This window comes from Coturnix japonica, chromosome 29 (assembly GCF_054131305.1).
Source record: "Coturnix japonica strain WE chromosome 29, WE-NBRP24, whole genome shotgun sequence".
In the NCBI taxonomy this organism is placed as follows: domain Eukaryota; kingdom Metazoa; phylum Chordata; class Aves; order Galliformes; family Phasianidae; genus Coturnix; species Coturnix japonica.
In genome coordinates this window covers 2,809,204-2,881,292 of record NC_140691.1, presented here as the reverse complement: position 1 = coordinate 2,881,292, position 72,089 = coordinate 2,809,204, and the positions used below count along the sequence as shown (strand labels likewise).

General features: G+C 46.4%; 1 protein-coding gene across 1 annotated transcript; it reads right to left on the bottom strand.

Moving 5' to 3' along the window:
• Positions 1–52,626: 52,626 nt before the first annotated feature.
• On the bottom strand, positions 52,627–69,878 carry LOC146755862 (uncharacterized). Its single transcript, XM_085525082.1, has 2 exons — positions 65,991–69,878; positions 52,627–52,680 (listed from the first exon to the last, which is right to left on the bottom strand). The coding sequence occupies exons 1-2, from the start codon at positions 69,141–69,143 to the stop codon at positions 52,627–52,629; spliced, it is 3,207 nt and encodes a 1,068-aa protein (XP_085381208.1). The 5' UTR covers positions 69,144–69,878.
• Positions 69,879–72,089: the final 2,211 nt, after the last annotated feature.

Sequence of the window (72,089 nt, the reverse complement as noted above, 5' to 3'; positions counted from 1 at the left end):
GCACTCAGATAAGGGATTCTGCATTTGCTATTAGCAGAGGTGGGATGAGACCGAGCACTGCCCCAGTTCCTGGGATAAGGCAGAAGGGCTGAGACCTTCCAGCTGCTTCCACCCAGGGTCACACAGCAAAGCCGACCCTGCAGGAGTCTGCATCATTCTTTGCATGGCATTGCTAAGAGGAAGATCCCCCCCCTACCCTTGGCTCTACACTCCAGCTGCTGTCTGCCATCTGTAAAGCCACCACAGCTCTCCTACTGGAGTTCCCATCTGCACAGTGACAGCTTGGTTTCTTCTTACTGTCAAAGCAGCCACAGCCTCAGTGCTTCTCAAATCTCCCCTTTTCAGCTGATTTCCTCTTTCTTGTGGCTGGGCAATTCCTCCCTCTCACAGTCATCCCTCTGCCCCACTCTGGGCACACAGACCCAGAGAGGGCACACAGAGCCAGCCCTGTCCCAGCTGCTGCTGCTTCACATCTGACAGTCTCAGGAGCTGAGATCCAGGCCGAGACAGCAATGCCCAGACATGGTTTGTAGGACGTTTGTGATAGGAAATAGGGAGGCTTGTGATGAAACCTGCCCCCTAAGGAGGAAGGCAATGCTGCCTGCAGCCCCAGCAGGCATTACAAAACATCCCCATTTACAGGAGGGTTTTAAATAGCACAATTCAGGAACTACAACTGCACAAATTCCCGCATGCCCTGGAATAAGTTTGGGAATGGACATGGTTCTACCACCTGTGCAATGCCATAGAAATAACAACCATCCACCTGTAAACCTCCATCCTCTCCCCTGCTGCACAAAGGGAAGCTCAACAGCAGTGCACAAATGTCCCAGCAATGTCTGAGCACTGCTCTGTGCATCCCAACCTGCTCATCCCATCCACTCCTGGCTGGGCAGCAGGATTGGGGTGGCACATTGCAATGGGCACAGAGGAACATGGAAGCCCCACACATGTGAGGAAGGGGCTGGCTGTGCTCCACACTCACGTTATCAGACGTGATTTGCCCTTCTGTGGGGAGCCTCTGCTCTTTCCCAGCTCATCCTCCAGCGTCTGGGACTCCAGGATCTCATTCAGGCTGTTGTTGGCTGCGGGGCAGCTCCATGAAGAGCCTCCCCTCCACCGACCGGCACACAACAGCCGCTCCCGCGCACTGCGGCTCAGCCAATCGGAGCCGGCGGAGCTGCCGCTGCCCGATGGGACCCCCCCCCCCACATATTGACCCCCCAGACGAGGAAGAGGAGGAGGAGAGCGACGAGGAGCTGCCGCAGGAGCTGACGTTGGGGCGGGGGGGCAACGCGGGGGGGGGGTCGGCAGTGGGGGGTGGGGGAGGGGGTGGGGCAGCATTACCCCCGGACCCCGTGGACCCCCCCCAGCCAAAGTGCTGCTCTCCGACCCCCGCGGGCTCTTTGTGCAGCCGCTGCCCTCCAGTTATAGGACCCCCCCCCCCATATTGCGCTTTGCTCACCCCCACCTCCAGAACCCCCCCCCCACTCACCACATCGCCCCCTCCCCCCCCGGGTGGGGTTATGGGGGGTGGGGTGGGGTCGACGATGTGCCGTAAGCCGCGCCGGGGTCGTGTGACAAACCCCCCCCCCATCAAGATGAATGGGGCGCTGTCGGGGGGGGGCTCAGCCGTAAGGATAAAGCGGGGGGGTTAATGACGGGGGGGGGCAGTGCTATAGGGAACGCAACTAATCTAAGCCCCCCCCCCCCACATTAACACCCCATTGTGTGTGGGGGTGGTGGGGGTGGGGCACACAATAACCCCCCCAAAGGCCAAACAGCCCCAACACCCCCCCTCAAAGCCGCTGACTTACGCTGTGCCCCCCCTGCATGAAGGGCCCCCCCCCATCGATTGAGCCCCCCCCAATCCCATCTATAGTTGAGAGCTATGCTTTTTGTAACCCCCCCCTTTTAAAGCCCCCCCCCCCCACAATGTTGTGCACGATGTGCTGCCCCCCATGAGCCCCTGACCCCCCCCCTTAAAAGATGGGGTGGGGGGGGTGGTCTCGGACCCCCCCTCCTTTAAACGATGGGGTGGGGGGGCGGATTGTCACTGCCCCCCAACACCAAAATGGACACCCCCCTTTTAAAGGATGGGGTGGGGATGGGGGGGTGGGGGGTGAAGGTGATCTCGCCCCCCCCCCATTAAAACGGACCCCCCACCCCTTTAAAGGATGGGTGGGGGTCGGTTACGGGCCCCCCCGGCGCTGTGTGTCTATGTTCCCCCCCCCCCGTTTTGCTCCCCCCGTGGCGCAGTGTGCTGGGAAAGGATCTCTGTGTGGAGATTGCTTCTACTAGAGGTAGTTCTATAAGACTGTTATATAGAGCTGTGCAGGGCCTGTAAAGAGAGTTGAGGGGGACTCTAGTGGGCATATGGGGCTGTGGTGGGCAATAGGAGGACTAGGGGCTCTAGGGGGCTCTGAGGGTGTGTAGGGGTTGTGGATCAGGTTGGATCTTAGGAAGATGTTTTTCACTCAGAGGGTGGTGACGCACTGGAACAGGTTGCCCAAGGAGGCTGTGGATGCCCCATCCCTGCAGGCATTCAAGGCCAGGCTGGATGTGGCTCTGGGCAGCCTGGTCTGGTGGATGGCGTCCCTGCACATAGCAGGGGGTTGGAACTGGATGATTTTTGGGATCCTTTTCAACCCAGGCCATTCTATGACTGTACAGTTCCATAGTGGAACAAATATAATATGCTAACTATGTAAAACATGGAGTCAGACCTGTGTGATTTGTCCACACCAGGAGGTGATTAGAAAACAATTTGTAAGCTACAAAGCTGCTTGCTGGAAAGGAAAAGAAAATAAAACTACAAGAAAAAGGGAAATCATTTCTTCCTGAAAATAGGAAGAATTATAGATCTGACATGAAATTTGAGTGAAGCTCCTGATTTTATGAAGCTATTCCCATTATTTTCTTGGTGCTGTGTTTCCCAAATGAGTGGTTTCTGGCTCTGCTGCAGCACCAGTCTGCATGTGAACATCAACTCTGTTCACCATCTGGGAAGATTAGGACTTCCCTTCTCCTACCAGCACCACTGAATTACAGTTACTCAGTGGTTAAACAAAGGAATCCTTAAAGAAGGGTTTACAGCTGTCCTGTTGTCTGAAGTGCTTGGGGCATTCTGATGCTATTAAGCTCTATGTATTAACAAGTTAAAAAAGAAAAGGTAGGCATCTGATTGTTGTGACAGTTTCTAAGCGATTTGGAAAGCTGTACCACCCAACCACTCCTTCTATTTGATGGAGGTGACAAAGCTCAGTTTAATTTCTGACTGCTGTTTAAATTCTGAAGCTCGAGCTGGTTCCTGGAGCAGAAAAAGCTCGGAAGCTGTCCCTCCTACAAGCAGGCACCTCTGAGCAAAATATGACATCTCAGTTTCTGATGGTAAGGTCAGGAGATCTGATTCCAGCATCTAGCTTTTGGCTTAATACTGTGTTAGTGGGACCTTTGGCATCTAGCACTTAATGATCTTGAAGGTTTCTTCCAACCCAAGCCCTCCCATGATCCTATGATTCTGTGATTTCATTCAGGTTTATTGAGATGAGTTCTCCTGAATGTGCTGTTCTCCATATGATTATAATTGGAGTCCAGATGGGTGACTGAAACCAGACACCAAACTTTCTGATGGCCAAAATTAAATGAAATCAATCCTTTACTGTGTCAGTAGTCTGTAACTAGAGCCCATCAGGTAATTCCCAGCCTCCTGCCTGTATCAGTGGCTGCACACAGTGAAAAAGTCTGATGGGATTTTAACCTCTAAAATGTTCCAAAGCAACCAGAGGGTGAATATATTCACTATGTAAATACCTGCAGGAATAAGCTTGTCATGTATGTCCTCAGGTACCACAGTAGTTAATGGTGGGACTCAGTAGGTCATGCTGAAAGTTGAGTCTGCTGATTTTGAAGGTCTTTTGAAGGTCTTTTCCAGCCTACATGACCTTATGCTAATATTTCTGAAATTTATTTCTGTTCAGCTCCCAGAAAACCTCCCACCCAGCCCCCAACTGACCCCGTGGTGAAAAATAAAACAGAAACCTCAGTGACGCTGGCATGGTCCCCTCCGAAGATGCACCGCCCCATTCCAGTTGATGGCTACATTGTGGAATGCAAGAAACTAACTGGCTTCACCTGGGTGAGGTGCCACGAGTCTCATGTCCCCGTCCCAGAGTTCACGGTGAGCAATCTGTCTGAAGAGGCTGATGATCAGTTCCGAGTGTCTGCAGTCAATGCGCATGGACAGAGCCCGTCTCTGGAATTCCCAGGGAGCGTGCACCTTGGTAAGCACAAAAACCCCAATGGAAATGGGTCAGTGTGTGCTGAGCAGCTGTGTTGGTTCCCTAAAGATGCTTCCTTTGACTTTAAGGTTAGCAGTGCATTAACACACCAAAGGCTTTCCTTTATTCCTAGTTCTCCTATCTCCTATCAACCTCCAGCTACCACTAAAGTGATACGAGTTGTTTCTGTGACAGAGACATGAATATCCTTATCTTTTGATATCTCACATGTGCAAGAGGCAGAACTTTCTGTAACAGATCTTAAGCACAGAAGTGCTTCTTCTAGCACTCATGCAAAGGGAGAAGTAGAAATGTACCTATGATTTAATCTTCCATCTCTAAATGAGATACCAGACTTGCATCTAAAGAGCATTAAGACATACATGTTCTTCCTCAGACCCAGTCCTGGCTGTGAAATCCCCCCTAACAACTGGTGAAGCTGTACCTGGAGGGGATGCCATGTTTACTATTGACCTTACAACAACGTGCAAGCATGCCAGCTGATGAATGTCTGCAGTTCACAGCTATTGGCCAGTGCATTCAGTCACCAGGTTTACCACTGCATGACCATAGAGCAGTACTTTCAGCTGCAGGTTCAGACAGCCTTTCTGATTGCACTGGAATAGTTTAGAAGTAGGGGAGCAATCATTCCAATAATATCTCTATCAATCAGCTTTGCATGACAAAGTAGAACAAATAAACATTCATGATGGGAGGACCTGTTTGTCATTGGGTGGAAACCTCTGCAGAAGCATGTTTAGAGCATTATTAATCAGTAGAAGGAGATGTTTGGTTGATTTTTACTTAGTAAATCCAGCAAGAAGACCAAATGAAATATCGTGAATTGCTCAGCACTGACACAATGATGAGTGCAGGAACAGAAGGTGATACTTTTTCAGAGATGTTGCAGCAAACATTGACCACGTTAGCCTGATATAAATTGAAATAACGAGGCCTTTGCTCCTGACAGGTGCTGCAGTGAGATTTACCAAGAAGAGCAAAGATGTAGAAAAGATCTGCGCTTGGCTGCGTGAGGAAGCCAAACTGCAGGCTGAGCTTTCAGACACAGGCGCTACTGTGGAGTGGATGAAGGATGGGAAGGAGCTCAAGGCCAGTGAAAATTATGAACTGCAAATTGTGGGGAAGAAACACACCCTGAAAATTCACAACGACTCAATGGATGATGCTGCAAGTTATCAGTGCATCTGTGAGGGGGATAAAATGCTCTATCAGCTTTCAGTGAAAGGTATGTGACAGTCTGGGCTGTCCTCTTCCTGCCCAGGGCCAGCAGACTGCATTCACCTGACTCCCCGACAGTCCAGCTGTTGTCAGACAGCATCTGGGGTGTTTTCAGTGGCTGTTTTGACTTGAACTGGCCAATCTGCTTTGTAGAGCCATTTGATTTCTGTGTTCTGTCCTGTGATTCGTCCCTAAGATATAGAGGAAATCAAGGGAAAGACAGGAAAAAGAGCATCCCAGCCTTCCTGCTCTTCTGTCAGGGTGGCCACAAGAGATGATGTCAACATCTCTTTTTGTAGCAGTGATCCCAAATGTAGAAAACACCTGTGAAGAGTCACAGGGACTAAATTGATGGAGAGCAGAACTTCCTGCCAAGGCTTGTCAGCTAGTCTTAATTTTGCTTTTCTTCTCTCTCTTTGTCATGTTAGCATAATATTTCATACTGGCAGGTCTGCCCATAGAATTAACTGGCACAGGCTGCCCAGGTAGGTGGTGGGATCCCTGGAGGTGTTCAGGAGCTGTCGAGATGTGGCCCTGATGGATGTTATCAGGGGGCATGGTGGGGTGGGTTGGGGTTGGAATCAAAGGAGGACCCCCATGTATTTCATCGGGAAGCACTACTGGTAATAAGACCTTTGGAGCAAATCCTGGTAGGGCCACGCTCAGCTGGTCCAGTCTGGAGGCTGTTTCTCCTTACTGCAGTATCTGCAGTGAAAACCAGCAGCTGCTTTTGTGTGGTTGGGCTCACATCCAGCAGTGGTGACGGGACTACAATGATAAGAGACAGTTCCTGAAAAAATGAATGAAATTTGACTGTATGATAGGATGGAGTTAAATGTATTGACAGGATCTCAGTCATCCCAGTGTCCATCAGCTGGCTCTCGAGCTCCTAAATACAGGCATTCTGTAGAACGTTGTTGAATTTGTATTATACATGCGTGTTCTTGGAACTGCAGAACAAATGCATGCATAATCCAGACTTTGATTTTAGCAGCTCTGACTGCGCTGTCTCAACAGACCCAACTCAGTTGTGTGCGCTGTTTTGAAATGATATGTTAACAAGAAGTTGGAAAACAAGCTCAATTACCCTCAGTAAAATAGGACCGTGGACTTAGGCTTGAACTTTTGGCTAAGACAGTGGTGAGATTTTGAATCTTTGAAGTCAATTATTCCACTGTGTGTGAATAAGGGCCAGTTTTATCATCTAACTTTTGCACTCCAATTAATTTCCATAAAGGAATTCTTTTTTTTCTTTTTTCTTTTCAGTCCTAAGTGATATCTCTATCTTTTAGGCTTGATTTGTTTGCCAGGGGGTTACAGTGCAGTAATAGATACCCCCTCCATTGATTTCCTTCTAGTTTGCTTGTTCCAATTCTTTCCTCAGTTTTCCTATTTTAGACATTTTCTTGAAGCCTTGGGCTTCTTCCTTTGGCTCTGTCCCCTGTACAGTGTACGTCCTTCAACTTGTGGAGATAAGGTAATCTGGTACGTGGTTTATAAAAGCTGCCAATTTGCCAGCTTCTGAATTAGAATCTAGCAATTAGAACTAGGATTAAACGTGCACGTTTGATCTTATGATAAATGAATGCCTCATGGTCACCAATGTCCCTGCAGTTCTTTACCATCATATGTATTTTGTGTCTTCATATTTTGTTTCAGCACTGGCAAACTTCGTAATCAAAGAGACAAGTGGAGGAGTAATCAGGGCCGTTGCTGGAAAACAAGCTGAATTTGTTTCTGAGACCTCTGAAGCCAATGTCATGGTGAAGTGGTACAAAAATGGCAAAGAAATCAAGACCAGTAAGAAATTCACAATGGAAGATAAAGGGAAACTGCATAAGCTTGTGGCTTCAGCTGTAACGAAAGAAGACGAGGGAACATACATCTACACAATTGGAGATGACACTCTGATTTTTGATTGGAAAGTCTCAGGTAAGTTTGTGAGGCAAACATAGGATCACAATCCATGTAAAGCACTTCAGACTTAATTCATTTTATTTGTCCAACGCTGTGGGTTTCCAGTATTTAGGACAAAGATTGCATAGCTCTATTGAAGCAATTCTGACCTTCCTGTTGTCCCTATGCAAATCCACAGTATGAGCAAATAATGTAACTGTGTTGTGATGAATTCAAGACAGCCTTAGCTCCAGCTGGGGCTGGAGTCACGACTTGAGCCCTGACATCTGGGCTTCATTCATCTAGTTCATGTATTGCCTCAGCACTTACATCATCTTTAAACCTATGACTGAAATGGTCCTAAGTTATTAGCATGGGAATCCTGTCTCCTCTTTGGACAAATTAAACTCCACATTTGGAGAGTTGAGTGTCTCCTGCTGTACCCGAAGGACATTGTGATCTCTGAGGTGTCTCCCTGAGGTGCTGTAAGCACAGCCATTAGCTCATAGTGCAAGTAAAGCACTGTTAGGTCAAGCCTGGAGGAGTAATGCTTGTCACTGACATGTTCCTGTTCAGGGTGGAGCTGGAGGGTAAAATAACACAAGAAATTGTCATTGAAATTCAATATCTGTGAAATTCAGCTGGTTGCATTCACAGAACCTGGCGTTAAGATCTGTTTTCTGTTTTATATCTTGAGCCTATTTTCCATAACCCAGTCCTCATTTATGAACTGAAGCTCTACTGAAAGCCTTTCGCTGTGTATGCTCATGCTGCAGTGCAGCGCTTGTGACCTTTAACAGCACATTCACGTTCCTCTGATCACAGGATCCTTACGGTTGATTAAGACCCTCTAGTCTGACTGCTCACCCATCACCACCGTGATGCTCACCATCAGCTTAGCTAAAAACTCAGCAGAGATGATAGATCAAGCACAACACTGGATTTGGGGTGGCTAGAGATTCCTAAGATATTGAAGGATTGGTTGCAGGTGGTGTTGGTTTAGGTATTCACCCTGCATCCCACCTGCTGTTCTGTTTGGTTGAGAATCATGCATTCTGCAATTTCACTTTGTAATTCAAAGACCCTGGCTTTATCTGTTGAAAAACTGATCTAAAACAAGCCAAGAAGACTCCGTTGGAACTGGTTGATGCAGAACAAAGGCATCCCCAAAGGACAAGTTGCACTGTTTGATGAACATTATTGGATGAGAGCTAAGCTAAGATTTAAAAAGTTCTGGGGCTGTCTCTGAGCATCAAATACAGAGGAAGCCTGCATGATTCCCTGAGAATGGATACCTCCTACTTTGGTGTAGGGTTAAGGGAACACTAGCAGAGGGAACACTCCTATCACAAAATGTCGCATGGCTCAGACAAAATGCCATCAAGAGGGCTTAATTAGGAGCACCAAATGGTCGCAAGATGGTCTTAGGGCAGGGAAGTAATCTATCTATGTGATATTGATTGATGCTATTAGTTCTTAACAGCTTGACTCTAGAAGGACTGTTGTTCTTTGGTCACCTAGTTATAAAAGAATAAATGGCTCCTGTCTATTACAATTTTTAACGCATTTTTTGTTCACTGATGCCATAAATGTTCCTGGCATAGTAATTGGCCTTGGTATATTCAGTGACTGAAAGCAACAGTTGTTGCTCTAAGAAATGCAGTACAAAGCTAGGTCTGCCTGTAGCTGACAGCCATCAGCTTGCTCCTCAGGCAGGTTCTGTCTGTGTATGGGAGATCACAATGTGAACCACTGATTGATCAGCTGAGGCAAGTGTGGGGTCAGCTGTGGGAGCACAGGTGAAAGTTATGTAGCTGTGCTCCCTGGAGGGGTGGAGTTCGACTCCACCTCCTCTGAGACCTCATTTAAGGGCTGACCCTCACTGAGGCAGCATCTCTTGGAGATTGCTCACCAGGGAGGATCACCTCAGCTCTGGTGAGTTCCCTTTTCCTTATATCTTCTGTATTTCTACCATTTTACTTGTAATTGCTATCCTTGTTAATACCAGCATAGTTATTGCCAATACATTTGGCAAGCCAGGCAGGAGCCACTGACTTGGCATCTAGAAATATAAGGAAAAAAAAAAAATGTCCTTTGTGTGGAAAATCTTTAATTGGTACAAGGGGGAGAAGACCACCCCCTTAGGGACATGCCTTCCTGGACAAATTCCAGGTTTTGAGGCGTCCCCATATTACCAATTAGCAACAATTATTGAACAATGGGGCCCTTTAAGAGTACCAAATAACATGGACGCCTATTGTCTAACTGATTACTTTCTAGGACTACAAAAAGATATCTTAATTACAAAAGAAAAGCGAATGGCTGCATCTATGGCAGCCTGGCCATTATTAAATGCTTTAAATCGGGCAGAGATAAAATCAAACAACATTGCACATGAAAATGAATTGTTAAAGGCCCGTATTGAAAAATTGGAGGGTGAGATCAATCTATTGACAGGAAAAAAACCGTCATTTTCTTCCTCCAACCCTCAAATTAGATACATTTCATTTAATGACGATCAAGATCCTGAAGAAATGAATCAAAATAAGATCACTAAATCTGATCTAGAAAAACCATCTGAGATGGACTCACTAGAGGTCCGTCCAGTAATAACTCAAAAAACAAAGAAAATTCAAGATCGACCAGCAGGAGTGCCTCCTGATCAATGGCCCCCTGCCGAATCTGTTTTACATGTAACAGCCCGTCCATATACGCCTACTGAACTCATGGACCTAGTGCAACGATTTAGGCAAAGGCCAAGGGAAAGTGTTCCGGCTTGGTTATTACGGTTATGGGATTCAGGGGCAGATAGTGTACTGGTTAGTGGCCCCGAAGTATCTAAGTTGGCCACAATAACAGTACATCCTGCCCTTCGGCAGAGACTGTATGCTGGGACTCAGTTCCCTGAAGAAAACCATTCAATTGTAGAATGGATAACGGCTGCTTGCCGCATGGTGTGGACAAATAAAACTGACATGCCAGTAAACACAGGGATGTGGTCTTCTATGGAAGACCTTCAAAATTATATACGCGAATTAGGTATGAGAGAGGCTATCTATGAAGACACATTCGATAGCCCTGATATGGTTAAATTTTCTGCGGGAATGAGGGACCTAATTTTACAGTAAGCACCCTCTCATATGTATGGAACCTTGGTTTCCATACTTAATCCAGTAGTATCCGCAGAGGCAGTAGTCCAACAAGCCGCCCAATTGGTAGCAGACCTCGGAGAAACTGAGCGTTTATGAGCTAAGCGCAATATCAGGGTGATTGAGGATGCCGAGGCTTTTCCAATAGTGCGAGCCAGAAGATCGGCCCCGCGAACTTCTCGGGCAGGACCTGTTAGGGTATCCCGGAAACAAATGTTTAATGATCTGCTCCGGGCAGGCGTTCAGTTTTCAAAAATTGATGGGCAGCCCAATCAGGTTCTCCTTCAGTTGTGGAAGCAACTGAAGGATGAATAAAAATTTCAGAATAAACCCAAAAGGCCAGGGATAAGATTTATAGAGCGGCGACCAACAACAACATGGAATTTAGAAGATTTTATAGTTCCAAATAGGAAAAAGAAGCCACCTCAGGTGCCTCGGGTTATGACACCGGAGGTATCGGAGGTAAAAGACTTGAATCTGGCTCAGTTCATGGCTTGACGAGGGATGTCAGTCCTCCTAGGGCCTCTAGACGGGACCGGAGGCCCTATGTGGAACTGACGATATACTGGTCCCGAAAGAATATACAGAAGGTTATGGCCCTAGTTGATACCGGGGCAGAGACATCTATAATATATGGAGACCCAACTAAATTTAAAGGTAATAGAGTGATGATTGGAGGTTTTGGGGGACAAACCATTCCGGTCACCCAAACCTGGGTAAAACTGGGGGTCGGGCGTCTTCCACCACGGGAGTACAAGGTATCCATTGCCCCAATTCCAGAGTATATATTAGGAATTGATATCCTGTGGGGTCTGGCTCTCCATACAACAGTGGGAGAGTTCCGATTGCGGCAGAGATGCATTAGTATCCGGGCAATCCAGACAATATTGAGAGGCCATGCAAAACATGAGCCTATTTGTTTGCCGAAGCCACGCCGGATTACTAATGTGAAACAGTACAGACTCCCGGGTGGGCAGGATGAAATAACAAAGACGGTGCAGGAATTAGAAAGAGTGGGTATTATAAGGCCTGCACATAGCCCATATAACTCCCCAATATGGCCAGTGCGAAAACCGGATGGAACATGGAGGATGACAGTAGACTATAGGGAATTAAATAAGGTCACGCCACCTGTTCATGCGGCTGTACCCAATATTGCCTCCCTAATGGACACACTAAGCAGGGAAATCAAAACATATCACTGTGTCTTGGATTTGGCGAATGCATTCTTCAGTATTCCAATCAGTGAAGAATCGCAAGATCAGTTTGCATTTACATGGGAAGGGAGGCAATGGACTTTCCAGGTCCTACCCCAAGGGTACGTACATTCGCCCACTTTTTGTCATAATTTAGTGGCACGTGATCTGGCTAAGTGGGAAAAGCCAAATAATGTCAATTTATATCATTATATTGATGACCTCCTGTTAACATCCGATTCGTTAGAGGCAGTGAGACAAGCAGCAGATTTGTTGATAGCTTACCTGCAGAAAAGAGGGTGGGCTATAAACCCACAGAAGGTGCAAGGTCCGGGGCTATCTGTAAAATTCCTGGGAGTAATTTGGTCCGGGAAAACCAAAGTACTACCCAGTGCGGTAGTAGATAAAGTCCAAGCGTTTCCAGTCCCTACAACATCAAAACAATTGCAAGAATGTTTGGGTATATTGGGGTATTGGCGCTCCTTTATACCTCATTTAGCTCAGCTATTAAGGCCATTATACAAGCTTACAAAGAAGGGTCAATCATGGAATTGGGGAAAGATAGAACAGGATGCTTTCCAACAGGCAAAACTGGCAGTTAAACAAGCTCAGGCGTTGGGTATATTTGATCCGACCCTCCCAGCTGAACTAGATGTTCATGTTACTCAAGATGGTTTTGGCTGGGGCCTGTGGCAACGCCAGAGTTCTGTTCGAACCCGCATTGGATTCTGGTCTCAGGTTTGGCACGGAGCAGAAGAACGATATAGCATGATTGAGAAACAGTTATTGGCTGCCTATTCAGCATTACAAGCAGTAGAGCCGATAACGCAAACAGCAGAGGTCATAGTTAAGACTTCATTACCAATCCAGGGGTGGGTGAGAGATTTGACTCACCTTCTTAAGACGGGGGTGGCCCAAGCACAAACGGTGGCACGATGGGTCGCCTATCTAAGCCAGAGAAGCAGTCTGTCTTCATCTCCACTTAAAGAAGTACTACAGAAGATCCTAGGCCCAGTGACGTATCACAGTGATACATCAAAAGAACCGATGGTTGCTCCACCAGAGAAGAGTCCCGTTCAGGAAGGAAGATATCCTATTCCTGAAGATGCCTGGTATATGGATGGGTCCAGCAGAGGCAACCCGAGCAAGTGGCGAGCAATAGCATACCATCCCTCTACTGAGACCATCTGGTTTGATGAGGGGGATGGTCAAAGCAGCCAATGGGCAGAATTGCGAGCCGTGTGGATGGTTATAACTAAAGAACCTGGTGACGGCGTCCTGAACATCTGTACAGATAGTTGGGCTGTGTACCGGGGGCTCACTCTGTGGATTACGCAATGGGCTACCCAAGAATGGACTATCCACGCCCGACCGATTTGGGGTAAAGACATGTGGGTAGACATTTGGAATACGGTCAAACACAGGACAGTATGTGTCTACCATGTCTCTGGTCATCAACCCTTGCAGTCACCAGGAAATGATGAAGCTGACACACTGGCCCGAATCCGATGGATTGAGAATTCACAATCTGAAAATATTGCCCGTTGGTTACATCAGAAGCTACGGCATGCTGGACAGAAGATAATGTGGGCAGCTGCTAAAGCATGGGGGCTGCCTGTACAATTATCTGATATCGTTCAAGCATGTCAGGATTGCGATGCTTGCTCAAAGATGAGACCGAGACCGTTGCCTGAAACAACATCCCACATTGCTAGAGGATATAGTCCTCTTCAGAGATGGCAGGTCGACTACATTGGGCCCCTCCCTCGGTCTGAGGGGGCGAGATATGCCCTGACCTGCGTTGACACTGTAAGTGGACTGCTGCAACCTATCCTGTACCAAAGGCAAATCAAGCATACACAATAAAGGCACTTACTAAACTGATGTCTGCATACGGGACACCTCAAGTTATCGAGAGTGACCAAGGGACTCACTTCACTGGAGCGATGATACAGCGCTGGGCAGAAGAAAACAACATTGAATGGCGATTCCACCTGCCATATAACCCAACAGGGGCAGGCCTTATTGAACGTTATAATGGTATCCTTAAGGCTGCCCTGAAAACAGACTCTCAGTCCCTGCAGGGGTGGACAAAAAGATTATATGAAACCGTGCGGGACCTGAATGAAAGACCTCGGGATGGCAGACCCAGTGCCCTGAAAATGTTACAAACTATATGGGCCTCCCCTCTTAGGATCCAAATTACAGGCACCGATAATAAGGTAAAACTGCAGGTTGGTACTGAAAATAATCTTCTGCTCCCTGCCCCTGAGAATTTAGAACCGGGAATCCATAAGATAAATTGGCCTTGGAAGGTGCAGGTAGGACCCAAATGGTGTGGCCTACTTGCACCTTGGGGGAGATTATTGGAGGTGGGAGGTTCAGTCACCCCCTCGGTGATAGGTACATGGCCTACTGACATCGTGGTCAATACTCCGGCCTTTATTGCTAAAGGAACACCTATTATGTCCCTATGGCAGATCAAGACTCCTCCTCTGGTGCCAGATATAGTTATACAGCCACAGATATCTGGCCAGAGGGTATGGTATCGGAGGCCGGGACATAATCCAGTACAAGCAGAAGTATTGACCCAAGATAAGAATATGGCCTGTATCTTGCCCTGGAGGGCGGATCTTCCCCTCCTAGTACCCTTGAAACATCTATATTACTCCCCTTAAGATTGATTCTAAGCCTCTAGGACCATTACTCTGGACTGATGAAACGCAGACGGACCTGCACTTCAAGATGATTTGTCTCCGGTAACATCTATCAAGCACTGGCCCATGGAAGATCATAAACACCCATCCAATCATCATCATTTGAATAATATCAACATCTAATGCGACGGGAGATTGTATCAGCGTCGTGATTGGGTCTCTGTAATAAGGGGAACTCACCTAATCATTGGTTCACGTTGTGAAGGGGTGGAGTGTATGGGAGATCACAATGTGAACCACTGATTGATCAGCTGAGGCAAGTGTGGGGTCAGCTGTGGGAGCACAGGTGAAAGTTATGTAGCTGTGCTCCCTGGAGGGGTGGAGTTCGACTCCACCTCCTCTGAGACCTCATTTAAGGGCTGACCCTCACTGAGGCAGCATCTCTTGGAGATCGCTCACCAGGGAGGATCGCCTCAGCTCTGGTGAATTCCTTTTTCCTTATATCTTCTGTATTTCTACCATTTTGCTTGTAATTGCTATCCTTGTTAATACCAGCATAGTTATTGCCAATACAGTCTGGATGGAATGAAGGGCATGAAATACTGATGTGCTCATCAAACGCTGCTTGTTAGCTTAGAGACAAGGTGTTGAATTGGTTTGTTCATGTATTGCAAACAGGTTACTTAGCTGCCTTCATTTTAGCTTCAGAAGAACATGTGCAGAATACAGAATTGATTAAAAGAAATAAGAACTGTCTGCATAGAACTTACTCTTTCCTTACACAGGAGAATCAAGCACACGTTTGTATGTGAGTACCTCCAGAGGTGAAACTTGATCCCCCAGATGTAATGAGCAGAGACATTACAATCAGTTCTAACTGTATCTTAATGCTGTGCTGAATAAGCCTGAGTCAGGATGTAAACCACTTTCTCTTTTTTTCTTCAGATGAAGCCATTAATTTTGTCAGCAAGTCCAAAACGACTCCAGAAATATCAGTCAGTCCTTCTGAAGACCTGGAGCTGGTGTGTGAGGTGTCAGCTGCAAGCGGAGCTGTCGTATAGAAGAAAGATCAAATAGAGGTGAAGCAGGACCAGAGGACAACCATCATCTCCCAGGGGACGCACCGCAAGCTCATGGTCAAAAATGTGACCCTGAAAGACCAAGGGAGCTACAGCTGTGAAACAAAAGATGACAAAGCAACATTCCAAGTGAAAGTCAGAGGTGAGAAAATGCTTGGAATCCCAGAGATAAAGGAACACTTCATTTTGTGTGTCTTGCATTTGGAGGATCAACTTACAGCCTCTCTGGTGCAAAACATTTTGGCTATAGGACTTTCTTTGTCATCTAGTGTCATAGCAACACTTTTCTACATGTGCTTTTCCATCCAGGAATGAATTACTGCAACAAACAATAGGCAAGGAGGGTAACTTGTGCAGCTCTTGTAGTCAGCTGGTGTCTGCAGGGTTACAGTGCAAGAGCACACCAGGCATGCAAGGAGTGAGAAAAGGGGAGGTGTTTGATGAGATCTGGTTACAAAATTTGAATGACACAATGAGGTGGAAAATGCCACTAATCAGACTCATAAATGGCCTGGGTTGCAAAGGCCCACAGTGCTCATCCAGTTCCAACCCCCTTCTTCCTATGTGCAGGGTTGCCAACCAGCAGCCCAGGCTGCCCAGAACCACATCCAGCCTGGCCTTGAATGCCTGCAGGGATGGAGCATCCACAGTCTCCTTGGGCAACCTGTTCTAGAGGGCCATTCCCTTCTGATTTACTGGAAATGTAGAGAGACATCAGAAGAAACAAAGAGAAGGGAGGAGGTTCAGCAGTGCATGCAGGTGTTCTAAATCTCATGTCCAAATCTGCTATCAGACTGCGAAATGTTTAGATTTATGATATGATATGAAATGATATGCCTATTCATTTCCCAAGGCAAAATAGAGGGGAAAGTATTTTCCTGTCTTAATGAGGCATCATGATGGTCCCTGTGAAGGGCAAGTATAATGAAAATGGGGAACTGGAGTAAGCTCTGCAGCAGACTACAGCAAAATGGTGTGACTGTTGTGATGTCCCTGCAGAGAAAGAAGACGTGTTTACAAACAAGGACAAGGTACAAAAGGAGGTGAAGGCTGCACTGACTCAAAATGCCACGCTGAGCTGTGAGGTGGCCCAGGAGAAGATGGAGGTGAAGTGGTACAAGGAGGGGAAACTGATCACCTCGAGCAAGAAGTTCAAGGTGGAGTCAGAGGGCAAACAGTGTCGGCTGGTGGTGATCCAGGTAGAGAAGAAAGATGCAGGGGAGTACAGCTGCGAGGCTGCTGGCCAGAAACTCACCTTCAAGATTCATGTCACAGGTGAGAGAGAACACATTTTGGCCTTTCATTCTAGAATGTTTTAGAAAACGGTCATTAGTTTGTAAGTTTTCCCTGCTATGCTTAAAATTTTTGGAGCTGAACTTTGGGGTGGTTAATTTCTGATGAGGAAATTGAACAAATTATTCTAAATACAGTTGTGAGGCAGCTCCATCTTTTAAAATCTTCAGGAATTTCCTTTTGCTGTGGGAATGAGGCCATAGACAAGAAAGTTCTGATTGCACTTCTCCATTCCCACGTGCCTGTACCACTAGAACAACTCTGCAATGCAGCTGCGTCTCAGGAAGTTTCAGAACAGGGCCTTTGTGTCAAGCACTAGGGGGTGTGCTCTATGTAACATGTTTTTGTCTTGGAAGGGCTCATTTAGCATGGGAGAGAATACTACAGGAATGTTTTGTATAAGTTGATGTTTTGAAGACATAAGTAAATGGCAGCTAGGGGACGAAAGAGTCATGAGAGTCATACAAGAAGCATCACAGAATGCCTTTTGTTGGAAGGGACCTGGAGGATCATCCAGTTCCAATCTCTGTCCTGGAAAGGAACACATTCTTTGTGACTAGGTTGCTCTAACACCCATCCAGCCTAGACTTGAATGTTTTCAGGGATGGGGCATCCATAAATTGCACAACTTCTCTCCACATCATTCTCTTGGGGCATCAGACTGGGAGAACTGATTCATTTTTCTGACTCCTTCCCCAAAACCTGCTCTTCTTTCAAGAGGCCAAACTAATGTATCTCTCTCTTTTCAGAGCCAGAATTTGTATTTACAAACAAGGAGAAGGTACAGAAGGTGGTGAAGGCTGCAACAACAGAAAAATGCCACGCTGAGCTGCGAGGTGGCCCAGGAGAAGATGGAGGTTGTCATCAATTTATAAGCAATGAGCCAATAATGTTCCAATTATAAACTTTTATTAATTGTAGCGGGTAAAACTAAAAGGCAATTCAGTGCTGGGCGACAGGGGGATTATTGTTCCTCCAACTGCCGCGCCGTCCCGTCCCTTGCAACTTCTTTTGTATTGTCCATCCCGAGCGTATTGTCCTTTAATTGGTCGGTTGTGATCGTGCGACTTGGTGTGTCGTTCCTTGGTTGGTCCTTCCGTGGAACTTTGTATCCATCAGGGCGCGCTTTGCCTGTAACTACGCAGAGTACACAATCTACCCATAAAATTAGAGTGTTCTGCAACCTTTGTGGCCTCCATATTCCACCATTATATCCCGGTCCTAATGAACAAGCACTCCACCACAATGCTACCACATCCCGGTCTTAATGAGCAAACATTTTATCACAGAGGTCAAGTGATGAAAGGAGGGGAAACTGATCACCTCGAGCAAGAAGTTCAAGGTAGAGTCAGAGGGCAAACAGCGTCGGCTGGTGGTGAGCCAGGTGGAGAAGAAAGATGCAGGGGAGTACAGCTGCGAGGCTGCTGGCCAGAAACTCACCTTCAAGATTCATGTCACAGGTAAGACAGGTGTTGTATGAAATACAGCAGAGAACAGTAAAGTAAAATCTAGTTTCTATTATACTGCACCTGGATCACTGTAGTCTGTGCTGAGGTTTTTTCCCTAGACTTGATTGCCTGGGTTTGTAGAAAGTATTTGGTTTCAGTATGACACAAAGACCTGTTTCAGTATGTCTGTAGAGCAATAATTAGTAATATATGTACAGTGGAAGCAATATTCAAGATATTATTCAAATCTCTCCTGTGCCTGAGATCCCAAACTGTAATTCTTGTTCACCTAAACATTTGACTAAGATAAGTATGTGCAGTGAGGCTGGAGTGCATGTTCTACGTGCAGCCTTTCATGGCAGGAGAAGCAGGAACTTCTCCTAGTAGTACACTGCCTTTTTACTATGCCTTTATGTTGGAGGCTGCATCTGGATAGGTGAGTCTGCTACTCACAGTAAGAGACCTGGTAGAGCTGACTATTGCCAGAGCTCAAAGTAAGATAGATATCTGCAAATCACACACAAAGAACAAAGGACTGCGTTGGTGAGCATATTTCCTTTGTGCCTTTGACAGTCACAGTTGTGGCAATGGTAGAGGCCATGAGGAGTCTGTTCAGGAAGCCAGGAGTACTGTTCTGGGTCATGAAAAGGCAGCCAGTGGTTTGACTATCACATGTTTATGTGTTTTGATGTTTCACAGTGGGTCTTAAGTAAAAGGAACTCAGGTTTTGGTTGCCTGCAGGACAGATGTTCTTTTGGGTTCAATATGTTTGCATAGTGACTTGCAACCATGGGACTGGTGTTCAAGGACCCTCTTGGTTCCTTCAGTTCCTAGGTTCTTTCTTGCCTAGATTTGACACTTTGTTTCAACAGAAGAGCTGATATTCTCTAGTGAAGGCTATTAGTTTGGGCACAAGTGGCAACCTAAACCTGTTCCAACCTGTACATACAAACCTGCAAGTTGGTCTCATTTCGGTCCCTCAGTCAATACTTTTTCTTTTCTTCCCTCAGAGCCAAAACCTGTGTTTATAAACCAGGAGCAGGTGCAGAAAGAGGTGAGTGCTGCCCTGGCAGCAAGTGCCTCCCTCAGCTGTGAAGTAGCACAGGATCCAACCGAAGTAAAATGGTACAAGGATGGAAGACTGCTTGCCTCCTCCAGAAAGTTCAGAATGGAATCTGTGGGCAAAACACGGCGTCTGGTTGTGGAGCAGCTGGAGAAGAAAGATGCTGGAGAATACATCTGCGAGGCTGCTGGCCAGAAGATGACCTTCAAGTTGGAAACAACTGGTGAGCATTCGCTTTGGGAGCACTAAGCAGCTTTTTATGTGGCTTAGAGGAAGACTGGCTGTCTTCTACCCTGTGGGCATGGAACAGCCACAATTCCCCCTGGAACAACATCAATGACCCACACCACAAGTTGGATTCTCCTTTTTAATGTAGTGGTAGCGAGGTGAAAATCTGGCTGTGGAATATTTTTGACTAAGGAACTTCTACTTTAATTTCTAGATGCGCTGAATTACCCTCTGGAGTGTCTTTCTGAATATATAAGCAACCATGGGTGACTATGATCCTGATTTATATCTAGGTTCAGGCTTACTTTTTCAGTTAGGTTAGATCAATAGCTCCAGAGAAGATAGGGAAATACAGCAGTTCACTGATACCATGTGTCAGAAGAATGCAGCTCAGTGCTGGGCAGTTTGCTGCTTCATTCCCTCTTACAAGTTGCACCCAAGGCTGGAAAAGACCACTGAGATAGCTGAGTCCAACCCAGCCCACCCTCACTGGACTTACTAACCACGTCCCCAGTGCCACATACCCGTGGCTCTTGAGCACCTCCAGTGACTGCGGTATATCAGCGTGGTTGCTTCAGTTGTGGGAGTTTTCAGACACTGGCTGTTGTTCTAGCGAGACAAAAAACCAAAACTGATGGAACAGTGTCTATACAGGAAGCAACTGGCTGTCCTGATGGCTGCCAACAGTTTTACACAAGGTGTGTCATGCAAGCTTGCATGAGTCTGGTTTAAAAACTTGCTGTTCTGATGGAAGGAGAGGATGTTGGTACAGGATAACTGCGGGATTTGTGCTCTCCCGACATCCAGTTGCAATCACAGCTTATTGTTGCTATAGAAAACAGCTTCTCTGTAGACAAATTGAGTTAGTTCCAATAAGTGGCTGAAGCCCTAAGTGATCCAAGGTGAAGCATGATCCAAACTGGAATTTAACTAATTGTAGTAGGGAATCCAAGCCTTAATGAGATGAGTTATTTAAAATATGAGTCCTCCATCTAAAACAGCATTGAACTCTTACTCTGGTTTATGATAGAAGTGAGAGTTTAACAGCAGAAGTCTGAAGTTATGCTCCATATTTCTCATCACTCAAGAGAATATTTGAATATATGAATTCCTTTGGCTATGTTAGAGCTCATAATGAGGTCAGCTGATGTTCTTTAAATGCTCGGAGTCTAGCAATGTGGGGAAGTGGACTGCTATTTGCTGTTGAGCTTTAGGCTAAGAAGCCTGATTTTAGAGGACTGTGGACTTCCCCTTTCCCTTCCCCTCTCCTCCCCTTCTCCCTGGACTGATCCCACGTGGTTTGAGAATGATTTCAGATCAAGGTAAATGAGGAATTGCCGTGTGAAAACCTGTTGTTTTACTGCACTATAAGAGACACTTAGTCAAAAGACAAGTGTGTGTTCCAAGCTTGAGATTGCAGGAGATCCTAGAAACAACTCAGCTGCTCAAACCTGCAGTCTGGCTGAATCTTTTATTTTCAGTTTTGGTCAGGAGGAGATGCTTGAGTAAGACAAATAAAAGGTCACGGGTAAGTTGGTCCTTCTTGTGATATACTTCTAGGCTTTCATCAGGGAGAAGCTTAATTAGTCCAAATAATCATAGCAGAAACCACACCAAGAGCATGAGAGTGAAATTTATACTTTCTTGACGTGAAGGAAAATTTTACCTGGTTCTGCCATTCCCCAAATATTTGTTTCCTTATGACAAGAAGAACTTTGCAGAAGTAATTTTTTTTTTCAGTCTTGCGTGCAACACAAAAAGAGGTAAAATCTAGGAGGCCACCTGAAATGTTTTTTCCATCTGGAAGGATCCATTTAACAGCACCCATGGACCTGGTTATGAACAAAACTAAGTTCCCAACTAAATCCACATTCTTCTTTCTCCTTCTCAGAATTGCCTGTGAAAATCAGCAAACCATTGGCAGATAGTAGCGTCATTGAGAAGGACAAGGTCACATTTGAGTGTGAGCTGTCCAGGCCCAACATGGACGTCAAGTGGTTCAAGGTATGGCATGTAATGGTATTTTCCTTTCTGACTTCTCTGGAAATGAATGAGAGCCTTTAATTTCACTTCCAAGGGATGCGAGTCTGAGCTTTTCCTTGATAGCTTTTTCACTGCTCTCTTTTCTTTATGCTCTTTTATTTGCCCAGATCAGCACTCTTTGTTATTATGTCCTGAGTTCATTTATCAAGTTGAAATTGAAGTTTGTTTTGGTTTTATTGTGAACTTTTTAGGTCATGCTGCACAAAATATTGTTGGTTGAACTACAGTACAGTCTTGAGCTTCAAGTCTAACACAGAAATTCTCAGCTGGGATTTTGTAGCCTTGTTGTGAAATGGGTTTTTGGGGTGCAATCTCAGTTTTCTTTGCACCTGACAGTGTGAGAATTTGCTCTGGCACTTTGTGTACCTCCCTGGTGCTCAGCTGTTCCTTCCCTTACTTGGGGATAACGTCATTTATTCAAGGTGATGTCCAAACAGGCTTGTTAACAGTCCTCCGCAGTGCTTTAAGCTGTCATAGGTCAGCCAGAATTTATGCATGTTCTATAGCCATTCCTTCATGTTGAAAACACTGCACTGTGCTTAAGCTTCAGCATATGTTCCAGTAAGCACAGTTCCATTAATTCTAGGGGAGTGGGTGAATTAAGCATAGATCTGAAGGCTCCCTTTGCTCAGTGCAGAGATGGAAGGACTAATGGAGATCTGACTTGATATTTTCCCTTCTAGGATGGGAAGGAGCTCTGTCAAAGTAAAAAAGTGGGCATTACTTCCCAGGGAAATAAGAGAAGTCTCATTATTCACAAGTGTGAATATGAAGATCAGGGAACATCCACATGCTGAGCAGCCTAAGACAAGACATCAGCTACCCTAAAGGTTCATTTTATGTTTAACTGAAAGAGCAAATAAATCCTCTTGTGGTATTTTGCACCACGGGAAGAAATGCTTCATGGGCAGTTTGGGCATTTCTTGGTTAGTCCTTTTGGATACCTTTCTCTTCTTTATGCTCAAGACAGATTTTCCCTCCATGTGTTGCATTGGTTAAACCCCAGTTTGTAGCTCATCATTGGGCTCTGAAGCATCAGACTTGTTACTGAACACATGGGTCTGCTGTGCCCTGGTAGATGCCACCTTCCCAAGGGACGTATGAAAGGATGCTTTTTTCTGATTTCCTACTAGATGCTGTCCTCATGTGGCCACTTGGGTTCAGTGTTAGCATGAACATGTGTCCTGTCCCATGACTTTGGTGAACTCTCATTTTCTCTCTCATTCTGCAACCAGGTTGGGTTGCTGTTTCAGTACTGGCTGTTTTATGTAGCCATTCCATTTGTTCTGGTTTACGTTCTTTTTTATTTTCTTTTTTTCAGGCATCATTTCTATACAGTAGACAAAGCCAGCCTATTACATTTGATTTACAGCTTTTAGCTTTTGCTGGTAAGCATTTCAGCTCTCAGGCAGTTTTACCAACAGCTTTGAAGAGCTGAAATGAACCAGCCTGGACACGATGGTCTGTTTTTGTTGGTGTAATGAATTTATGAAGTTAAACTGATTGACCCCATAAGGTTTTACAGTGTATGACTCACGTCTGGCAGAGTTATCACAGCAATGAGTTTATATACTTAGCATTTCAGGAGGCAAATGGTTGGGGATACTCTTTCATTTGCTTGCGTCTCAGAGTGAATCACTAGTATGTGAACCATCCTTCATCTCCTTTGTATTGCTTTTGTGTGTGTCTGTGTGTGGTTTCCCCTGTGAATTTCATTCTTTCCAGTTATATGGAAGTTCTCTTTTGAGCAGTGAAATTAGATGTTCCATCATCAGTCATAATGGTAAAGCTGAGTTGCCACGTTATCTGTGTCCTTTCTGTCTGGCGTCTCAATAACTGCTGCCCCACCACAATATCTGCCTAATACTTCAGCTCCATGGATGCCTCCTTGTGCAAACTGAGAGCCTGTATTTGGTGTGCATAGATCTGGGCTTACATCTGTGCTGGTAAATGCACTAGTGCATGGGCTAAGCAGTCCTGCCTCCTGTGCTGTGGGCATTGAGATGGGGCTCCTACAAGCTGCCCATTGCAAGATATTTAGAAACTAATTGCTGCGGAGGTTTCCATCCTCTTTTCAGACTAACTAAAATTTGGTTAGTGGGATCAAAACAGAAGGGGCAGGGAGGGAGAGCTGACCAAGGACTACTGATGGAACAACTATGAATCCTTGGTTCCTCAGGATTCCCTGCATCAGCAGTTGGCAACAGGAGTAAGGGGGCTCAGGAGGACACTGTGGAGTAGTGTGAAAAATGAGCGAAGAGAGTTACTAATTGATGCCTCTTGGAAAGTAGTCCAAGAGTGGTCCTCTTCATAAACTCTCCTCTTGTGTGTGGTTTTATCTTTATGAGGTGTTCATAACAAGTGATGTGTAGATCTCCCTTATCTCATAATGTCTTTGCCTGCCTGCAGTGAATATGCAGGATACTGGATCATATACCAGCTTCTTTGAATTACTGCTCATGTCAGGAGATAAAATCTGCCTATTCTTTGAACTAACACTGGCGAGGGTTAGTTATTCTGGCTACCGAGAGAATGACACAGCAGATTAAACTCTTTCATTTCCTTCTTTGTCAAATGCCTTTTCATCTAACTGTGTGTCCCATAGAAATTCAGAGCAGTGTTGGCTGAGGGAAGTGGAAATATTTATCTCCTGTGTGTATCTGCCACCCTATTTAGACATGCTGGCAGAGCGCAGAGATTGGAGGAGTTGGATTAGGCAGTAGTTTCCCTATTGCTCACAGAACCACTTTTTCTGTGGTCTCCCAGCTACCCTGTGCCCAGTGGCCTATGCAAGATGGAGCGGAAAAGGCTCATTTTATGAACAAACAGGAACCTTTCTGGTCAGATTAATACCTGTGCTCTTTTAGAGAGATTTAGATACTAGAGATTTTAGGTACTGGAATAGGCTCCCCAGAAAGGTGGTTGAATCACCATCCCTGGTTGTGTTTAAGAGCCTTTTGGATGTGGTACTCAGGGATATGATTTAGTGTAGGGTTTTTAGAGTTAGGGTACTGGTTAGGCTGCGGTTGGACTTGATGATCTTCAATGTCTTTTCCAACCTGGGTAAATCTATGATTCTATGCAGGAACTCTTCTCCTGAGGTTAATCCAAGTTGTATCCAGGCCCTTCAGAAGGAAAGGGATATAGCAGCACAGAAATATGGCCTGATTCTGACATAACTAAATGCAGACCTGGAGAGTTAAAAGGGATTGTGTGATGTTCAAAGGATTTTGAAGCAAAGATGTCCCCTAGGTAAGATTTGTGGCTGACATTCCCCATACATTGTTTGTAGGCACACAAGCTAAGGAGAGACTAGTGATGAGCATGCAGAGAAGCCAATGGTTCAGACAGGTTTGTAGTGACACAACACTGTAGAGTTCTGTCTAGTTCTCCTTGGCATAGTTTGGAAAATAAAGATGAGGTAATTGGTGGTAACCAATATGGCTTCATCAAGGTCAAGCCATGTCTGACAAACTTGGTGGCCTTTCATGATGGAGTAACAGCATCAGTGGATAATGGGAGAGCAACTGACATCATCTACTTGGACTTGTGCAGAGCATTTGATCCCGTCCTGCATGACATCCTGGTCACCAAACTGGAGAAAAATGGTTTTGATGGATGGACCAGTTGCAGGATAGGGAACTGTCTGGATGGTCACACTCAGAGAGCTGCAGTCAATAGCTCAGTGTCCAGGTGGAGGGTGGTGTTGGGACCAGTGTTATTTAACATTTTTGTAGGCAACATGGAGAGTGGAATCAAATGCAGCCTCAGCAAGTTTGCAGATGACACCAAGCTGAGCGGTGCTGTTGATGTGCTAGAGGGAAGGGATGCTACTCAGAGGGACCTGGACAGGCTGGAGAGGTGGGCCCTTGGCAGCCTCATGAACTTGAGTGTGGCCAAGTACAAGGCCCTGCACCTGGGTCAGGGCAATCCCAAGCACAGGCACAGGCTTAGAGGAGAATGATTTGAGAGAAGCCTTGACCCTGAGGAGAAGAGTTGGTGTGGAGGGAGGTGTCCCTGCCTATAGCAGGGGGACTGGAACTAAATGACCTTAAAGATTCAGTCAGTTCTATTGTTTTTCTACCCTTAATTTTGCTTGAAAGGTTTTAGAATAAATGAGATTCTGGTTTCCATGAAAACTGTTTGCAGGGAGCTCCATTGTAGCTAGTAGGTCTGTCTTTAAGTTCAAGGGCAATAATGCATTGACTGTGTTGAAGAGAGAAATGACTCAGGAATGGATGATGGTTTAGAATAAAACATAATCCTACTTATTTTCTATGCAAATATGTGTAAGGAAAAGATGCTGCACTCAGTTCTGGAAATACCCTGACAAATATATCTCTACTGTTTCACAGCTGGAGATATCAAGATTGTTAAAGCACTGGAAGATGTGGAAGTGAATGAATATGGGAGTGCATCTTTTGTCTGTGAGATTTCACACGATGAGGTTCAGACCCAGTGGTACAAAGAGGACAACAAGCTGAAGGCTGATGACAACATCAGAATGCAACAAGATGGTAGGGTGTAAGCGGGGGGTCTTTCTCCTGAGTGGGGGGTGGGTTGGAGATCAAGCATATAAGACATCTGAAATGAAAAGAAGAGGGTTCAGAAGCGAGTTCCCCTTTTGTTTTGGGACTGAGGTTTAGGTGGAACAAGTGACATGGTGGGATGCTTAGTGTGGGAAGTGTGATGCTATCCCACCATCCCACACTGCTGGGAGCAGGTAGGAAATGAGTGCAGTTATTTCCAAAGTGGGGGTGAACAGGGCAGTCAGTTCACCTCTCCAAAGAGGTTTTGTCTGACAGTGAGTGTGATCCTTCTGTATCAGATACTTTGAATTTGACGGTGGCCGCATTTGATCAGTCCTTGTAGAAGCCATGTTTAGATTCTGCTTTGGTCTGCTCCATTTCCAGTTGAAAGTCGTTGGACACTAAATGAGACAGCTGCATCTCAGTAAAAGATGTGTTTGAATAGCTGTGATGTGCTTACTATTCAGATTTACAGAGCTGAGGTTTTGTCCTTGGCTATACCAAAGAAGTCAAATCAGGTGAAATTAATTGTATTTCTGAACTAGACAAGTTTAAGTTTGGTAGCACCTAAATTTGGTGCGGTTTGTCATTGATTTCATCTGAAAGAAACTTGCAGGCTTTTTATCTGCTGTTGTCCCCAGCGTAAGATTATCCATTCACATCCTAAAGTACTTGTTATATTTTCAACTCACTCTTATTTGAATAAAAGCCTCAACAATTGGGAGCAATTTAATAAGCACAGAACAAGAGCTGGACCTTGCATTTGGTAGATACTGTACAGTATTACTTCATAGAAATGTAGTCAATGGCATTCCCTATAGACAATCGTTTGTTTTATCTTTAGAGTCGTTCAAAGAACCATTGTGAACTTGACATTAATTGGAATGGAATACACGCAAGAGACTTTCCTCTTCTTCCAATTGTCCTCATCCTTTCTTCTCTTCCACCCCTGCTTTGCAGATTACCATATAGAAATCACCAGGAAGTTGGAGGACAAGACAGCTTTGGAACGTCATTCTGTCATCCTGTCCTGTGACTTCAGGCCTTCTCCAAAGGTTGTGAAATGGTTCAAGGGCCGCACACCCATCGAGCCCTCTGAGAAGTACAAGATCAAGAGGGATAAGCATTCAGTAGAGCTCAGAATTCTGAAGCTGAAGCCCGATGATGCTGGTGTGTACAAGTGCAAGGCAGGAATTGCAGAGACTGAGGCCACGCTGACAGCTGAAGGTATGAGCAGGGAGGGTGGCCTCTTCCATGTCCTATTTCACCTCAGATTTCTCTTCTTGAGGTTGACTTCTGCCGTTCTCTCCTGCTAACTTTATACATGTATTATCTTCACATAGATGATTACACAAAGATCATCTAGTCCAACCATTCTACCACATCCCAGTATGATTTATAGTAACAGTGGTAACAGTTCACCTTGTTTCCCCACAGCCCGCAATGTAGAAGTAACGAAGCACCTGCAGGATGTAGAAATTGAAGAAGAGAGCTCTGCTGTCTTCTCCTGCGAGCTGTCCCATAATGACGAGGACGTGGAATGGTTCCTGAATGGCAACCTCCTTTACACCAACAATTACAATGACATCAAGAACGTTGGCAATTGCTGCACACTGACAATGAAGCAGGTTAAGCCTGAGGATGCTGGCACAGTGACAGTGAAGTCAGACAAGGTGTCAGAAAGCGCACCTGAAGGTGATAGGTGGGTCTGATCACACCCCTCCTGGATGTAAGAGATGCTAAGGAGCTCCAGTTCATTCTATTGTGCAGCAGTCCTGCTTCTAAAGCTGACCTCTCTGGGGTGACAAGTCATCAGAGGCTTTCTTCCAGTGGAAGGTTCCATTGCAGCAGATATCAAGGAAGGAGGATGGTTTTGGTGTCCTGCCAAAGCATTCCATTGCTTTTTATCATCATTTTACTTAACACAAGGAGAGTTACAGGAGCAATTTCTTTTACTGCTTCAGTAACATGCAGTGTCAATGCTGTTGTCTCCAAGGATTTATGACTGAAGGAGAGATCATTCAGTGTGTGTTTTGCCTCTGGGATGACTAATGACCAGGCTGTGAGCAACCTGATCTAGCTGTGAATGTCCCTTTTTATTGCAGGGGAGCTGGGCTAGATGGCCTTTAAGGGTCTCTTCCAATTCTAAGGAACTTGTGCCTGAAGTGCAGAAGTGGATGAATTATACCACTTCTTCATATCCTCCCCATGATTACAGAGGAAATACAACAAAACAACATGCATGGTCTTACTGTTGTCATTTGCTTGAATACGAAGACGTCTCTTTTTTATGGTTGAGATTTTTGTTGATATGGGTCAGGAGGAACTCACACTTTTTAGCTTTCTCAATAGGCAAAAAGTTCCAGTTGCTGCAAGCCACCGAGGTAACCAATAGAGGGGCCCTGATCCCCCTTGTGCCATCGGGATGCTCTGGCACGGGATGTGCCTCAAATTCAAAGCTCCTTCCCACCTCCCAAGGAAAAGCAAAGCAACTCAAGCATCTCCAGCAAAGCTGCCCAGCAGACAGCAGGGAATGCAAACAGCTTCTGGCTGCTCCCCTGCACTCCTGTCCTAAGTAAGTGACCCCTCGAGGACTGGATGGGAAATCAGTGCATGACACACGTGAGTGTGCACAGCATTGTGCAAAGCAGTGGGGATCCGTGTGTGTGTGTGTATTTGTGCATGGATGGTGTTGTACACACATTTGTGTCCATGAGTGTACAAACCAGTGGTGTTGCTCAGGTGTGTGTAGGTCTGTGGGTATGTGTGCAAGGACGAGCATGCACATATATGTACGTGCACAGGGGTGTGCAGAGTGTTGGAGCTGCACAAGGACATTGTGGTACCGGTGTGTGCGTGCACTTTGGGAGTGAAAGGAAGGGGTTACACATGTGTGAGTGTGTGTGCGCACAGGGCTGCACTAAGGGATGTGGTTGTGTGAGTGTGTGTGAGCACATAGTGCGTGGATGCGGTGGCACAAATGTGTGCTTGCACAGGGCTGTGCTGAGGAGTTGGGCTGCACACAGGTGCACACAAAGGGATGTTTGAACCCTTTGCCCCTAAGAACAGTTTTCCAGTGTCTCTCGTCCAAGAATTCTTTGAACAGCCTGCAGCTGACTCTCCTGAAGCTCAGGGTCCTGACTTTGCTTTTTGCCAGGCCCGCATTCCTTGAGATGAGGAACTCTAGGAGGGCATGGTCACTACAGCCCTGACCACCTCCAGTCTTAACCCCTGCTGTGCAGCATGTCCAGTAATGCTTCCCTTCACAGAATCACAGAATTACCCGGGTTGGAAGGGACCTCAAGGATCATGTAGTTCCAACCCCCCTGCCTAGCAGGGCCACCAAACATACACATTTACTAGATCAGGTTGCCCAGGGCCCTGTCCAACCTGGTCTTGAACACCTCCAAGGACGGGGCATCCACAACCTCACTGGGCAGCCTGTTCCAGGACCTAACCACCCTTCTAGTAAAGAACTTTCCCCTAACATCCAACCTAAATCTTCCCTCCTTCAACTTAAAACCATTTCCCCTAGTCCTGCTATTATCAGCCCTTTCGAAGAGTTTACTCCCCTCCTGGGAGTAAGTTCCCTTCAGGTATTGAAAGGCTGCAATGAGGTCACCTCGCAACCTTCTCTTCTCCAGGCTGAACAAACCCAACTCCCTCAGCCTGTCCTCATAGGGGAGGTGCTCCAGCCCCCTGATCATCTTTGTGGCCCTCCTCTGGACCCTTTCCAAAATTTCCATATCTTTTTTGTACTGAGGGCTCCACACCTGGACACAGTACTCCAGATGGGGCCTCACAAGAGCAGAGTAGAGAGGGACGATCACCTCCCTATCCCTGCTGACCACCCCTCTCCTAATGGAGCCCAGGATCCCATTTGCTTTCCGGGCTGCCAGAGCGCACTGCTGGCTCATGTTAAGTTTCTCATCTATCAGGACCCCTAGGTCTTTTTCAGCCGAGCTGCTCTCAAGGACAACTCCTCCCAGCCTGTACAGGTGCCTGGGGTTCTTCCGGCCCAAGTGCAAAACCTTGCACTTTGCCGTGTTGAACCTCATTAGGTTCACCCGAGCCCAGCTTTCCAGCCTGTCAAGGTCCCTCTGAATGGCATCTGTTCCCTCCACCGTATCGACTGCACCACTCAGCTTGGTGTCATCAGCAAACTTGCTGAGGGTGCACTCCATTCCCTCATCGATGTCATTAATAAAGATGTTAAAGAGCACCGGTCCCAAGACAGACCCTTGAGGGACGCCGCTCGTTACCGGCCTCCACCTGGACATAGAGCCATTGACCACCACCCTCTGTCTGCGGCCTTTCAACCAATTGCTTATCCATCTAGTTGTCCACCCATCAAATCCACCTCCCTCCAATTTGGAGATGAGGATGTGATGGGGGACCATGTCAAAGGCCTTGCTCAGGTCCAGGTAAATGACATCGGTCGCCTTCCCTTCATCCACCAACGCCGTCACTCCATCATAGAAGGCCACAAGATTAGTTAAGCATGACCTTCCCCTGGTGAAGCCATGCTGGCTGTCTCGGATCACATGCTTGTTCTTTATGCGATCAAGCATGTTGTCCAGGAGGATCTGTTCCATAATCTTCCCAGGCACAGAGGTGAGACTCACCGGCCTGTAGTTACCCGGGTCGTCCCTGCTCCCCTTCTTGTAAATGGGAGTGACGTGACCCTTCCTCCAATCATCCGGGACCTCACCTGACAGCCACGACTTCTCAAATATGATGGAGAGCGGCTCAGCAACCACCTCAGCCAGCTCCTTCAGGACCCTGGGATGCACGCCATCTGGCCCCATAGACTTATACTCATTCAGTCTAAGGAGGCACTCTCGGACTTGCTCTACCCTTACAGTGGGGAGGGATTTACCTCCTTGGTCCCCACATGGAGGTATGGGGGTGCAAGACTTAGGGACGTGAAAAAGACTAGAATCCTGGCCACCAGTGAAGACCGAGGTGAAGAACTCATTCAGCACCTCAGCTTTCTCTTCATCTGTTGAAGCCATTTCTCCTTTTAAATTTACCAGAGTAGGCACGCCCATTTTGGCCTGTCTCTTCTGGCCAATGTACCTGTAGAAGGTTTTCTTGTTGTTTTTCACATCCCTCGCCAAGTTCAGTTCTGCCTGAGCCTTGGCTTTCCTGATCCCACATCTGCAAGTTCGGACGGCATCCCTGTATTCTTCCCGGGTGACACAGCCTTGTTTCCAGAGCTTGTACACCCCTTTCTTCACCCTCAGTTCTCTTAGCAGGTCCTTGCTGAGCCATGCCGGTTTTCTACCTCTCCTGCCCACTTTCTTAATCAGGGGAATGGAGACCTCTTGTGCTGCCAGGAGGGCATCCTTGAACAGTAGCCAGCTCTCCTCAACGTCCTTATCTTTGAGGGCAGCGCGCCAGGGGATCTTGGCCAGCATTCCATTGAGTAGCTTGAAGTCTGCTCTTCTAAAGTTGAGCATCCTGGTCCTGCTCTTTGCCAGGCCCACATCGCTTGAGATCACAAACTCAACCAGGGCATGATCGCTGGAGCCCAGGCAGCCTCCAACCTTGACGCCTTTGATGATCTCCTCAGCGTTGGTGAGCAGCAGGTCCAGCAACGCTTGACCTCTGGTCGGTCTGTCCAATACCTTCCCTTCTGCTTGGTGTGCTTAATGCTTGGCCCACAAAGTTATTCCCAGTGCAGTCCAGCAGTCTCTCAGACAGCTTGCAGCCAGCCATGCTGATTTCCCAGCCTGACTGGAATCCCCCATCAAGTTGAGAGTCAGTGAGCGCGGTGCTTCTGGTAGCTGCAGTAAGCAGGGCCCATCAACAGGCTCCCTTGACCAGGCGGCCTGGAGCAGACCCTCACCTCCAGAAGCCCATTATTGGTTCAGTCCCGAATTTTACCCGCAAGTTCTCAACGTGATCGTGGCTGTTCTTAGTCCTTTGCAGTCAGCTTCTTCATAGAGAGGGCAAATACCTTGCCCTCCGGAATTCCATAGTAACAATCATGTCTCCTTTATGTCAGGTGAGGTGTTTTTTGTTGTTGTTGTTTTTTGTTTGCTTGTTTGTTTGTTTTCCATTTTCTAGGTAGAAAATTTAATTTCTGAGCCAGGAGAAGAAGAAGTGCAACATGTAACAATCTTCCTGGCACTGTGCAGTTTGCATGAGTAGCCAAGTGCTCCTCAGGTAACGTGTGCTGCAGAGCTGACCTTGGTGGCAGGGGTTGTGTCTTCATTTTCTTCCTGTCATGTGGGAACATAAGAAGACTCTTCAGAGCAGGAGCTGCAGAGGAAGATGAACGGCATGAGAAGGTAAGGCTAGGAACCAAGGACACCTCCAGAAAGAACAGAAAAACTAAGTCATTTAAGATGCATTATGGCCGTGTGATACTGTCCGTGACTGGAGGAGAAGCACATGGCTAGGAATGACTGATGGCTCTGGTGGGATGAGTGCCTACGTGCGCCGTAAAGGAGAGTTTGTGGGATGTTCTGTGGACATGTGAAGGCTGTGGGAAAGTTAAGAGAGAAAACGTGTGAATTCACAGAAGTGGTATTAGAACCTGGAATAAACCATTTGGATCACTCACATCTGAGTCCGTGCCAGATTGTCGCACTGTCAGAACCTGAGGCCTGGGATTTTCCTTTAGTAGTGCCAACTGCCTGTTGTAAATGAGAAAAGATATTACTAAACATAGCTTCCCTCCTTGTAGTTTTGATATTTCTGTCTTTGCATTCCTTTAGCACCCAGGGTGTTGATGCAGCTGCACAAATCCGCTGTACTGTCCTCCTGTTTTGCATGGAAGAATGGTAAAATAGCAATCTCTGGGTGAAATTTTGTTCAGGCGTTTTCCTTTCTGTGCCCCTAGGAAGCAATGGCTTGGAAATGGCAGTGCCGCCTGGGAACCCACACAGCAACCCAGTATCTCATTGTCTGGGTCTGTGAAAAACCACAATGATGACAAAAGATGTTTCAATTCTGTCTGTGCTGTCAGTGCAGCCCTGAGGAGCGGTGTGGGCATGGCATGGCAGGGAGAAGGGATTTCCCTTCCAATGGGAAAGTGCCTGTTCATGTGTTGGTATGTAACCGCTCCATGGCCTGCTCCATGTGCTTCTGAATGGGCAGCTCAACTTTTGTGTCACTCAGCCACCTGTGGCAGAGGTCAGGATTAGTGCCTTTCAAGGAGCTGAGAAGCATTTCTTGCTCAAGTCCTGCTTCCAAGCTTAACCACCTACAATGAAGTAGATGTCGTTTTTCTGGTGTCCTTCAATTCCGTGTCCGCATTTTCACAAAAGCAAAAGAATTTGGAGTTAACCAGCTGCAGTGAAGTGAGCGATTTCAGTGCCTATTTCTGATGGTGGCAATGAGTTCAGAGGTCACACTTAATTGACGGTGCCTGTTTCCATTCTGACAAAGGCTGTAGTTTCAGCTGACTTCCTGAGGCTGCCATGTGTGGTGGTGACACAGCCTTGGGCTTGTGCATTTGCATGACTCCCACCTTTCCTTTCTGTGTCTTGCAGGTCAGCTGGTGCTGGAAGCGGCCGGTATCTGAGTAGGAATGAAGGTGAGTGCAGGAGCAGCTGCTGAGGGGAGGAAGGAAGTCCATGCTAATGAGCTCTGAAGCATCTGCGGGTCCGGTACCAGAATAGGCAGCAGTGATGCAGGGGGCTCCTCGGCAGGAAGCTGGCTGATCCAAATGCTTGCTGAGAGTTTGGAAGCCCAAACCCTTATGGTCTCTGTAAGGGTGGTTAATAAAAAGATATTAACCAAGATGGTGGTAAATAGCCTAAGGTTATTAGCAAAGGGAAACTCACCAATATCGATACCTTGACTAGAAAGCTGAGGCAGCCTCAACTAGGGAGCAATCTCTAAGACATGCTGTCTCAGTGGTGGTCAGCCTTTAAATGAGGTCTCAGAGGAGGTTGAGTCAAGGTCCACCCCTTCTGGGAGCACAGCTAGATTACTCTCACCTGTGCTCCCGCAGCTGACCCAATACTTGCCTCAGCTGATTAATCAGAGGTTCAAGCTGTGATTTCCCATACAGTCTCTAAGCTGAAGGCAGCATCTCCTTGATCTGATGGTGGTGTGCCTGAGTGAGGGAGTGATCCAAGCTGGATGCAGAAGAGTCATCTTAATTTCTCTGCTATTTTACTTCAGATGACACCTATTGGGTGTTGGTTTCTTAAAATTTGGATCTAGGAGGTGGTCTCTTCCTTTGCTTCTGATGAAAGCACAGAAGTGCAGCAGGAGTAGAAGACAAAGAGGTTTTCTTGGTGACAGGAACACCAATTATTTGATTCAAATGTGTAACTGATGTAGATGGTGAAGAACAGATCTGCCTCAAAGACATGCTTGATCACATAAGAAATGAGCATGTGATCCAAGACAGGCAGCGTGGCTTTAGCAGGGGAAGGCCATGCCTAACCAGTCTGGTGGCCTTCTATGATGGAGTGACGGCATTTGTGGACAAAAGGAAGGTAACAGATGTCATTGACCTGGACTTGAGCAAGATCTTTGACATTGCCCTCCACCACATCCTTATCTCTAAACTGGAGGGATGTGGATTTGACAGGTGGACCACCTGGTGGATAAGGGATTGGTTGAAAGGCCACAGACAGAGGGTGGTGATTCATGGTTCTATGTCCAGGTGGAGGCCGATAACAAGTGGTGTCATCCAGGAGTCTGTCTTGGGACCAGTGCTTTTTTACATGGTTATCAGAGACACCAATGATGCAATGGAGTGCACCTTCTGCTGTTTGCTGAGTGGTGCGGCTGACGCAGTGGAAGGAAGGGATGCCATTCAGAGGGAGCTCAACCGAGAGGTTGGCCTACGTGAATCTAATGAGGTTGAACACAGCAAAGTGCAAGGTTTTGCACTTGGGCTGGAGGAATCCCAGGCATTTCTACAGACTGGGAGGAGCAGTCCTTAAGAGAAGCCCCGCAGAGAAGGACCTGGGGGTCCTGGTGGATGAAAAACAGAACGTGAGCCATCAGCGTGCTCTTGCAGCTCAGAGAGCAAATGGTCCCCTGGGCTCCATCAGAAGAGGGGATGGCCAGCAGGGACAGGGAGGTGATTGATCTTCATGATCCTTGAGGTCCCTTCCAACCCGGGCCATTCTATGATTCTGTGATTACACTCGCTGTCAGAAATAACAGCAGCTGTACAGAAGCTGGATATATTTTGGGACAGTTCTTGTAACCAGTTGATTTTAAGACCTTGCCCGAGTCAAGAGTCTAAATTGAGTGTCAGAAGAAAGCTGGTAAAGTGGCTATTGCTCATTCTTTTTCATTTGCTGATTCTTTCATTCGGGTTCCTTTTCCAAAGGAGATTCTGGTGATGGAAGCAATTGAAGAAAGAACCAAAGCAGCTCTTGCCAAGAGTGCTTGAAGTCCCTGTGGAGAGAAGCAAAGAACTTGGGCTTCCTCTGGGATGCTCCCCACCATGTCTCAGGAAGGAGACAACTGCTGTTCCACTTTCTGCTCTGTGTGTGGAAAGGTACGTCTGGGTTTCTTCTGCTTGTTTATTCTTTCTTTTTCAGGCTTTGAAGGAGAAGGGGTGGAGCAACGGGAGACTCACTGGTCGTTTGTTACCTCAAGAACAGGATGGATTCTGCATTGACTGTGAAAAACCTGGGCTAGTAGCATGGGCATGTTTCAGGCTGGACTTTTCCTTCTTGGTTTCCTTTTGGCTACAGGGAGACAGCTGTCTAAAGGTGTGTTTTCATACCCACTCTCCAAAACCATGTTTCATTGTTGCAGGTGGTTCAGTGTGCTCTTGCAGTGCAGATGCTGTAGTTTGCTGTAGAATCTGAATTGTTTCTGTTCCTAGGGGAGGACTGGGAGGAGGTAGTGAGAAGAGAATTCAATGCCTTAGGTGTATCTTAGTGAGAAATGTTGGCATGAGGTGCTGAAAGTCTTGAGTTGTCAAAGGCCAGTGAGGCTCAGACTCCTTAACCTGCTGGAGCAGGGTGGAAGCAAGGAGTGGGCACTGCCGTCCCACAAGCTGCACTTGGTTCTGGTCTGCCAGGTCTGTGCTGGCCTGGATTTCTTCTGAGAAGTTTGTTGGAGCTGCTTGGAGTAGTGAAGGGTGGGGAGGAAGTGCTGCTCAAGAGCTAAGGCTCTGCATGATCATCTTGGATGGTTTTAACCATGATATCTGAAGACATAGTTTCCATCAGAATGATCCCAACATTGTGCGAGTGTCTCAGATGTATGAGAGCACCCGCCTCCTCCAGCTGAGCCATAGGAAAGCTAACTGTGCCCAGTAATTACAGCTTCTGCAGATTGAATATGCTTCCAAGTGTTTTCCTTAGTGATCAATAATGTCCCAGCACTCTGAGATTCCATCTCTGGCACAGTCTGGAGCATCTCTGCAATCCTTGGTTGCTGGAGGGCACGTGGTGAGTGCATGGACAGGGTGGCACAAACGCGTGCGTGTGCTGAGGAGTTGGGTTGCACACAGGTGCACACAAAGGGGTGTTTGTGGAAGGTGTAGGCACGTAGGTGTTCCCAGGGATGGTTTGCACACGTCTGTGAATGCAAAGGAGGGCACACGATGCAGAGTGTGCATGGGGGTGTGCAAAGCAGGCAGGGTGGTGAATGGGTGTGCGTGTGCACATGGATAGGGGAAGGTTGGGGTTACAGGTTGACCTGTGCTGAGGTGAGTGGGGACTCACGGTGTTGCTCAGTGGTAGATTGGTTCACACTGAGTGCTAACAGGAAACTCGCACACCCTTTTTGTTTCAGCTGTGCCAGCGCTGTGATCCCTTGCTGCAGGGATGGGGTGTTGGAAGGATGGTGTGCGTGCCGAGCTCCCATCTCTTGCAGGACTCAAGTGTAGAGCAAAAGGGATGTTTGGGCCAGGTGACTGTAAGAAGGCTGGCTGCTTTGGATGGTGGTAGCTGATGGAAACAGGTGCTCTGGGGACCGTTCAGCTTTTAACAGAAGACAGGGGTCCTGCAGCAAGAACGACTAGGTTCTCAAATGGCTTCAGACGTGCACACCGACTACATCCCCGCAGACATTTACCGGTAGGTGGCTCTTGCAGAAGAAGATTCAAGCAGCAGAACCTTTTGCTCAGCTACAGCACACAAATGCTACAAAAGCAGGAACAACCTGCAAGCTCTGGGTCTGTTTGTCTTGCACAGGCATGCACTAACTGCGTTTGATGGTACCCCCCATCCTTGATTTCCTTCCCTGCTTCTTGTCTGATGACGCTGCTGAGCCAGGAACAAGCTGCCCAGTGTGGCAGAGCATGGTGCAGAGCTGTGCTGGGACCTCCTCCCCTTCATCTGCTGCAGATCAGTGCCCCACACGTGCCATTGGGATGCTCTGGCACGGGATGTGCCTCCAACCCAAAGCTCCTTCCCACCTCCCAAGGAAAAACAAAGCAACCCAAGCATCTCCAGCAAAGCTGCCCAGCAGACAGCAGGGAATGCAAACAGCTTCTGGCTGCTCCCCTACACTCCCGTCCTAAGTAAGAGACCCTATGAGGACTGGCTGGGAAATCAGTGCATGACACACGTGAGTGTGCACAGGATTGTGCAAAGCAGTGGGGTTCCACGAGTTTGTGTGTGTGTGTATCTCGGCTGTTATGAAAGCATGGGAAGACTTACTGAGTCCCAGATAATTACTTATCCTCAAATGATTTTTCCTGGCCAAAGTTAGAGCCTCTCACAGGTAATCGAGATCAACAGGCTGTTGTTGCACAATCAACAGACACAATCTAGATGATCAGCTGAGGAAAATAAAGCATCATGCGAAGGGTACTAGATAAGTGAGCAGCTTGAGATCTGCACATTTATGTGATGCTCATGGTCTTAGACAATATTTGCCTAGAGAGGTCACATTGAATGAAAGCAAACTCTAAGATGAATGAAAATATGCACAGGAGAAGAAGCCTCTGAGGCTTCTCAAGTGTTATGACCAGAAGACATAAACTCTGTTAAAGCAAACGTTTCTCTCTATTTTTTGTGTTATTCCAGGCAGGCCTTGATTACCGCCTGAACACATGCTGTGGAAGCCCAGCTTATGCAGCACCAGAGCTAATCCAGGGCAAAGTGTCTATTGGCTCAGAGGGATGTAGAGCGGTGTTTGTTTTCCCCTCTTTCCCTTCCCTCTCCACAGAGCATTTAAAGGCAGTGGAGCTCAGGTAGGCTCTCTTGGTTTCCCTTCTGAATTCTGCTAGGTTGCATCGCTTGGTAGCTCTCAGAAGCTGTCAGTGGCCACAGACTAGAAAAGTGCAATTGGTCTCAGTTCACACAGCTGGCTGGTTTGTCTCAGGCTAATCCTGAACTGCCTCAAGCGACTGCTTTGGGGCTCTACAGAACAGCAACTTCAGAGATCTCTTTCTATTACTAAGTGTTTGAAAGAGCAATTTGCTCTGTTAATTATCCATCATTTCTGTGCAGTCTGTTTTGTCAGACTTGTCTTTAGCTTCCAAGTTGTATGTGAAGAATTGTTTCCGTTGTAATGCACAATGAACTAAAAATTGAGAGATGAAAATGTGAAGAGTTTTTCCAGCTTTGATTTCATGTCTGGAATTTTGGAACCCACTACTTGCAGTTGTTAATCTGTCCAAACTGGTCTGGTTTGGGATGCCCTCGTACTTCTTGAATCGCTGTTAAAGGCGGAGCAATTCCTACAAGTGCCATGGCCCCACTGTTGTTCTAATTCTTGTTTCTTTGTTTTCCACACGCTGCTTTTCAAGCCTCCTTTTTCTTTACAGTCAAAGTGAGAATTGCACTGTGAGGTGTCTGAACCTTGTTGTGCCTGTACATAAATAGAACAGCAGCAAAGCCAGACAGGTGACTGTGCTGACAGCTCTCGTAGCCAGTAACACGTAACTGTGCTAAATCCCTTGTGACGGCTTTGATTTCATTTTTGCCAGTGAAATCCTTGTAAAAGGAAGTGCAGCAGTGTGATGAGCTAAGGTGAAGATGCTGGTTTTAGTAGTGCTCTAAGCTGAGTGGAAGGGCAATTGAATGAGGGTTATATGCTTTCTCTGGGACGATAAGGTTTTATTTCCTGAGGGAAAGAGCCAGCTTTTCATGGGCTATATGTGGGCTTTGGCAAGGGCAGACAATCCAGTCTGTCAGGAAGCCATTTGAGGTGCTTCAGGTTTGTAAGCTTGTCTTTTAGTTTTTCAGGCAGATATTTGGAGCATGGGTGTAGTGCTGTATGCTCTGCTGTGTGGGTTTTTCCTTTGGATGATGACAATATGATGGCACTCTACAGGAGGATACCAGTGGGTATCAGTGGTGCTAGAATACACTGAGAAGGGAAATAGCTGAGCTTGACAAGAGGCCTTGCTTTTCGGATGGCAGAACATGCTGAGCTGTGGGTAGAAAGGCCACAGCACAGTCTGCTGAATATTGTCCCTGTTTTTGCTGCTTTGTCTACCAGTATTTTGTGGATTTGGTTCTACGCTTGATTGGCCTATGTGGCACTGTAGCCTAATTCTGTACCATGATAGCATACAGAATTTAAGGAGAAGTATTTTCCTGCCAATGGGCTGGATTTTTTTGTATCTGGTTCTTCAACTGGCTGCTCCCTATACTATCTGTAGTAAAAATATAGACACATCATTTGATTTCCCTGAAATGAATGTTCCTAAATGCCAGCTCTTCTCATGTCTACAAAGATCAAAGTTCTGCATTTGCTATTAGAATTTCCTCTTCCAGAATCAGGAGGTAATGTAGGACCCCACAGATTGCCTTCAGAATCCAACAGTTAGTTCTGTTTCCTTTCGGAGTGCATAACAACCTGAGCACATGAATTGAATGACGTGGCTTGTTAGTCTGGTACAAACTCTGCTGTACACTGAAACCTGGTCCATTTGTAAGCAGGACTTTGTCCATCTCTGCAGGACAGCAGAAAACCCTTTGTGCTAATCATGATGCCAAGAAGCAGAATGCGGCAAATGGCAGATGATCCAACTGCTTCAGGTGTTCATTTCCTTAAAACTGTGAATAGTTTTGGACTGAGAGTTTGTAAGCAGAACAGAGCTCTTAAAGCTGTCAGAGATTATTTCTGCACTGTTCAATTCTATCTGCCTAACATACACCGGATCTCAGAACTGCATTGCTTGAATTGGTGGAACTTGTTGAAGTGAACTGGGATGAGCAAGTTTTAGAACTTAGTCAGAATGCAGTAAAAAATGGATAATCTCATGAGTATTAAGGTACAGGCTTGCTATTTCTGCACTGAATTTGTTTTTATTTTACATGGCTGTGATCTGAAAGTTGCTTGAAACGCAGGCACCTAGGCACTGTTGTGTAACTGAATTTCACACGATAGGTCCTGAAATATCCTGGAATCAAAAACTCTGACTTGTTTTAAGTCTGCTGCTTGAGTCTAATCAGGGTCATAGTGTCTGTGTGCAGTGTTTCTTTCCCTGTAATGCTCCACATCATTTCATTTTGGGAATATTGAAGGAAATGGACTATGTGCCATAACTGTTGTTAGAACAAAGTATGTCTGGTGTGATCTTATGCATAGGTTCTGTAACTGCTCTTCACAGCTCAGGTGTTTGACCTTCCTTTTGGTGAAGTGATGAAATACTGCTGGTTTCTATTTGTGCTTCTAGGCACCTTGAAGCTCTTAGGAATAGAACAATTGTCTCCAGTTCTTTTCAATGATATCAGTAACAGCTCGAGTGTTGCTGCCCACTAGGTAGACCCAAAGAAGCAGATTACAGTGAAACAACACACGAGCTGGACCTGAATGAGGATCACTTTCAAGACAGTGGCTATGCTGCTTCAAGCCTACTTGCTTCTTCCTGCCGCCACTCTATTACCAAGTATCAACAACCTTTCATGATTCAACTTGCAAATGTTTGAAACTAACCCTTGTGTTTCTATGCCTTCCTAGGTGATTCGAGCCCTTGTCAACCCCAAAGATCCAAACCAAGCAGTGTCTTTCCATCAATGGAGAGTTCTTATTAAGCATGAATCGCTGCAATTCGGATGACAGCCTTCCACATGGTAACAGTGATGGACACAAGGGGCTCATCCACGTTCATGCTCTCATATCTCCTGGCTCTGCTGAAGCTCCTGACCTGAGCCTGCCAGACACAGCAGTCACCTGCCTGGATTGTGACCCAGCGCCTTTGCAGTGCTGCCCATCCCAAGCACAGCCCGAGTGTCCCAGCAGCAGCACCACCATGCAGAAGCAGGGCAGCATCAGTGAGGTGAAGCTGAGCATCTTAGATGGGGACTTAGAGTCAGGCTGCCAGTCCCAGGCACCAGGCAGCAGCACCAGCTCTGAGCCACTCTCATCTTGACAAGAGGAGTCCCATCTTCACCCTTGACCTCTCAAGCCCTCCTGTCTTTTATTGAATAAAGTCACTCTCATGCTCAGTCATCGCCTCGACTGCATTCTGAGTCTTCAATCACAGGGATTGGGATGAATGCAACAAACAGCAAGGCAGCTCAGCTTGCAATGCTATGGCTGTGGGGTTCGTGCAGGCAGAGCTCTGGGTTCCCATTTTGCCTGGCTTTGGGATGTCTGCAGCAAGATCTCTACCATTTTGTATGGGAGCAAATAATCTCTAGCATCCAGGTTGCTGCTCATGGTATATCCCAGTCTTCCTGGCTTTCACTTTGTGATACTTTTCAAAGCCTTCTGATACTCTTTGATGCCTTGGCTGCTCCCTAACACCTCTGTCCTCCTGCCATGTTGACTCACGTCTCCCACTTTTAAGCTGGCTTTGCAGATCATCTCCAGCCCTGTCATCATCACGCTGCAGCAGGAGGTGCTCACCTGGCCCAATGTCTGGCAGTACTGCTTGTTCTGCAGATGAGCAGCTGCCTCCTCATCTCTTCAGCTACAGTAGTTTTTCTCAGGGCAGTTAGATGCAGTCATGCTCCTCTGGATTTGGTGTGTTAAATCCATGCTGCATGGCAGCAGTCAGTGCAATACAAAGGTGTTCTGTGTGCCATAGCATTTCTCCAGGGGCTGCCAAAGGTAGAAGCACAACACAGCACCATCCTTCTGACAGTAATGTCTGTGAGTGTTAGACATGTGAGCACTGCATCATCCCCAGCGTGTCAGTGCTTTTCCACACCAACCTGACACTCACACTCTGCACTAAATGTAACTCTGCTCTTGTGGAGACAAATGCTTTCTGTCACATCCTCCATCCCTGCAACCATTTGCCGGTAGGCAGCTCTTGCAGAAGAATCAAGCAGCAGAACCTTGTGCTCACCCTACAGCATGCAAATGCTATGAAAGCAGAAATAACCTGGCATGCTCTGGGTCTGCAAGGCTGCACAGATGGGAGAGGTAGATTGTGTTTTTGCAGTGGAAGTTTCCAGTATTTTCAGTACATAGTGTAGGCCCTAACTGAATGTATAACCCTCTTGTAAAACAGCTGTATAAGTAGTTTTTCCACCAAGAAAGTTGCTGAACAGAATTAAGTTCAGACTGGGGGCATTCTGACATGGGGAGAATTGAGACAAGCACAAGATAAATACACAGGGTGGGTAGAGCCCAGCACAGGACAGAATGAATGTACTGACTTTTGGAAACATTGCCCTTCTCTGTCCGCAGAAAAGTACAAGGCAGACCTAAAAACAAGAGGTTGGTAATTGACCTTCTATGGAAATGAATCCTAGCCACAGTCTCGAGGAGTCTGTGAGCCTGAGATGCTCAACCAATGAGAGCCATGAGAGCATCACCTGCAGTGGGTTTAGGGCACAGAACAGAATTGATTTCACTGACTGGTGTGCAGTTTCTCCCTTGCCAATAGGGGATGTGCGCGCAGTATTGCAGTAATGAATAAGCACTGCTGCTATCGCTGCCATCTTTGCCTAACTAGAAATCTTTGACTTTGAGAGTTTCTCACACAAGGGGAGAGGGTAAGAAAGTAAAGAGGCACAGAAAACTAAGGGAAACTGCTCTTCTTTATCTTATCTATAAAAATTGATACGATGCTGTTGTGCATTTTTTTTAATTTTATTTTTAATTTTTTGCTAATGTCAGTTAGATTGTTTTAAAATATCCACACACCAAAATCTGACTACCAAGCAAATGTAATGAAAATGAAATGAAGGTGAGTTAGTGGAAAGCACAAGGCCATATTATATTAGGCTCCAGCAAATTTACAGGCAGTCACTGCACGAAGAGGTAGATCTGAGTTGCACATTATATGATTCCCACAAAGATTAAGGAAATCTGAAGCTTTCAATATATTTTTTTAATTCTTTTTTCATTTCATTTTTAAACTCCTGACCCAGACCCCAACCCTCACAGGAGCTGTAAAGATAACAGCATTAACCAGCAATGTAACTCTAATCCTAACCCTTACCCTGATTCTAAAATCGTCCCTAACTCCAAATGCAACAACAAAAATGATGCTAGAAGTTTGTAGCAAAAGGAACCTTAACCCTGATCATAATCCAAAAAAAAAATCATTATGGTAACAATAATCTTTACCTTAAGAGTAATATTAATCAGAGCCCAGATGATGCCTGCATCCAATCAGAAGCATGCTTTGCATTATTTAAGAGTTGTATTTTTTCCAATGAACTCTCTCTATTATCACGTTTATAAAGTAACAGAGTCTGTTCTTTTTCTCCTGACACTGTGCCTTACTCCTGACATCCCCTGGAAATGATCCAGATAGGGCACCATCAAAGTAATGCTAATAGTAATGTCAATCCTAAGGGTATCTCTAGCCTCAGTGTTAATGGGACGCTAACAACAATCCCAACAGCCTTAAACATTCTGGTGGTGTGAAAGAGGTGCTGCCTTGCACATGCTGGGCAGTCCCATTGCCTGTTAAATGCAGGCAGCAGCGTAGAAACATGATGCCCGTGGTCAGAATGCCCTGTGGCAGATCCTGGCACCGGAGAACTGACCGGAGAACCATGAGAGAACTGACAACAAATCACGCGACATCAGAACTGACCCAGTGGTTATTTACAAGCCTTGGGAGACCCAGACAGGATCTCAGAGTGGTGAATGTAGGTACAGAAGTTGTTACTACTCTGTTTTCTTCTAAAAGAAGTGTTTTTTTTTCATCTCAGAAGTTTGGGGGGGGAGGGCGGGAAAGGGATATCAATTTAATTACTCATTAATTTATTGACAGACATTCACGTTTGCTACATTTGGAGAAGTTTTTATTTGTTTGCTGTGGTTTGATTTTTTTTTTTTTCTTTTTTTTTTCCCCCTTCCCTCCTCTTCCATCTTTGTGTTCTTCCCCTATAATCAAAAGAACGGATCCCCAGGGTCTGTCCCGCAGACGTTCTTTCCGTGGTCTCTTCTTCCACCTGCTGGCCAATAAGCGGAACTGCCACTGTTGGGCGTTTGGTGCCGCAGGAAGCACAACGCAGATCTGAGTTCTGACCGGTCTACGCAGCAAATCCGCCAATCTTTATTGCGATAAGCCCTCCAGACAAGAGCATAAAGTCTTTGCCTGAGGGCAGGGTTAGTAGTAATGGATGTCAGTTTTGAAATTTCCAGTCCATTCACCATAGCACTTTCTGCCTCCATGTCCCATAACCAGAGCAGCTATGCTGGCATGCTCTCTTGGTTTCTGTCTAAACCACTGTACTATATCCATCAGTTCAGCTGCTGTATTATGGGCAGCAGGGTTTGGGGGGTGGACACTGGTCAGGGCACTCCCACCAGCCTATCCTGAATTTTTTTTTTTTTTTTTTATTCATTTTTGGGTTACAATCAGTCAGATCTCAAATAGATCTAGTCCAAATGGAACCTCAAAATCTGACCTTTTAGTGCCTTCATTTACAGAGTCCATTTTATACAGATTCCCTTGTACAGGGCCCCCATGGTCCTCCAGACAGTTGTTACTGATCTTCCATAGGAGAATGATTGAATTAGGTTTTTTCCCATCAAAACTGCCACCTGTCTTTCCAATTTTTCAACACTATCATTCAATAGCTGATTTGCATCAGCCTGAGCCTCTTCAGTTATGTTCAGACAGTTCAAGGCCATTAAAAGTGGCCATGCCACCATGAACACAGCTAACTGTCATTCTCAAGTTGTAAGTATGTCTTTGCTAAGACCATGGAAATACTCAGTCAGGTGGGCCAGGGACTCATGGACCCTCCCTCCGTCCCACACAGGGCCCCATTTTTCAGTGACAGAAGCAGTGCTGCATTTTGAGGATCCTAGAATCCCAGGACATGCCCTGACAAAAGGTCATTCAAAGGGGTAGTCTTTCCCCATCCAAACAACTCCATGATATTCACAGAATCACAGAATTGTAGGGGTTGGAAGGGACCTCCAGAGACCACTGAGTCCAGTCCCCCTGCCAAAGCAGGTTCCCTACACCACAAAAGAGGTACGAAGAGGTAGATCTGAGTTGCACATTATATGATTCCCACAAAGATTAAGGAAATCTGAAGCTTTCAATATATTTTTTTAATTCTTTTTTCATTTCATTTTTTAAACACCTGACCCAGACCCCAACCCTCACAGGAGCTGTAAAGATAACAGCATTAACCTGCAATGTAACTCTAATCCTAACCCTTACCCTGATTCTACAGGGGACTGTCTGAAACGGACATCAATTCAATTACTCATTTATTTATTGACAGACATTCAAGTTTGCTACGTTTGGAGAAGTTTTTATTTGTTTGCTGTGGTTTGGTTTTTTCTTTTTTTCTTTTTTTTTTCCCCCTTCCCTCCTCTTCCATCTTTGTGTTCTTCCCCTATAATCAAAAGAGAACGGATCCCCAGGGTTTGTCCCGCAGACGTTCTTTCCGTGGTCTCTGCTGCCACCTGCTGGCCAATACACGGAACTGCCACTGTTGGGCGTTTGGTGCCACAGGAAGCACAACGCAGATCTGAGTTCTGACCGGTCTACGCAGCAAATCCGCCAATCTTTATTGTGATAAGCCCTCCACATGGCATTGCGCATGCACTCGAACACGCAACAGGCATAGATTTCTCTTAACTCCTTGAGGAGCAGGCAAGCAGAACAACTGAGCGCACCACTGCTTGTGATTGGGCCACCCCCATCATAGAGATGTGTGTTAGATCTTTTACCCACCCCTGGACTGGCCTTGTTGTTTAACGATAACCTCTGAAATCTGAGCTACTGGTTCTACCACCTGTAGTGTAGAATAGGTAGCCAATAAATGCTTTTCAACTGTGATGTATCTTTATTCTGCTCCATGCCAAACCTGTGGCCAAAACCTCATAGGGGTTCACAAAGAACTCTGGCTCTGCCAGAGCCCCCATCCAGACCCTTCTTGAGTTACATTCACATCTAGTTTGGCTGAAAAGGTTGGACTATAAATACTCAGTGCTTGGGCCTGTTTAACAGATATTTTTTCCTGATTATGCTGTCCATCGATCTTTTTAAACTGAACTCCTGCTCTAATCTGGTCTTTAAACATTTGTTGTCTCAAGACCCTAATGGGTCCAGACTGGATTACCTTAGGGGCTGGACGCCTAAGTCATGGCAGCAGATGGTTCTCTGCCTTTCTCAGACCTTTCCACCACCATTCAGAGCCTGCATCTGGCCGTAGGCACTCTTGTCTCCCCATCAATTGGGCAGCCTGTTGTATTACAGCACCTGAGGGCCACTGGGGGGTTCAGTATGGATAACATATTTTATTAATTGTAGCGGGTAAAACAAAAAGGCAATTCAGCGCTGGGCGACAGGGGAATCCTCGTTCCTCCAACTGCCGCGCCTTCCCGTCCCTTGCAACTTCTTTTGTAAGGTCCATCCCGAGTGTATTGTCCTTTAATTGGTCGGTCGTGATCGTGCCACTTGGTGTGTCGTTCCTTGGTTGGTCCTTCCGTGAAACTTTGTATCCATCGGGGCGCGCTTTGCCTGTAACTATGCAGAGTACACAATCTACCCATAAAATTAGAGTGTTCTGCAACCCTTGTGGCCTCCATATTCCACCATCACATCCCGGTCCTAATGAACAAGCACTCCACCACAATGCTACCACATCCCGGTCTTAATGAGCAAACATTTTATCACAGTCCCCCCTTTTCTTTTATTGTACTATTTTGTTTTGCTCATTAAACCGTTTTAGTTCTTCTCGACTCCATTCTAGAGCATCCTCTTCTGGTTCCCCATCAAGGGGTTCATATCTTTCTCTAATTACCATTAGGTGGGCTGCCTCTAGCCTGTTCTTAACGATAACGATTAGTCTATTTAAAATACAGGGTCCAAAGGTCAAACCTAATATTATCATAATAACTGGTCCCATTATTGTGGATAATAATGTAGTGAACCAGGAGGAACCATTAAACCAACTCTCATACCAACTTCTTTGAGACTCCTGGGCTCTTTTTCTTTGTTCTAACTGTTTTCTTAGTTCAGCCATTGTATCTATTGCTACCCCCGTTTGATCAACGTAGGTGCAACATTGTTCTTTAAGAGCCACACATAGTCCCCCTTGCTGCAATAGGAGAAGATCCAACCCCCTTCTATTTTGTAACACTACTTCTGATAAAGACCATACCGATTTTGTAAGCGCATTGATGGCTTCATCTATTTTCTGTAGATCTTCATCCACAGATTGTCTAAGGGTTTTCAGTCCCTGTGGCTGGTTTATTAAAGATGCTACTCCAGTCCCCAGCCCGGCCCCTCCTATAGTTAATAGCATTGCAACGGTTAGGGCTGTGAATGGCTCCCTTTTAATCAGGTGATGTTCAGAGGTTTCTTGTTGACTGATCACATAATCTTTAGGGTGATATATGATTCGTGGAACTATAATTACTTGTACACAGTAATTGGTGGTTTGATTAAATATCTTAGTCGATAAGCATGTAGTGACCCCTAATTTGGCACATATCCATTTAGCATTGTCTGCGGGTAGGAGCCAGTCTGAGGGTTTCTCCTGACTTTGTACTTCTATAGTTTTATTACATAGATGTCGTTTTTCTAGAGGTATAGTTCCCACACACACACCATTTCCAGTAACATGTGCTAGAGTTATCCCTGGAACATTAGGCCTTCCCTTTTTCCATAGGCACTCTGCTGGGTTAGTCCCATTTCTTCTCCTAATCTTCGCTACGGACCCTATTGCTTCATAAAAAGGGGGTCTTATATCATAGCATAGCCAACACTCCTTAGTTAATTATGGGTGGGTGTTGTTTAACACCTTGAAACTAGACTGAATTATTTTCCAAAGGGTGCCATATTCGGTAATATAAGGGCTTGCTTCGGTCGGGCCTACAGTAACAGCTTCTGTCTTATTCTGATTGTTATTTATTACTACGTTAGGTCCTATACCTATTGGGGGGTCTGGCGGAACTCTTTCTTTTTTAATAAGGAAATGGCCCCCTCGGTCTCTTCCAGGCTCCCACATTCGTACCCCCCAAGTCTTTCCTATCCACCACACTGTGTTTTCTGTTTTAAGGATTTTTATCTCTAAATGTTGGCATGTTCCTTCACCAGAGTGAGTCCCATAAGTCGGAGGTGTACAACCTGAGGGACCCCAACTAATTGTTATATATTCATCTTGTCCCCCCCCTGGCAGAAATCCCAGTGAAACCGTTTCACAACCCCAGTATGCACAATAATATTCCCCTGGGTAATTACAATAACTTTTCCCTGGATTTGATGCTGGGCAAGCATAGATTGCCTTGCGATTCAGGCATGGTTGTGTTGGTACTAAGTCACATACTTGACTTTTAAGGATGGGAGCGCCTGGGGTCACGTCTGTGCTTATCACCTTCTGATCTTCCCATCTGATTAGGGACCACTTAAATGGCTCATGTGTCTGTACCTCTGTACCCCAACCCTCATTAATGAGACTTAATATTATTATCAATTGAGCTAGTTTTAGATAGGCAGTTTTCCCACTGCAGTAGTGAGTCTTTAATTGCTCGGGGGAGTTATTTCCAGTCTTGGGGTATCTTCTGGATCCTAAATCTTTGGATTCATTCATAATGGAGCAGACCCCTCCACATGTTTTATCTCCTCTGCCTCGCCCATCGACTCGGTTGCCTCGAGCCATGGGGTGTATAATCTTCTCGGCAGCAAGAGTATTCTTCAGGAGGGGCTGGTTTTGCTTCCCTTTTAAGTGGGTCTTTGGGGTACTGCACCCTATTCTTTTTCCCACTGGTTATACACTTAAGTGATGCTGGTAAGGATCCAAATTCACCCCCAGGTTTACCCCCTTCTATTAAAATTTCCACGGCCACTCTGAAGGCTAATAACCAATTTGTGTATTCCTGTTTTCGCAGTGGGTCCACTACCTTTCTAAAACATATCCCAACAGTTGCATTCACAATAGTCAAAATATTCCCTTCTACATTAAATTCTATACTGATACGTTTATACAATCATTGTTAATTCATGTTCTCATTTTCCTTGACGGAGGGTTTCGTGACAGTTTTACTTTCAAATCACCCGCTGGACTAGTGACTCTCCATTCGTGATTTTGTACTGGACCCTTAACACGACTAGCATGTGTCCATCCTTTTTCAGCAGTTCTGATGGCAGTATTGGTAGTCAATAATACCAGATAGGGACCTTCCCAGCGAGGCTGCAGTGTGGTTTCTCTCCAGGTCTTTATCAGAACCCAATCTCCAGGCTTTATCTGATGGAGGGTAATGTCAAGAGGGGGTCTTTGAGTCAATTGTCCCTTTTTCCACAATTCCTGTTTATACTTCATTAATTCCGTGATATAAGCTTGAATGTTCTTATCTAACACCCCCGGGTGATCTTTAGGGGTTCCCGCATCATATGGCATATTCCTATGTCAGCCCGGGGCTGGGCCCTAAGGTTTAAGAGGGCAAGGGGAATGCATTTTATCCATGAGAGCTTAGTTTCTAGTGTTAATTTGGCCAATTGCTTTTTTAGTTCCCCATTCATTCTCTCTACTCGCCCTGAACTCTGTGGGTGCCAGGGAGTATGTTCTTCCCATTTTATTCCCAAGGCTTCAGCTATATTTCTAGTGATTCTTGATGTAAAGTGTGGTCCTTGATCTGAATCTATTACTTCTGTTACCCCATACCTAGGGATGATTTCTCAATTCTTTATTCTCTACTTCTAGTCCTATGCCTAATGCAATAATCAAATCCCGTCCTAACAAATTGAACTCCGCTTCAGGCAGTATCAAGAAATCACCCAACCCCACTTTGGACTCTGCTTCTATCATTACATTTTTAACTATTCCTACTGTAAAGGGTTCTCCCTTTGCTCCTATTACTTTGGTAGTTTCCCGGGAAGGTTTGCATCCGAGGGGGATCTGTTGTATAGTAGACCTTTCTGCTCCTGAATCTACTAGAAACTCTACCTCCTCAGCCTGGGGACCAATTTTCAATTTTATCAAGGGCTCCTGTTGTTTCTGGGTCCCCAATATATAGAGCCCCTGACACCCCTAGTCTTCTTGGAAGGACTTTTCGTCTCTCATTCTAACCCTGCAGTCCCTCTTCAGGTGTCCTTTTTTCCTGCAATAATAGCATATTCTCTCCTCCTCCCTGTTTTCAGGCTTCCTAAATTTTTGCTGTCCTGGAATTCGATTTTGCGTCCATCCCCCCATTTTCCTTTCCAATTCCCTACTTTCTCTGACCGCTGCTACCATCATCCTAACCTGCCTATTATGTCTTTCTTCCTCCCTTCTTACATATACCTTCTGAGCTTCCCTCAAAAGTTCATCAAGCCCCCGATCCTGCCAATTTTCTATCTTTTCTAGTTTCTTGCGGATATCTTCCCAAGCCTTAGCTACGAACTGCGTTTTGAGCAGAGCCTGGCCTATGGGTGTATCGGGATCCAATCCTGAATATAGTTGTAAATTCTTGCGTAACCTTTCTAGCCATTCAGTGGGTGTTTCCTCCTTCTTTTGTCTTTCATTAAAAGCTTTATTTATATTCTGACCTCTTGGGACTGCCTCCCTAATGCCCTGGATAATGATAGTTCGCAGGTCCTGCATGTGAGTCCTATGATGTTGATTTTGATGGTCCCATTGCGGATTCTGTAAGGGCCATTTAATATCCGCAGCGGGCCCGTGGGCATGTTGAGCATCCCAAATGCGCATCCCTGCACGCCTAATCATACCTCTCTCTTCTGCTGTGAACAGTATACTTAGAATAGATTGTAGTTCCTCCCAGGTATAAACATTTGGCCCTAAGAACTGATCTACTCTGTCTGCCACCCCCAGGGGATCTTCTAGTATATTACCCATTTCCTTCTTAAAATCTCTAACATCCCCTGAATTTAAGGGCACTGATATAAACCCCATCTGAGGTTGTGGACCTCCCATGGGCATTTCTCTTAAAGGGTAGAGGTTATTTTGTCGTGCCTTTGCCCGTGTCACAGGCCCTCCCCCTTCTATCTTTTGTACTTCTCCCTCTCTCGAATCCATCTGCCCATGATCCAACTGAGGAGGAGAAGGTAGGGGAATTGCTGGTGGTAAAGCATATGGTGGGGGTCCCACTAAGGCCTCCTCTTCCCTTCGAGGCTTACGTTTTTCGACATCTTTTTCTGTTCGTGTCAAATTAAAAATGGGGACTCCTAAACCCTCTGGGCGAGTGACCCATACTGCTGCATAGTCACTTTCTTCTTGATTGAAAGGGGTTTTGGAGTTTACCCAAAAATTTAATTGCTGTTGTACCCAATCTTCATTAGAACCATACTTAGGCCACCATACTGCCGGGCCAATTTGTTGTCCGCTCCAAATTTCTACACAATAATAAATCATCTTTGCCTTATCTTTATTTCTTGTTCCTGGATAGTGCGTCCAGACACTTAGCATGAACCCTAGAGGTGAGTCCTTAGGAATGGATGGTCGTTTAGAAGGGGCGGATGGTTTAGTTTTACACTGCCCCATCTCGTTCTTTACTTCTTGCTCTCTTGTTTTATTCAACGTCTGTAGCTCCCCCTAGTGCCCGTAGCTCTAGGATGCGATCTTATAATATCCTTCCCTAGAGCCCGTAGCTCTAGGGGTACACCTAATAGTAATCCTCCTCCCTAGTGCCCATAGCTCTAGGGGTACACCTAATAGTAATCCTCCTCCCTAGTGCCCATAGCTCTAGGGGTACACCTAATAGTAATCCTCCTCCCTAGAGCCCGTAGCTCTAGGGGAACACCTAATAGTAATCATCCCTAGTGCCCATAGCTCTAGGGGAACACCAAAGAATAACCCTCCATAGAGCCCGTAGCTCTAGGGGAATACCAAAGAATAACCCTCCATAGAGCCCGTAGCTCTAGGGGAATACCAAAGAATAACCCTCCATAGAGCCCGTAGCTCTAGGGGAATACCAAAGAATAACCCTCCATAGAGCCCGTAGCCCTAGGGGTTGTGGTGGTGAAAGGGTCCCTCTTATACCCTGTACCCACCCTTCGGCGTGCCCTCACTCAGTGTTGCATTCACTCGCTTCCCCCAGGTCGTGGCCCACGCCCTCGCGGGCAATGGGAACCGCACTACTGTGGGGTCCACACTCGCTCGGGTTAGTGCCGGCTGCCGGCCCCCCTTCACAAGCACACAACACTCGCCACACGCCGGATTCCCAACCCAGACCGGACTATACTCACCTGTCCTGCGTCTTCGTCCGGACTTTCGTGCACGAAATTTAAAGGGTTAACCTGTTTTTCCTTGCCTTTGTGTTTTAAATTTCGGATCGTCGGCGGGAGTAGGGCGGGAGGATAGGAGCCGAGGCCGCCTATTTAGGCGGGGCGCCCCCTCAGGCTCGTACCCACGCCAGTATTCCCGTCCAAGTCACGGCGCCAAATTGTCATCAATTTATAAGCAATGAGCCGATAATGTTCCAATTAGAAACTTTTATTAATTGTAGCGGGTAAAACAAAAAGGCAATTCAGCGCTGGGCGACAGGGGAATCCTCGTTCCTCCAACTGCCGCGCCTTCCCGTCCCTTGCAACTTCTTTTGTAAGGTCCATCCCGAGTGTATTGTCCTTTAATTGGTCGGTCGTGATCGTGCCACTTGGTGTGTCGTTCCCTGGTTGGTCCTTCCGTGAAACTTTGTATCCATCGGGGCGCGCTTTGCCTGTAACTATGCAGAGTACACAATCTACCCATAAAATTAGAGTGTTCTGCAACCCTTGTGGCCTCCATATTCCACCATCACATCCCGGACCTAATGAACAAGCACTCCACCACAATGCTACCACATCCCGGTCTTAATGAGCAAACATTTTATCACAACATAGACCCATACTGATGTAAAGGTGATGGCTGTAGGATGAGATCCCTCGTTCCTGATGAAAAATTTATTGACTGGGCTCTCAAAATCATCTTCATAGATTGCCTCTTTCATGCCTAATTCTCTAATATAATTTTGTTAGTCCTCCATAGAGGACCACAGGCTGATATTTAATGGTATGTCATTCTTATTTGGCCATGTTATATGACACACAGCCATAAATCATTCACTGATCAAATGGCTATCCTCATTATGTTGGACAGAGCATACAGTCTTTGCCTGAGGGCAGGGTGAGTAGTAATGGATGTCAGTTTTGAAATTTCCAGTCCATTCACCACAGCGCTTTCTGCCTCCATGTCCCATAACCAGAGCAGCTATGCTGGCATGCTCTCTTGGTTTCTGTCTAAACCACTGTACTATATCCATCAGTTCAGCTGCTGTATTATGGGCAGCAGGGTTTGGGGGGTTGGATACTGGTCAGGGCACTCCCACCAGCCTATCCTGCATTTTTATTTTTTTTTTTTTTCATTTTTGGGTTACAATCAGTCAGATCTCAAATAGATCTAGTCCAAATGGAACCTCAAAATCTGACCTTTTAGTGCCTTCATTTACAGAGTCCATTTTATACAGATTCCCTTGTACAGGGTCCCCATGGTCTTCCAGAGAGATGTTCCTGATCTTCCATAGGAGAATGATTGAATTAGGTTTTTTCCCCATCAAAACTGCCACCTGTCTTTCCAGTTTTTCAACACTATCATTCAATAGCTGATTTGCATCAGCCTGAGCCTCTTCAGTTATGTTCAGACAGTTCAAGGCCATTAAAAGTGGCCATGCCACCATGAACACAGCTAACTGTCATTCTCAAGTTGTAAGTATGTCTTTGCTAAGACCATGGAAATACTCAGTCAGGTGGGCCAGGGACTCATGGACCCTCCCTCCGTCCCACACAGGGCCCCATTTTTCAGTGACAGAAGCAGTGCTGCATTTTGAGGATCCTAGGAATCCCAGGACATGCCCTGACAAAAGGTCATTCAAAGGGGTAGTCTTTCCCCATCCAAACAACTCCATGATATTCACAGAATCACAGAATTGTAGGGGTTGGAAGGGACCTCCAGAGACCACTGAGTCCAGCCCCCTGCCAAAGCAGGTTCCCTACACCACGTTGCACAGCTCAGCATCCAGGCAGGTCTTGAATATCTCCAGAGAAGGAGATTCCACAACCACCCTGGGCAGCCTGTTCCAGTGCTCTGTCACTCTCACCGTAAAGAAGTTATTGCACACATTAGTGCAGAACTTCCTATGGTGCAGTTTCTGTCTGTTTCCCCTTGTCCCGTCTCCACACACTGCTGAAAAGAGTCTGGCCTCAACACTTTGCCCCCCACACCTCAAATATTTATAGAACCTGGATCCTGTCCCCTCTCAGCCTTCTTTTCTCAAGGCTAAACAGACCCAGTTCCCTCAGTCTCTCCTCATTGGGGAGATGCTCCAGGCCCTTCACCATCTTAGTGGCCCTCTGCTGGACTCTTTCTAAGAGATCCCTGTCTTTTTTTTACTGGGGAGCCCAGAACTGGACACAATATTCCAGATGAGGCCTCACCAGGGCAGAGTAGAGGGGGAGGATCACCTCCTTCGACCTGCTGGACACGCTCTTTTTAATGCACCCCAGGATGCCATTGGCTTTTTTGGCTACAAGGGCACACTGCTGGCTCATGGTTAATCTGTCGTCCACCAGGACGCCCAGGTCCCTCTCAGCAGAGCTCCTCCCCAGCAGCTCTTCCCCCAGCCTGTACCGGTGCATGCAATTATTTCTCCCTAGGTGCAAGACTCTACACTTGCTTTTGTTAAACCTCATCCGGTTTCTTACTGCCCGGCTCTCCAGCCTGTCCAGGTCTCGCTGAATGGCAGCACAGCCTTCAGGTGTGTCAGCCAATCCTCCCAACTTCGTGTCATCAGCAAACTTGCTGAGGGTGGTCACTATCCCCTCATCAAGGTCGTTGATGAAGATGTTGAACAAGACCGGACCCAGCACAGACCCCTGGGGGACGCCGCTAGTTACAGCCCTGCAGCCAGACACTGCACCGCCAACGACAACCCTCTGCACTCTGCCAGTCAGCCAGTTCTCGACCCACTTCACTGTCCAATCACCTATCCCATACTTCCTCAGCTTTGTTATAAGGATGTCATGGGAGACTGTATCAGTTATAGAGGTTATAGAGTTCAATTCCTGTAGTCAATTTGGCGGCCCAGGTGGGACCAGCTCTGTTCGCTGCAGGACCAGCTGAGAGGGAGACACTTTTGGCGCACCCTGAGATTTCTCTGAAGGACTCCCTTCCTCACCTGATCACTGCAGGGACAGACAAGGACCACCCATAGGTGGACCAGGTATGTGTATGGTAAGTGGAGCCCATATGTCTTGAGGAGACATCCTACACAGTTTACAGCCATACGTGCTGCTCCCAGGGAGGTGAGCTCATGGCTTTGGTTGCCAGCTGGGTAGGAAGACTCCTTGGGTGAGTTCCTATGAAAGGGAACTGTATGTCATATGAATGGAAACAAGAACAAAAACTCTCTCCCAGGTAGTTGACAATAGGAGGGACCTAGGTTGGTCTCTCCTACGGGTATGGGATATAGTGGATAGCCTGTCAAATGGTAGCCTGGGTTCTCCAAGTTGTAATCACGGGGGTTATAGGTTGTATGTTCAATATTATCATCTGCTTTAAGTGTTTGGTACCGTGTGTCAAGCCGACTCTGGGAAAAACATTAACGTTTGCAACTGGTCGACCAGAGTATGAGTGTTATTAAGATTCCAGCTAGAAAACGTTGTCAGCATTGTGTAGTATGAATAAACCATGGTTTTTGATCTAAATGTCAGAGTGAGTGTGGTGTGAGTGAGACACAGAACAGCTGCAGGGTGAGTGCCGAGTCCCGATCCATGTTTCCTTCCTCCTGTGAGGGAAATGGCCAGACACGGACAAAGTGAAAGACTGTGTTGTCTGTCCACTCATATGTACTTTCTGCTTGTATGTAAGAAGACGGGAGTTTGTACTCTGTAGATTAGTAAGATTGTCCTGAGGAGAGGTGTACATTCCACCCGACCAATGAATGTCAACCCATTTATGTAATACTATGTACTGCTTGCGAGGAAGTGTGTGAGGGAGGTGGTTCAATCAGTGCTGGTTCTGTGGCACAGTGTTTATAACTGAAGAATACAGACTGTATTAAGGGAGTTTATGTGAACTGAAGAACTGTACTGTTTGACAAACAGTTTTGATGGTATAAGAAAGTGTAATTGTTAATGATATATGGAAGTGTACTTGAGGGAATGTGGAAGTGTATCTGAGCATACAAACAGAGATTTTACATTTACAGAACATTTACAGAAGAAAAAAGGTTAAAGTGAGTTTACCTGCACTGACATGAGAGTAACACCCTGAACCTCTGCCCTGTGAGCTGAGCAGAGCAGAGCAGAGACACAGTCCTCATGTATCAGGTAGTGTTATTCTGCTTACCAAATGAATGAGTTCACTACAGAAGAGGCAAATCTTCCCCTCTGCTCCATTTGTGGCATACTCTGGAGTTCAAGACATTGCAAAGCTATGGCACATCTACTTTCTTTCAATGATGACGCCTTAGTATGCTCTGGGCTGTCATTTCAATTGCATCTAAAGAAGTCTAGGGTCATGCCAGCTGACAGGAAGCTGGCAAATGTTGTCTCATTGTAAGGAAGAGCAAGAAAGATGACATGGGCAATTATGGACCTGTCAGTCCAGAGCCTGGTAAAATTATGGAGAAAATGACGGTGGGAGTTATGGAAAAACAGCTGAAGGACAATTCTGTCATTGGTTGCAGCCAACACAAGTTTGTGAGGCGAAGGTCCTGTTTAATTTAAGCTCATTCTGTGACACAGTTATCCGTTTAGTTGACCAAGGGAAGCCAGTTGATGTAATCCTTGAGGATTTCAGTGGAGATTTTGATACTGTTTCTCACAACAACCTTCTGGACAGAATGTTCTGCATATGGCTAGACAGAAACACGATGTGGTGGGTGAGCAGTTGGCCAGTAGGTCAGTCCCAAAGGATTATAGTCAGTTTTTTCCATCAGGCTGGTAGATGGTCACTGTCGGGGTCCCCAGGGTTCCATTTTGGGGCCACTTTCCTTTCATGTTTATGCAGATGACTTGAATGCAGGACTAGAAGACGTTCTGAGCAAGTTTGCTGATGAGACCAGATGAGGAGGTGCTGTTGCCTCCACTGAGGGTGGAGAGGACTTGCAGAGAGATGTGGACAAGTCAGAGAAGTGGGTACCAGTTGGTACTAAGCACCAAGTGCATAACGTATAACAAGAACAAGTGCCTGATTGTGCACCGCAGAACATAAAGGACTTCAAACTCTGGGAGAATGTGGAAACGAGGGCACTGGAACTGAGAGATCTGAAGTTCAGAGTTTCACAGGGATTGACTGCTTGTTCAGACTGGGCCCTTCTCACATCCCTTCTCACATCCTGCAATGAAACATAGGTCTCATATGGGACATGAACCTCACAGCGTCCTTGCACCACATGTAGAGCCTGGGATCTTCTGTCCCCATGTCTTTCATTTAACATCATACGGACCTCCAACCCATTGCCCCAGGAAATGCCAGGAGCCAACATGAGAGACAGGATCTCTCTACCACTGGTCTTGCAATCAGGGCTTGACCTGTCTGCTTCGTAAGGCAAAGGAGAGGTTTCTTAGCATGCCAGTGCCTTTGCCTGCCTGTAGTCATGGCTTCCAGTTATCTTCTCTAACAAGTCCCTTGGGAAGCTTACTTGGTAATGGCCCTCAGTGGGCCCATTAATACTCCAAGAAACTTCACTGTTACTTCCGACTTTGTCTTGTTGAGCACTTTGTGCAAACTTCTCTCTGCACTAGAGGCTGATGAACTCAGCATCAAATGCACCCTGGGGCCCATTATAACCTAAAGAATCTCCTGTGCCTTATGCCATCTTGTTATCTTCTTCAGGTTATCAGAACTTGTTCAGCAAAAAGGAGGGATATCTGGAGAGAGCTTAAAGAATCCAGTATAAATTTATTGTCTATTTATTTATAGTTGGGTTTAAAGAAGACATTAAAGCAGCACTGTGCAACTGATACCAATCCAGGATGTCCCAATGAGTTCTGTACTGTTACTGTGTTGACAAAGGTCCTTCTCAACCTCCCCACCCAATTTCTGCTCACAATGGACCTATGGGACTTGCATCACTTTTCTTCACATCACTCTTCTCCTCTGCATTCATCCGCTCAGTGTTAAAACTGCTTTGCACCAACTCCCACTGGCTTTCCTCAGAGAACCAGCTACACATGGAAAAGGAAAGATTTCTCTTTTTTATCTGGCCAGCAAATGGAAAGAAAGGTGATGCAATTGAATGAACAGTAAAACACAGTGATCAACTGCATGCCATGTTCAAGCGGCATCTATTGAAGTTTGTCTTTCATATGGAATATTTTTAAAAGAAATGATTTATTCTGAGGTAGGATAGGATAGATTGAATCACAGTGAAGTAGTTGACAACAGAGGCCATCAGACTCTGAGAGATGGAGCAAATTCCAGTAATCTTCCTGGGATAGATCAGCCAGGTAGTTGAGAGGTATCAACTTAAAACTGATCAGGACTTGTGAGTATTTCACACATTGAGACGGGTTAACACATTCTCATTGATTTATATCTTTGTCTCCAACTCTGTTTTTCACTTTTACTGACATTAATGAACATCTTTCAGACTTCGTGCCTTAATAAAAAAGAGACAGTGATTGAGAAAAAGAAAAAGTATAAGAAGAAAAAGAAAAAGAATAGATAGGAAGGGATAGATCAAATCACAGTGAAGGAGTTGACAACACATTCCATCAGACTTTGGGGAGATGGAACAAATTCCAGTAATCCCCCTGAAAGTCAGAAATCAGACAGATAATTGGGAGGTATCTGACTGAACAAAGAGCAAGGGATGGAGAAATCTGGAGGGCAGTGGGAGTAGTGTGTGCCCAAATGGCCTGCTGAAAACATGCCCTTAACCATGGCCATTTCTTTAGGAGAGCTGAAAAAACTTGGAGGATGAGGCACATCAAATGGGCAGCAGGGAAGAGTAGTGCTGGGCACCAGGCTACAGTCACAGGGCATTGGCACTGGCACCGCTGTCTGTGTCTCTGAACCTGAAGGCATTTGTGTCCAGCGAACACAGTTCTGGAAAACATTGTAGTTTCAGTAAAAGAAAAAAAAAGACATCAAATCACCTCAAAGATTCATATTTACAACTTAAAATGGAACAAGACTCATGAGAATTTTTCATGTTGAGAAGGGTTAACACATTTTCATTGATTTCCATCTTTGTCTTCAATTATTTGTTTCAGTTTTATTGACATTTATGATCAACTATTAAGCTTACAGCCTCAAAATAAATAAATAAATTAAAAGAGATACATTTGCATCTTGCACATGGCCTGATGCCCCTTTCACCTTCACAGTTCCCACAAGTCCTTCCATGCCGGAGAGTATGAGATCCAGCAGAGCACCTCTCCTCTTTGGTTCCTCCACTGCTTGGTCAAGAAGCTGCCATCTGTGCTCTCCATGGATCTGCTGGATGCCACATGCCCTGCTGTGCTGTCCCTGCCACAGATAATGGAGTGACAAAGGCCACCAAATGGGACAAGGGACAGACAACATCAGATTCCCATCTGTCTGCAGAGGGCACCTTCCATTTACTCTCCCTGATCAGGAAGACAGGAAAAGACACTGATGGTCTCCTCTGTTTGCCATTTCCATTAGCTCTGACCTGTCTGCTCTTCCATCCCCAGGCAGAGCTCAGTGCACTCTCACAGAGGGCAGTCGCCCTTCTTTGTCTCCTCGCCCATCCATCCTAAAGACTCGGTATCCCCCTTGTGCTACAGTGCAGTTGTGGAAACCATTAAACTGTGTCCCCATGGTCCAAACAGGAGCTCAGGCCTGCAGCTCTACCAAGATTTCTAGCTTCTTGTGTGTTGGTGTTTGCATTAGTGCAAAAGCACAGAAGTAAATATCCTAATTGAAAAGCATCACTGGACATTGCCTGACTGGATAGCTCATCTATAGAATCAGTGTGCAGAAGGTGGCACACAAACATTAGACCGATCGTGGGTCTTGGAGGTGACGTAGCAGCACGGACACACCATGGGCATGGCTTTCCTGAAGGCCCTGTGCTGCTCTTGTAGCTGTGAGTGAATTCACCGGACAGCCGGTGCTATCCCCTCTCTGGCCCTCAGCTGATGCCCAGGAAGGAGGTGTCTATCTCAGGGATTTCCCACACGGTTTACCAGCACTTGCAAACATCAGGAGCAGCCCAGGCACCTTGGGCATCACCCAGTGTCTGTGTGTGAGCTGCTGCCTCCCAGCTGAAGGACCGAGGACTCAGAGCAGGAGCTCACATGCAGGCAACTCCTTGTGCACTTCTGAACTGAACCAGAGAAATCCCAGCTCCTGTGGTTCTGTGGGGAGCCGAATCCCATTTCAGATCCAGGATTTCTGTCAAGGGATGAGACTCCTGCGCTACCTCAGCTGGATCACTGCCCTGCACAGGGAAAGTCCAAACCTCGCCTTCCTTGTCTGGTTGCCCTTATTGTTTCATCAAACGATCTCTGGGAGCACTCCCCATATGTCTCCAATCAGTCACTGACCACTGGACATGTGGTGGTTAATTGAGTGGATTTCAAAGCACAGTCATGATGCTGTTGTCTTTCAGGAGCTGTTGGCCATGAGGACCCAGGGACATGTCAGGGGAAATGAGTGGGAAGGATAAAAATGACATAATCTGCTGCTTGCTTGTCCAGGTTCCTGGGACACAGGGAGCTCATAAAAGTGGGCAGAGCTGCAGAGAGACAGCTGTGCCCAGGAGCAGATCTCGTGCACAGCACAGCCTGCAGGTGACAGAAGGAGAGGAGAGAAATTGGAGAGAGCTTGCAGGATGTGTGTGGTGTGAGCGGGCTGTGAACTCACTGCAGGAGCATTGCTCACAGACCATGACAAGGTAAGTCTCACAGCTGACCATGAGCTGCTTTTAATTAAGGGGTAACTATAACTGGGACATCCCATAGGAGATCTGACTGCAGGCACTGCATGTTTCTTTACTGTGGAAAAAGCTTTCTGCTCCAGCTGAGACGGGTGCCCAGGGCTGTCCTGCAGAGCAGGGTCCCTGCTGTGCCCCAGGGGCTGTGTGCCGGGTATGGGACTCTGCCGCCTGCCAGGCTGTCACGGTTTGAACTAAAAATCCACCTGCGTCCGTGACAGGGGGCCGTAGGCCCCGGAGGGGCCCTAGGCCGAAAGGAAAAAGTTAATTAGGAAAAGAAAACAGCGGCAACGATCTAAGGAGGCACACTTATTTACTAAATACTATATCGAAATACAGGATAACACAATATAATACAATATAATTGAAATTGAGCTAACGAATCAAGCAAAATAGGAGAGAGAATGAGTCCCGTAACCGAGAGGCCTACTGTAAATCTAGGCGAACGGCTGAAGGCTCCCACACACTCCCCTGAACGCCAGAACTCGAAAGACGTCAGTCTGTTCTGCGACAGAGTTAATATAGAGTCCAGGTCCCGTGACCTATCGTGTTGTTCCCTGGGAGATGTAGTCTTCTTCTGATAAGTTGCAGATTCAGTAAAATTATTCATGCTTTATATGATGTTATGATGTGGAATACTGATAGCAAAAATTACAAAATTATTAAACCATGACATTCCACCCCTTATTCTACATCATTACATTATATTTATACATACATACACACTCATATGTATAATTGTGAATAATCAGCAACCTTATTTTTTTCTCAACAATCTATATTTATTCCATACAAATCCCTAAGTTGAGAACAAAACTCTATAACCTAATTTACTATTTATTAATTTTGAGAAAATGGCAAAACTGCCAGAAAAAGGAAAACATGTCAGCGGTAGAGGGGAAAGGCAGCGCTGGTAGGGCGTCCCCCACATCAAGGTGCACTCATCCTTTCCCAGCCACCACAGCAGATTTCCTTTTGACTTATACTTCTTTCCATGTGTGCTCTACACATGCATGGCCAGTGCAGGATATAGAGTCCAGATGGAAAACTTGCTTACAGAATGCCTAATTAAGGTATATAGAGAAAAGTGTTTCCTTAACATTGATCCACTCTATCTTAAGTCCTATACCTAATTGAACTATTCTGTACCTAATTGAAATATTTTCTGAGACTCTACCTATATATTTACAGGAAAATCATTGGCTGCACTCCCCCAACATCAAATTCCCTTGTGGTACACATTGAACATTCCCATTTTTGTCCATCACCCACCATGTGCACCCAGGTCCCTGGGCAAAGACAGTACCCCGGAGAGGTTTGCCCTTTCCAGACGCTGGAAGGACCCAAACTGTTTTTCCCAACACACTCTTTATGTGTACTACAGGAACCTTATCTCCCTCCACGGTACGTAGGGAGCTGGATTGGTTAGGACCATTACGATTACTAGATCCTCGAGTGTTGACCAACCAGGTGGCTTCTGCTAAATGGTTCTCCCAATTTTTATACGTTCCGCCACCCATTGCTTTCAACATAGTTTTCAATAACCCATTGAATCGTTCAATCTTACCAGAAGCTGGTGCATGATAGGGAATATGGTAAATCCACTCGATGCCATGATTTTTGGCCCAAGTGGTTACAAGGGAATTTTTAAAATGGGTCCCATTATCTGATTCAATTCTTTCCGGAGTGCCATGCCGCCACAGGATTTGCTTTTCCAACCCTAATATGGTGTTTCGGGCGGTAGCATGGGGTACTGCGTATGTTTCGAGCCACCCAGTGGTTGCCTCCACCATGGTGAGTACATAACGCTTACCATTGCGAGATCGTGGCAAGGTGATATAGTCAACCTGCCATGCCTCTCCATATTTATACTTTTGCCATCGCCCTTCCCCCCAAATAGGTTTCATCCTCTTGGCTTGTTTAATTATGGCGCATGTTTCACAATCATGAATAACTTGAGCAATAGCGTCCATAGTTAAGTCCACCCCTCGGTCTCTGGCCCACTTATATGTTGCATCCCTTCCTTGATGACCTGAAGTCTCATGGGCCCACCGAGCTAGGAATAATTCACCCTTGTTCTGCCAGTCCAAGTCTATTTGAGCCACCTCAATTTTGGCAGCTCGATCAACCTGATGGTTATTTTTATGTTCTTCAGTAGCCTTACTTTTAGGCACATGAGCATCTACATGGCGCACCTTTACAACAATGTTCCTTATTCGGGCAGCAATGTCTTTCCACAGTTCAGCAGCCCAAACAGGTTTACCCTTTCGTTGCCAATTATCATTTTCCCACTGTTGCAACCACCCCCATAAGGCATTTGCCACCATCCATGAATCAGTATAAAGATGAAGCATTGGCCACCTCTCCCGTTCAGCCACATCTAAAGCCAGCTGAACAGCCTTTACCTCTGCGAATTGACTTGATTCTCCTTTACCTTCGGTGGCCTCTGCAACTTGTCGTGTGGGGCTCCATACAGCAGCTTTCCATCTGCGATGCTTCCCTACAATACGACATGATCCGTCTGTGAATAGGGCAAATTTCTTTTCGTTTTCTGGTAGCTCATTGTATGGTGGTGCCTCTTTAGCACGTGATACCTCTTCTGTAGGTGGTGTTTCAATTTTTTTACTCTCAGGCCAGTCCATGATCACTTCTAGAATTCCAGGACGGCTGAGTTTTCCCATTCGAGCTCGTTGAGTAATTAATGAAATCCACTTACTCCAAGTGGCATCAGTAGCATGATGGGTGGAGGGAACCTGTCCTTTAAACATCCAGTTTATTACTGGCAAGCGAGGTGCTAGAAGAAGCTGAACCTCTGTCCCAACTACTTCAGAAGCAGCCCGAACCCCCTCATACACGGCTAAGATCTCCTTCTCAGTTGGAGTGTAGCGCTCCTCAGACCCTTTATATGCTCGACTCCAAAATCCTAGGGGTCGGCCTCGGGTCTCTCCTGAGGCTCTTTGCCACAAACTCCAGGTGGGACCTTTCTCTCCAGCAGCAGTGTAGAGGATGTTCTTCACATCCTGTCCCGTCCGTACTGGCCCCAAGGCCACGGCACGGGCTATTTCTTGTTTTATCTGCTCAAAAGCCTGCTGCTGCTCAGGACCCCATGAGAAATTATTCTTCTTCCGTGTTACCTGATAGAGAGGGCTCACTATGTGGCTGTAGTTTGGGACATGCATTCTCCAAAAGCCCACTACTCCCAGAAAAGATTGGGTCTCTGTTTTATTTGTGGGCGGAGACATAGCAGTGATTTTGTCAATCACATCTGCTGGGATGTGACGACGTCCATCTTGCCATTTTATACCTAAGAACTGGATTTCCTGGGCAGGCCCCTTCACCTTGCTGCGCTTAATGGCAAAACCAGCTTGCAAAAGAATTTGGATTATCTGTTTCCCTTTCTTGGAAACCTCTGCTGCTGTATGGCCCCACACCACAATGTCATCAATATACTGCAAGTGCTCAGGAGCATTACCCTGTTCCAAAACAGCTTGGATCAATCCATGGCAAATTGTTGGGCTGTGCTTCCACCCCTGGGGTAAACGGTTCCAGGTATACTGAATACCTCTCCAGGTAAAAGCAAACTGTGGCCTACATTTTGCAGCCAATGGGATGGAAAAGAAGGCATTAGCAATATCAATGGTGGCATACCACCTAGCTTCTTTTGACTCCAGTTCATACTGGAGTTCTAGCATGTCTGGTACAGCAGCACTTAATGGAGGTGTAACTTCATTCAGGCCACGGTAATCTACCGTCAGCCTCCATTCCCCACTGGTTTTACGCACTGGCCATATGGGGCTGTTAAAAGGCGAGTGCGTTTTGCTAATCACTCCCTGATTTTCTAATTGGCGAATTAGCTTTTGAATGGGGAGCAATGAGTCCCTATTGGTGCGGTACTGCCGTCTGTGAACCACTTTGGTGGCAATTGGTACCTCTTGGTCTTTTACCTGGAGCAACCCCACAGCAGAAGGATCATCTGACAGACCAGGTAAAGTTGACAGCTGCTTAACACCATTTGTGTTTACAGCAGCTATCCCAAAGGCCCATCGATACCCCTTGGGATCCTTGAAATATCCCATCCTAAGGTAATCGATTCCCAGTATACATGGAGCCTCTGGACCAGTCACAATAGGGTGCATTCGCCAGTTTTTACCAGTGAGGCTTATTTCGGCCTCCAACATAGTCAATTCTTGGGAACCCCCAGTCACTCCATGGATATAAATTGGTTGTGTCCCTTGGTGACTTGAGGGCATTAGGGTGCATTGTGCACCAGTGTCCACCAAGGCTTTATATTTCTGTGGTTGAGATGTGCCAGGCCACTTAATCCACACAGTCCAGTATACTCTGTTGTCCCTTTCCCCCCCCTGGCTGGGGGCAGGGCCCCTCTATTGTTTACCTCGTTGACTTGCAGCAACTGGAACTCTCCCCCGTTTGGAAGAGTTCACCTTGGTGGTTGTTTTGGATTGTAATTCTTTCACTCGTGCCTGAAGTGCAGAAGTGGATGAGTTATACCACTTCTTTATATCCTCCCCATGATTACTCAAGAAATACAACAAAGCAAAACGTATGGTCTTATCATTGTCGTTTGCTTGAATACGAGGTGTCTTATCGTTGTCATTTGCTTGAATACGAGGACGTCTCTTTTTTATGGTTGAGATTTTCGATGATACAGGTCGAGAGGAACTCATGTTGTTTAGCTCTCTCAATAGGCGATCGTGGAAATCCTGGTTTCCATCATCTGGTACCACCGTGGATTCATCTACATCAGGCACATTAGCCAATTTGTCAATAATATCACTTTGTGTTTCCTCCACTTTGTCTAACCTTTCCACTATTTTTTTTCCCATTTGGACAATGGCTGAAGTATAAAGCTTAACTTCTGTAGCGCTTATAAATAATTCAAGCTCCTGAAGTCTGCTAATTAGCTCATTTACAAGGGGCTTTCTTTCCCCTTTGCCATATACCAATGCTAGTGCACTGGCATGCTTTTCTGGAGCTGCCTTTGTAAAGTCACGCCACATTTGGCGTGGAACGTGGACTGCTTCAGGATCATGTAATTGGTTTGGATTGTTACGATTGAACTGGGGGCTGTAGAGCATTTCCACCAGAGCCCTTTCTCTCAAAAATTGGATACCTTTCTCCATATCAGTCCATTTCTTTTTCTCAGGCTCCAAGTCCCGTTTAAAGGGGAATCTATCTCTTACCGCTATCAACATCCGCTTCCAGAGGGTGTAGGACCGATTTTGGCATGTGCCTATACCTCTGTCCACACGTGAGTCCCTGGAAATGCTACCCAGTTGGCGAGCTTCACTGCCATCGAGCCACGCACTGTTGGCACCATTGTCCCAGCAGCGAAGTAACCAAGTGACCATATTTTCTTTTGGCTGACGTGTGAAATCCTTTCTCAGATCTCGAATTTCACTCAGTTTAAAAGATCGATCAATAATGGTCGTAATACTTTGCTCACCTTTTGCTCTATCAAGAGTCTCAGGTGTTAATGTTGGCAGCTGTGTTGATGAGGCTGCCCCATCTATAAGTTTGGACTCGAGAAATTCTCGTAAAGAAAATCTAGCTTTTGGCTCCTCGTCTAACTCTGACCCTGACTCTGACGCTTGTGTTATTTCCTCCAGGCGACCTTCCTCCTTCTTCCTCTCTCCTAACTTTCTCTCTCCTAACTTTCTCTGCTCCTCTGACTTCTTTTCCTCCTCTAACATCTTCTTATACTGCTCTAACAACCTCTGCTCCGCCGACTTCCTCTGGTCTTCTGACTCCTCCTGCTCTCCTGAGTCCCCCTGACCTCCGGAGTCCCCCTGCTCTCCTGAGTCCCCCTGCTCTCCTGAGTCCTGCTCTCCTAACTCCCTCCGCTCTTCTAACTCCTTCTGCATTTTCTCTATCTGAGTTGAAACTCGTTTTGTTTTTCGCCCTCTTACAGGGGCAACCAACATTGTATCTGGTGCCCCCGGTGGTTGGTTAAGTTGGAGTACATACGGTTCAGACTTGAGGGTGTCGCATTCTGCCCTGAGGACGTTATAACTAGACTGGAGGGCGTCGTGCTCAGACTGGAGAGCGTTGTGCTTACACAGGAGGGCGTTGCGCTCTGCCCGGAGATTGTCGTACCTGGACTGGAGGTCTTTGTGTTCAGACTGGAGAGCGTCGTAGTCAGACAGGAGCTCGTCGTACACAGACCGGAGGGTGCTGCGACTGGCTTTGAGGGCGTTGTAGTCGGCCTTGAGGTCAGTGTACAACGAGTCAATAGAGTCATGTTTGAACTGGAGATCGACGCACTTACACAGGAGGGCGCTGTGCTCGGACTGGAGAGTGTCGTGCTCGGACCGGAGGGCATCGCGCTCAGTCTGGAGAGTGTCATGCTCGGACCGGAGGGCATCGCGCTCAGTCTGGAGAGTGTTGAGCTTGGTCTGGAGGGCATTGTGCTCGGTCTGAAGAGTGTTATGCTCGGACTGAAGAGTGTTGTGCTCGGTCCGAAGGGCATTGTGCTCAGTCTGAAGAGCGTTATGCTCGGACCGGAGGGCATTATGCTCGGACTGAAGAGTGTTGTGCTCGGTCTGGAGGGCATTGTGCTCAGTCTGAAGAGCGTTATGCTCGGACTGGAGGGCATTATGCACAGACTGAAGAGTGTTGTGCTCGGACTGGAGGGTGTCGCAGTTGGATTGGAAGGCATCATGCTCAGTCTGGAGAGTGTCATGCTCGGACCGGAGGGCGCTGTACTCGGACTGGAGAGTGTTGTGCTCGGACCGGAGGGCATCGCGCTCAGTCTGGAGAGTGTCATGCTCGGACCGGAGGGCATCGCGCTCAGTCTGGAGAGTGTCATGCTCGGACCGGAGGGCGCCGTGCTCGGACTGGAGAGCGTCGTGCTCGGACCGGAGGGCGCCGTGCTCGGACTGGAGAGCGTCGTGCTCGGACCGGAGGGCGCTGTACTCGGACTGGAGAGTGTTGAGTTGGGATTGCAGGGAGCTTTTCTCATCCCAAAGTTTTTCTGCGTCAGCTCTAAGACTCTCTTTCTCGTACCAGATTGAGTCTCGTTGGTACAGGAGATCTTTTCTCTCAGCTTCAAAAACTTTTTCTCTCTCTACCTTCTCATCCCAAAGTTTTGCTGCGTCAGCTCTAAGACTCTCTCTCTCGTACCAGATTGAGTCTCGTTGGTACAGGAGATCTTTTCTCTCAGCTTCAAAAGCTTTTTCTCTCTCTACCTTCTCAGTCCAAAGTTTTTCTGCCTCAGCTCTAAGACTCTCCTTCTCGGCCCTGAGACTCTCTCTCTCAGCTTCTAAAACTTCCCTCTCAGGAATGGTATTGACTAAGGCCCGATAAGCATTAGCTAGGCCCAAAATCATTTGTGCCTCCTGAGATCTGCCTGAGCCACAACATTCCTGCCTCAAATATGCAATCAAACTCTCAGGATTCTTCAAGTGTTCAGGAGTGAAGCTCCATAACACTGAAGATGTCTGTCCTTTGAGAATCTCTTCAAAACCTCTCCACACTCCCTGCCACTCAGTATTCTCTGGTTCTAGGGAAGACTTCCTCCGGATGTTATAAATCCAGATACTGAGTGAGATTATTACAATAATCAACAGTAAGATCAGGGAGATTAAGAGTGTGACCCACTGATCATTCAAAAACTGCATAAAGGATTCATAGAAAGAAAGAGGAGCACGCTTAAAAATCACCATTTCTGTATAATTAGTTGCATTAGTTGCTCCCTCTGGAGCTGTATACAGATACGAAGTGAGCATTGCTAACCATGCTTTCAATTCATTATACAATTGTATAGCTCCATAAGAAAAAGTGGCTAGCTTAAACATGGCCCAATATGTTCGGAGCGTCTCAAAAAAGGAACCAATGGCACACAGTCCCTGGTAAAACAAATTTAGTAGAGAAAACATCTTTTTTTCCTCCAATAGAGAGAAAAAGTAAAAGAAAACAAAGCTCAGCAGTGTTTATAAAATATACCGGAGTATTGGCAGTCCGCCTGGACTTTCAAGGTCAAGCTCGCAGGTGCAGAATCGCAAACACGAGATAGCTCCTTAACAGGGAAAAAAACTCGTAGCTCTGTTAAAAGCTAAAAGAGCAACAGAAGAAAACACAGAAAAACAGCAACTCAATTTGCCCGCATTCTCCACCAAAATCTGTCACGGTTTGAACTAAAAATCCACCTGCGTCCGTGACAGGGGGCCGTAGGCCCCGGAGGGGCCCTAGGCCGAAAGGAAAAAGTTAATTAGGAAAAGAAAACAGCGGCAACGATCTAAGGAGGCACACTTATTTACTAAATACTATATCGAAATACAGGATAACACAATATAATACAATATAATTGAAATTGAGCTAACGAATCAAGCAAAATAGGAGAGAGAATGAGTCCCGTAACCGAGAGGCCTACTGTAAATCTAGGCGAACGGCTGAAGGCTCCCACACACTCCCCTGAACGCCAGAACTCGAAAGACGTCAGTCTGTTCTGCGACAGAGTTAATATAGAGTCCAGGTCCCGTGACCTATCGTGTTGTTCCCTGGGAGATGTAGTCTTCTTCTGTAAGTTGCAGATTCAGTAAAATTATTCATGCTTTATATGATGTTATGATGTGGAATACTGATAGCAAAAATTACAAAATTATTAAACCATGACACAGGCTCAGCACTCAGCCTGCCCGGGGAGCTGCCCAGGGCGCTGCGGGGAGACGTGTGGGGTAAGGAGCCCCCGGCAGGGTTTGTGCTGCCACAGCTGCTGCCTGGGGCAGGGGATCACAGCTCCACTGCACAACTGAATGTTTCTGAGGGCACTTTGCAAGAGGAGAGCCAAGGCAGGGGGTTTCCATTTCCTGTTCTGAGGCAAAGAGGTTTGGAGTCAGAAATCTAAAAGGGGCAATAAGAGTTCTGAGAATTTTTCATCAATCAATTGCTTGTTTTGTGAACACTCACACATGATGTGCTTTCAGTCTCCCCTTTCTCGAAGGATGGAATTATCTTCATTTTCTGTAGGCATGAATAATTCACTTATCCTACAAACAGGCAGCATTTTCTAACTGAAACTGAATGCCACCGAAGCTCGGGTAGGGGGCTCTAAGAGCACTTGGGGTAAAGATATGAGACATGAAACAGATGAAAATATCCAGGGAGAAGGGATAAGAAAATAAGAGGAAGGTTAGAGCTCCATATGCTGCTTCTGCTTAAGGAATGCTGATCTACATGAAATTAAATGCAAGTAATGGTGCTAAATGTACACTGTTGTAGGAGAATAAAAACATTTCATATTATAGCAGGAGGAGTGTGTCTGAGAATGGTCTGGACTTGTCATTATCTTCTGCACTCTGAGCAGGACTCCAAGCCCAACAACAGCAGATGCCCAACAGCAGCTCCATCAGTGAGTTCCTCCTGCTGCCGTTGGCAGACACGCGGCAGCTGCAGCTCCTGCACTTCTGGCTCTTCCTGGGCATCTACCTGGCTGCCCTCCTGGGCAACGGCCTCATCAGCACAGCCGTAGCCTGCAACCGCCGCCTGCACACCCCCATGTACTTCTTCCTCCTCAACCTGGCCCTCCTCGACCTGGGCTGCATCTCCACCACTCTCCCCAGAGCCATGCCCAACGCCCTCTGGGACAACAGGGCCATCTCCTACACAGGATGTGCTGCACAGCTCTTTTTCTTTACCTTCTTCATGTCAGCAGAGTATTCCCTTCTCACCATCATGTCCTATGACCGCTATGTTGCCATCTGCAAGCCCCTGCACTACGGGACCTTGATGGACAGCAGAGCTTGTGCCACCATGGCAGCAGCTGCCTGGGGCACTGGGGTTCTCAATTCCCTGCTGCACACTGCCAGTACGTTTTCACTGCCTCTCTGCCAAGGCAATGTTGTCAACCAGTTTTTCTGTGAAATTCCCCAGATCCTCAAGCTCTCCTGCTCAGAATAAAATCTCAGGGAAGTTGTGTTTCTCATTTTTACTATCAGTTTAGACGTAGGCTGCTATGTTTTCATAGTTGTGTCCTATGTGCAGATCTTCGTGGCTGTGCTGAGGATGCCCTCTGAGCAGGGACGGCGCAAAGCCTTCTCCACGTGCCTCCCTCACCTGGCCGTGGTCTCCCTGTTTCTCAGCACTGGTGCTTTTGCCTACCTGAAGCCCCCCTCCATTCCCTCCCCACTCCTGGATCCGACAGTGGCACTTCTGTACTCAGTGGTTCCTCCAACACTGAACCCTATTATCTACAGCATGAGGAACAGGGAGATCAAGCACGCTCTCAGGAAGGTGTTGCAATACTCACTATTCCCGCTTCAATAAAGTGCACATCTTCATCGCATGATTCCCAGTGATGGTTCTTCATCTTTTATGCATCTTTGATTGATTGATTATGTGAGATATAGCAACGTGCAAAAAAATGTTATTGAACTTATAAAAATTTGTTTCACTTCTTTCACACCTACTATCCATTTTCTCACTCCAAGAGCTCATGTAAACATGGAACCAGATTCCCCGAATAGGTTAAGAGATAAATAAATAGCATTCAAAATACGCTTTTCCTTAGCTCTTCTCTTATCCAACTTTGTCTGGATTTGGGGAAGGTACAGCCACAGATAGAAGCACAACTAGTTCTTTTCATTCCTCCTCTCTTTACACTGATACAGTGCACAGAGGATTCGAGTCCTCTCATTTCTACAGGCCTGAAGGTCTTGTGTGTCTCACAGCAGTCCCGTCGTCTCTACAGCAGCACTCAGTGGTTTGCTTAATTTTCTTATCTCAGTACTTGGAACAGCTACAGGACCTGTAGCATAAGTGACCGCAGAGCTCCTTATGAGGGGTGGAGTGACAGTGGGATCTGTCCAGAGCTTGGAGCAACTGTA

Coding starts and splice junctions, on each gene's coding strand:
- LOC146755862 (XM_085525082.1), bottom strand. CDS start 69,143: ATGTTTTCTCTACTAAATTTGTTTTACCAGGGACTGTGTGCCATTGGT. Junction 52,681..65,990: donor ATGTAGATGAATCCACGGTG/GTACCAGATGAT, acceptor CCGCCTAAATAG/GCGGCCTCGGCTCCTATCCT.